The sequence below is a fragment of the Balearica regulorum genome, chromosome 5, assembly GCF_011004875.1.
Source record: "Balearica regulorum gibbericeps isolate bBalReg1 chromosome 5, bBalReg1.pri, whole genome shotgun sequence".
NCBI lineage: Eukaryota > Metazoa > Chordata > Aves > Gruiformes > Gruidae > Balearica > Balearica regulorum.
In genome coordinates this window covers 67615671-67686608 of record NC_046188.1, presented here as the reverse complement: position 1 = coordinate 67686608, position 70938 = coordinate 67615671, and the positions used below count along the sequence as shown (strand labels likewise).

General features: G+C 43.4%; 3 protein-coding genes and 1 long non-coding RNA gene across 4 annotated transcripts; 3 read left to right on the top strand and 1 right to left on the bottom strand.

The window, feature by feature from the left end:
* The first annotated feature begins 19466 nt into the window (after window positions 1-19466).
* Window positions 19467-25122, top strand: FGF19 (fibroblast growth factor 19). Its single transcript, XM_075753086.1, has 3 exons — window positions 19467-19884; window positions 19973-20076; window positions 23474-25122. Exons 1-3 carry the CDS (start codon window positions 19656-19658, stop codon window positions 23804-23806), a joined length of 666 nt encoding a protein of 221 aa, XP_075609201.1. The 5' UTR covers window positions 19467-19655; the 3' UTR covers window positions 23807-25122.
* Window positions 25123-29407: 4285 nt separating this feature from the next.
* Window positions 29408-35768, top strand: LTO1 (LTO1 maturation factor of ABCE1). Its single transcript, XM_075755385.1, has 5 exons — window positions 29408-29564; window positions 30118-30223; window positions 32566-32636; window positions 33620-33737; window positions 34100-35768. The coding sequence occupies exons 1-5, from the start codon at window positions 29470-29472 to the stop codon at window positions 34166-34168; spliced, it is 459 nt and encodes a 152-aa protein (XP_075611500.1). The 5' UTR covers window positions 29408-29469; the 3' UTR covers window positions 34169-35768.
* Window positions 35769-47110: 11342 nt separating this feature from the next.
* On the bottom strand, window positions 47111-64938 carry CCND1 (cyclin D1). The gene is made up of 5 exons (XM_075755384.1): window positions 64482-64938; window positions 62467-62682; window positions 61638-61797; window positions 55981-56129; window positions 47111-50511 (listed from the first exon to the last, which is right to left on the bottom strand). The coding sequence occupies exons 1-5, from the start codon at window positions 64677-64679 to the stop codon at window positions 50356-50358; spliced, it is 879 nt and encodes a 292-aa protein (XP_075611499.1). The 5' UTR covers window positions 64680-64938; the 3' UTR covers window positions 47111-50355.
* Window positions 64939-68466: 3528 nt separating this feature from the next.
* LOC142601943 (uncharacterized) lies at window positions 68467-70725 on the top strand. The gene is made up of 3 exons (XR_012835515.1): window positions 68467-68682; window positions 68775-68854; window positions 70362-70725. It is a non-coding gene; the product is annotated as an uncharacterized LOC142601943 (long non-coding RNA).
* Window positions 70726-70938: the final 213 nt, after the last annotated feature.

Genomic DNA, 70938 nt, shown 5'->3' with positions numbered 1-70938 from the left:
AGTTCAGAAATTTAGCATCATCCGTGAATCTTTATTCTAGTGATACTAGTCACATCCAAGATAGTCACTTGTTTTAAATTAATTCTTGTTATTTATTCTGCTCATGTATATATATAAAAATATATATATAAAATCTTAATTATAGAATAGGTATTCTAGCCATAAAATACCATGCTATTGGTATTTGCCAAGTTTCATGCCTTGGCAAATAACTCCTGGAGTTAATATTTTGGATTAATGATTAGTGAATTGCAAAGAATGTGACTTCACGGAATCAGGTACTTCATATAATTGTTGCTCAGGCTGTACAAGACTAGAGCTTGTCCAGTAAATGTTATAGTTTCAGAATACATCTTAGTCCAAAATATGGAAGAAAAGCATAAAAACAACACCAGTGGTTAATGTGTTGAAAATCTATCAAAATAATTTCTGACGTTAAAACTTGAGACATTTCATTTCAGTCTGGGTCTTTTACACTTTGTATTACTTAATAAATACCACAATGGCAACGTTCACACCAGAAATCTGACTGTAATCGCCATGTTTCTAAACAAAGTCCTCCCATACTTACATATACACCGGTGTGGCCTTAGTAGAATGATTAGCCCATATCGTTAGGACTTATTTGGACCCTTTAAGCCTCAGCTTACTGGTAGTCACAGGTACCCAGCAAAATGAAGAACAGAAAAAATAGATTAGTTAAAATATTTTGTGAATAAAGGCTGAAAAATCAACAACTACCTCTTCAGGTTTTACCTGGTGGAAAAAGGATCTCCTGATGCTTTCTGCTTGCAAGTCAGGCGAGTGCAAATTAGTGACCTCGCAGAATGAGGAAATGCACGTGCTCGGGAACGTGTTCTACATTATTAAAGCCCAGTGTTATCAAATGTTCTTGCTTTTCTGCAGAATGACCACAGAAAATAAATAAGGCTACTAGTGCAGTCATCGAATGACCCGCACTGAAAGATAGATTAATAGTCACCAAAATATTTGGCTGTAATCACCATGTCGTGACTCTTACAGAAAGGCGAACAGATGCAGAAACGAGGAATATATATGCGTTTAATGGAAAGTTGTATGTGTTCACCAGAGTAGCAGATTGAACGTGATCATATTCACTCCTCCTGGTAACATAAATCTGAGGTTTCTTTCCATTAGGTATTTGGAAGATGATGTAGTACAAATTTGCATTTGTTCATTGTTTACACTCTCCAAAAGTTAATTAAGAAAAATATGGAAGCAAATATGCATGCGCTTGCCAAATTTGTTCTGATGCTATTCCCAGGAGCATCGAGCATGCTGTCCTCTTGGTTCTGCAGAAAGCCCCACTACCGTTACAGATCCCTGCGGATTCCCAGGGACGCAGTCGGGCACTCACCCGTGCAAGTTGCCGCACGAACAGAATTGCCTTTACATGTGGCCATCGGTAAAAATATTTCTTGATGTCGGTGGTGGGAGTGCGCTAAAGGATATATTACTGATAAAAGGGAAGAGTGCACAAACTCACGATCATCAATCTGCTTTTAAGGCAGAACCAGCACGGGTTCTTTATATGCTGAGCTGAAGGATCACAAGAAAAATACAACAGCAACGGCTCTATGAATGTTTCTAGAGGTATAAACATAGATATACATACTTAAAAATACCTCTGCTAGCTATCAACATCTAGTCATTCTTTACCTCTCATGGGGATCTATGAAATTACACTGAAGTGTACAGTTCACAACTTTGTTCAAAACAGGGGAGAATGCACTCAATTATTCTGTTAAAAGAAAAGATTTTAAGCAGTCAACGCTAATTCATTTTATATTTGACACAAGCACTTAAAAAATTGAGCTACTCTAGAAATCTCTTTAATGACACATACCTTCAGGATATTTTTGTGGCTTGCCCATCTATTTTCTGCAAATAAAATCCACCTGTAAGCGAATGGAAATGAACAAAAAGACTAATACAGTTTTTAATAAATAGAGAGCCACAACAATGCTGGTAATAAAATGATGTGCAACAAAGAATACCTTGTGGTAAAAATGCTCCTTTTTTTTTTCCTGCTAAGGAGATTACGAGGTTATCATTTGTAAAATAAGCATATGCCCGTTAATTAAATTAAGGACTTGGGCTGCATAAGCAAATACCAATCACAGGAGAGAAAGAGAGAGAGGGATGCTGAGTTTCACACATAATTTGTTTCTGGCTGCTTAGCAGGGCTATGACAGACATTCGCTAAGTAGAAAGCAAACATTTACTATTTAGTTCACCTATTCAGCTAACACCTACAAACTCCTGTTAGCAAAAGCTGCCTCCTTTGGCAGAGCGGATGGTTTGTTGCGAAAACTTTTGCTGCGATGTCTTTAAATTAGCAGCAATTGCTAATTTAAAGATGTATCAGCACTGACTGAGTAAAAACCACACACTTCTAGTTGTATACTTTATAAGTTGCAGTATACTTTATATTGCAGCCCTGATTCAGGTCTCCTGAAGTGCGTAGGGAAGCTTCTCCTGACTTCAGCGAAGTCAAGCCTTAAATCAAATGCTGGAAAGGAAATATATCCAGCATATACTCCCAGATAAGTATATCAAAAAAATCAGTCCAAAGCAGTCTGAGCTCAGCCTCACGCACGTGCGTGGTGAGTGTCTTCATAGGGTTTTGCTTTATCCAGCTGCTCCAGGGGTGCAACCCGTGCCCAAAGCGAGCTCCGTGGCAAAACAAGCCATACACCCCAAGGAAGGGGAAAATTCCCGTTTGGGATTCATGGCTGCGTGCCCCACTCATGCCCGTGCCTAAAATTTGCAACTTCAGCTAACTGCATTCAACAAGGAGTCTTGTCTTCGGGAGGCATTAATGCGATTTTGTTAAATGTCAGCTCGAAAGCGGAGCAGCCAAAACAAAGCGGGAGGAATGCTGTGTCATGGCATGGGCTGCAAACTGGCAGAGCACGCTGAAAATAACAAAGCGATTTCAACTGAAGTTTTGCAGGAATGCGTTCCTGGGAGGAGAAAGGGAGGGAGGACTGATGGACTTGGGTGGGAACTGGCTGTTTGAAAACCTGTCTTGTCTAAGATACAGCACTTTCTTGTTCTCCACTTTCTAGAAATTAGAGAATAAAATGGGAGATTCCTTGATTTCTGTGTTTATTAAAATAAAAAAATAAAAATGCAATGGTGGGCACAGATGTAGCAAAAGTGTTATTTACGGGAAGATTGTAGACCAAACTGAGTACCACAGACAGATGAGCCGATGAATTGCTGCTACACATTTTGCCAGTTTGGTCTAATTAAATAATGTTTTAATTGTCTAGGTGTCCACTCATTGTATCTTCTTTCTATTTCTATCCTGGGCTAAATACGACTGGATAATTACCCGCAGGATATTTACCTGTGTTATTCACCAAAGGGTGTCAGAGTTTAAATGAGCTCAGATATGGACTCATTGCACTGCCAGCTGGGATGCAAAGCTTACTGCTTCCACCAGCCTTACTGTCAGAGGAAGGGAGGATAGCAAATGTGATGCCTGCTTTCAAAAGGGCTCAAGAGAAGACCAATAAAACTAGAAATCAGTAAATTATTTGCACTGGGCATCTTGTTTGAAACAATAACAAACAATTTATTAGCAGCCACAAGGATAAAGACAAAAGAGTGGACAGGATACTGCAAAGATCCTTTTTATCTTGTCATTCTGCAGATATCCGTAGCCAGCCACTACCAAACTGGCAGGATCCTGGACTAGACTCATCTTTGTTCTGCCTTGTTCCAGCCACGCTTGTGTCCTTACAAGCCTGTCCAGACATACCCTTCCAGTTACAACGAAATATTTGAAGGATGTTAAACACCATGGTTCTGGATTTATCCAATCCCTAATTCCAATAGCTCAACATGAGTCTCAAGTAGAAAGCAGGGGAACTGTGAATTTGGAAAATCCTTCGTCTTACGTTCTAACTAGCAAACTCTTATGTTCAATGTAGCAATCTTAAAGCCCCAAACCTGCTTTTTTATGAGGTAGGTAGCTAGCGCTAGGCAGCATGACCAAAGCACCGCTTACCTGAGAAAACATGGCCAACACTCCAAATCAAACAGTATCTCAAATGCAACGGCATTTTGGCCAAGTCTTACAAAAAGCAACGACGGTTACTCCCGTTTCTGGGCAAGAACACGTGTACTGCTCGTGAGCTGTGACGCTACGAAGCCTTCCATAGGCATTGCTTCCATAAAGCAGTTTTTGAGTGATAACGGCATTTTGTCACACCTTATACAGACTGAAGTTGAATCTAGAAGTAAAAGGTAATTAAATATGAGGTTAGAGAGACTGAAATTAATCAGACTTGTGCCCTAACTGACCCCACCATGTCTCCTTCGATTGGCAGGATTTCCTCGGCTCTGTCACGGCGGGCTGGGGGCACTCGGCACCGTAGCAAAGCCTTCAGCGGGTCTCGAAGCAGCTCCCGAGAGCAAACGCCGGTCCCCAGCCCCGGCTATTCCTGTGGCAACACGGCAAAGTCTGTGGGGCCAGATTGCTTGTTCTTTGAAGGTGAGTAGAAAGAAAATGAGTAAAACAATGACCAAAGCAAGTAACAAGTTAACAACATACAATTTCAAGCGATCTAAAGAAAAAAGAAAAGCGTGGCGTTTGTAAGTGATGTGCATCCTGCTGATCTTTTGTGAAGCCAGCTGTGAGACATAGCTGCGATGTCAGTTTATAGCTAGGTGCGCAGGCTTCCAGATGTGTAAGTGTAAAGCCCGCAGACATCAAAAGGACTAACATTCCAAACCATCACCTGAACACCACCTTTATGTATTTCAAAGGGAAACCAGCTGAACTTTCCCTGTAATCACTATCTTGCAACATCCCTTTAATGAACCAGCCAGTACAGGATCGTTGTGTCAGCCAAATAAAGAGGGTGCTGGCATTTCATTTTCTTCTACTAGGAGCTGCCCATGTCCCTAGGATCCCTCACAGCCCTGCTGTTCCCTTTGGGGACTGAATAGGATCGTACGGCAGCATCAGGTGGGGAAAGGTGGACTCAGCAAAGCCATCGAGAGGTACGGTGGGCAAAATCTGTGGTCGTAAACTGGAAATGTTGGAAGCAGGCCAGCGCTCAAATCTCGGGATAGAGGGAAACATGAGCTGATAAACCCCTCGCAACCGCATTTGGTATTTTGTAATCCAGTTACTTTTCTTTCTGGAGCTTCAGAAGTCACCTTTTAGCTCAGGATGGTTGAATGTGCCGTGACAGCGACAAATGGCACTTTGTAAATTGCCCGCAAAGAGTTGGTTACTTTTATTAATTAATTAACCGGTGATTGCTTGTGCAAACAGTAGCCAGTGGACACTTTCTGATATGAATCTAGGATTGTGACTGGTACCCGTTTCAAAGAGAAAAATTGTTGCATTTTCTGTATTTAGGCTGTGCACATCCATGGTATTTCCCACTCTTCTGGGCGAGCGGCTCCCTAATTCATGCCCTGGCATTTCTGCACCTTGGGTGAGTAACTCGCGCATTTAAAAATGACTCATTGTGCTTCTAAAGTGTTCCAGATCAACCATACAAATGAACAATATTTTTCCTCCATAGTGTTCACAGAAAATGATTTGGTGATTACATTTCTAATAGTCAATAATTCAGTGGATAATAAAATATGAATGGATACCTCTTTGTGACTTCATCCATCTTTTCCTCTCTTACATTACTGTGGCAGAGAATCAAGAAGGGACGGAGGTGTTCTGTAGATGAGATTTAAGACCCACATGAGTCTTAACAAAACCCACATGAGGTTTAACAAAACCGTTAAGGAAGTATCTTGTCCTGTGATCCCATGGATGAGAAATTCATTTCAGAATTAGCTCCCACTTGCTGTATTGCAATCCAGATAGGAGGTTCATTCTTTAAACTCTGATTCTATCTGCTATAGTCCCAGGAAAAATCTCAAAAGTAAGCCAGCTGTAAACAGGAGCATCTGCCCACAATATTTCTGAGATACGTGACCTGCCTCATTTCCCTATTATGACTTTGTGCAATTTGCAGTTTTCTGGCTAGGAAAACTGGCATTTTCCCAACAGGAAAATCAGGAGGTTTTGCCACAGACTTTGTCCCTTTTGATCCACATTTAGTTTTTTTATCTAGTGACGTGCTTCACATAGCTACCTTGGTAGCTTTCCCACAAGTAAATAAGAAGCCGATGATAATCCCCTCCATAATTCCTTAGACCTACGCTTCGGAAACCTGAGAACAAAGAACTAGAAATCACCTTGCAAACAGAGACCATCCCACACCAAGAGCAGGCAGGCTGATGTAAAAGCTCAGGTGCAAGAATTCACCGCAGTTTGGTTCACACTCTCCGCTTCATTAGCCTAAGCTGGCAGGGCAGTGAATTGGGATATGAAGGACGGAGTCAAAGCTTCTAACGTGCATAATAAAACATTACCCTGTTTTCTGCTGAGAAAATAAATTAAATCTATAGTAGATTTTACCAGATGCCATGTCAAGATTTGGAATTACTGGACCTGCTGTCTGTCATGCACAGGAAAAAAAGAGTATTTATTTAAGAAAACAAAAGATGGTATGAATAACATGAATTGCCCCATAACTGTCCCTAGGTGCTGAGGACCCAGCATCCACACTGGACACAGTTCAAGGGTGTTCTTCAGGCAAGGTTTAATCCGATCCCATGGATTGAACAGCCATTAGGAGTGAACAGCATGTCAGGGGACTTCACTGAGCACATATTCAGGTTTAGTTTCATCCAAAGTGAATTCAGTCCACATGCTCTGATACCACTTACTCCAAAAAGCAAACTGAAGCTCAGCAAGGAGGGAAATCAGTTTTCCTTCAAACCATTTATCCTGACATAAGCTAAAATGCTGCTCTAAACAGACCCTTTTTCCACTGACATACCACATACCAAAAAAAAAAATAAATAAAAAAAATCTAGTAATTTGAACTCATTTTCTTCAAAATCACCATGGCCAGTTAATGAAGGTAGAGTATACAGATATGTACACCTGGAAGCAGTAAATACACCTGTGAAGTACACAAGTCAGATAAAATGCATTCAGTCACCTGCTCCTCTTCCCTACCCCGAAGCCTTCCAGACCAAGGCAGACGCATTTGCTTCCCTCTTCGGGGTACTTTAATTTTCCTGTGGCATCCTCACTCTCACCATCAGTCGTGCTGCTGAAGGGCTGAATTTTGTTTCCCACTGGCAGCCAGAAGACGTGAGACAGGATTACAAGGTCACCGGCCACATCGTGAGGGTCAGGGCACCGTCCCTTGCACCGGCATCAGCGCAACGCTGGTGAAGATGCTCCTAGGCGCAAGCGGCTCTCCTCCCACCCTGAGCTCAAAGGAAAAGCCTGCAAAACGAAATCACTGCCCGTCTTCTCACGGTATTTCCAGTTTCTTTGCTTTGCTCAATTTGATTTATAATATGAGTGGCATGGAGTCGATCTGGTTTCACCGGGCTGTAGGGTGACATCCTGTACTCGCTCACAGAAGCGGCTAAGTGGAAGCAGTCAATCCGCCCTTTCCTGTGAGGATCAGTCCTCAGAAACAAAAGGTTATTTATTTTCCATTGCTTGTTCAGCCCTTGTATATATATATAGTTGTGGGGTTTTTTTAACTAGCACCATCACAAGTAATAAAACTAGTTTATTTTTTTACTTTCATTGAACTTAAATTTTAGGGGCTGGGGAGGTGGCTAAAGACCATCCATAGCTCAGCAATAATATCAAAATTATATAAACACAGTCTGATAAAATATTTAAGTTCTAAGCACTCCTTGAAAACTATGGGAAGAGGAAATGTTTAGCTTTATACGAGCAGCCGCTGGCTGGCTCATAAACAGGCCCACAGTAGCCTATTTAAAGAACATTGCAAACACTTTGGACAATGTGCATTTTATTAGGAAAAGGAAGCATTGAGGAATCAACTATAATATACACAGCAGGAAAAAGTAAACGCATTAACTGACTTTAATGCGGATAAAAATGGTGGCGCAGGGAGAAATTCTGTTGCAGAAAGGTCATTCATTTGCCTCTGCATTCCTTCCCCACATTTACATGCTGCTCGCTTGATTCATCAAAGGTCTTCATTATTCGCTCTTGGCACGCATAAAACAATCACTTTCAGATATAATGACCTAATTACTCAAACGAGACAAATGAAAAAAATTCACAGTTATTTACTTCAGATGTTAACATTTAGCAGCTCTTCAGAAAAGAGATTTAAAGGACTTACAGCATGTATTTAAAATCTGAGAGCCGCTATCACCTACCAGGGTGGGTACTGATGACTACAAGCACTGGTGATGATTCCCTTTCAGTGTGACTCTTGGACTGCCCCAACTTATTCTCCTCTCCCTAAGGACCAGGACAGCTGGAGGTAGCCATCACCAGCTGCAGGACGAGGACATTCTCACCGTGTTTTCCCCCCCTCCCAGCTTCCCCGTGGGCAACCCCAGCTCATCCTGCATGGCCAGGGCTGGCCCCAGGGACTTGTGATGACACTAGCACCTCTACACAGCCAGGGAAGCCTCAACAACCAAACCTTACCTTTGAAGGCCATTTCTGCTCCCTCTATAACCTTTTTCTACTGCCCAAGCGGCACAAAGATTAGATGTAAGAAAGGGAAATTTTTAGACGGAAAGTTTGTAGATTAATGCAGAATTGTGACGATTTTTTGTTCAGATTTGCTGTGTCTGAAAAAGACATATGATTGAAAAGGTGAATCATTATGGTTCTTGTTTATTTTGTCATGTTCTGTAGGATGGCATAGTAGTAATGATGTAATCACTACCAGTAAATGTCACAGTCAGGCAATGAGTCATTTAGAGCTCACATGATTACAGAAAAAAATAGATACTGGTGTTATTATGATGCTTATCAGTGCTGTGTCATATACATAACCATATTAATTGTCTCAAAAGGAGTTGATTCTGGGACAAGAGTCAAAGCATGAACTTTTGAGCCTCTTTCCCCTACAGAGATGTGTTTTGTTTGTCGTCCCAATACCTCTGCGAGTGTGGAATATGTGTCCTTGTGTTTTTCCCGAGTAGCCTGCCTACCAGTCCATCTTACTGCTTGGGCAGTGTTAGCGAATGCTCACAAATATTGCGTAGCAGTTTGCTTGAGCCTGTTATGTTCACGTCAATATACAGCATTAAGGAAAGATCTAGCTCATTTCCTAATTACTAAGCATTTCACACTGGATGGCAAATGAAAGTCTTAAGCCCCAGTGGGATCATATGTGTCTGACCCACAAATAATTGTTTGACATCAGAAGGTTTATTATCTCCTAGCAGGAATGAGAAGCATATTTCTTAATAGGTTGCCCACCCTGGGCAGTGCAAGCCTTCCTTTGATGAGTGTCTCTATGGTAATTGATGTTAATGAGCAGCAAACCAAGGAGAAACACTGGGTCACCAGGTAGGAAGCCCCCCAAGAGATAATCTAATTACTCTCCAAAACAAATTACTTTCAACCAAAACAAATTACTTTCAATCACTCTGCAACAGATAAGATCAGTGGAGGGAGCTCAAAGCTGATGACAGCTGGAGACTGAGGCTTCACGAGTTTATGGATTGATCGCTTTTCTCTTTGGTCCGTTTTGTTGAATGACAATGGAGTGACAGAAAACTGGAGCCAAGAACTGAGCTCCCTTTCATTTCATTCAGATGAATGCGGAGGACCTGCCAGCTCGAAGCTCTTTGCTGTGTGGCTCATTGATCTAAAATTGGAAAAGCTGTAGCCGTGCATGCTCACGTCTGTAACGCGAGCAAAACTCTTGAGGAATAAATGTACAGGCTGGGAAACTATAAAATCCACTCATTGTGCATCATGATGCCAGGAAGCAGAAAGGAAAACGTGACATCGTTGCTTATTTGTGCATGCACATAAAATGTGAGGCAAAATCGAGCCTTCATTCTTAGGAGGCCTTAACAGGCCTAAACTATAAATATTAATTGATACTTTAATAATTTAGTACCAAAATTGTTGCCAAATGTCTGACTGTTCCCACTGAAGTAAATTATTTTTTTCCATGGAAAGCAGAATTGGACCTTAGCTCCTTTTCTTAACCAAATAGTAACAAAACTGTTCTGAACATTAACTGATGATGATGATTATTCAGTACCCTGTGGTGAAGTCAGACAGAAATACCAACTACCCATGATGAACCACCGCATTAACCAAGTGGTAAGATTTGTTTCAGAGCAAAGTGGTGACTAGACATCGTAACTGGAAAATGTTACCTGATGACAGTGCAGAAGGAACTTAGGTAGCAAGGGTTATAAATTACCAGCAAAAGCTGTACTTGATATGTCTGTGACTACCTTTCTCAGGAAATGGACACTCAAAATGCAGCTCTAAAGGAAATGTAAGTCAGGCAAGTGAATGATTAATCGATGATTTTTTATATCACTGCTATTTGCTGTGATGGTGCAAAGGGTTGTCATTGCTGTTTGTGTGTGTGCTGGAGGAAAAAGTAAATTTTGGGATTACTGTTGATTGAGAATGGGATATTGGTATTGCCACTCAAGCCGTGAATAGCAAGGGTTTGTGTAGGGTCCATTTATAGTTCCGCTGCTCTTTATTTCATTAGTATCGGCTGGTTCCTTCTACAATATTATACAATCAATGACACATCTGCCTAACCGAATCCAGATCACACTGATGGCAATATGTGATCTATTAGTCAAGAGAATGGCAAAAGGGATGTCCATTGCCCAGCAATAGCAGCTCTTCTGCAGAGTGAGGCTACCTGACGGAGGTCGGTAGCTGTTTTGTCGCAGCCTTTATCTGCTAGAGACCTCTGATAAAGAGTGATATACAGGTGTCAGGGAACCTTCACTATTGAATAAAACCTTGGTGCCCCACATAGACCTACGAGAAGGACTCCTGTCCCACTTTGGAAATCTTCTGAAATGGGTTAAATTCCAAATTAGTTGTGAGGGGGCTGTCTTTACAATTCCCTTTGCAAAATGAGTGCCTAAATCAATCGATCCGTATTCAAGAGCATATGAACTGAAAACCGATCCATATGGAAGAGGCACCACGACTCCACTTTTTTCATCCGTAGCTCCTTGGGCCGTTTTGCTCACTTCAAGATCTGAGGTGTCCCTGCCTCTTGTCATGCAAGGATCTTCCTAGTACCTCCAGCCATGAAAGAACTAGAGGTAGTGTGGCTCTCGCTTTTGGCCTGTACTGTTTAAGGAACATTTTTTCCAGGAAAATGAAAAAAAAAAAAAATTTGAAGATGCATTTAAAATAAAAACATTTGGGCTTTAAAGATGGTGAATTAGAAACCTTCTGACCATTATATGTCTGACCACAGTTGTAAACACACATAAAAGAAATACTGAGTTTAATTCTGCTTCTTACATCAGGTCAAGGTACATAACATATGCAACAGCCAGATAGTGGGGGATTTTACATGCCATTTAATATTCACTGTGATGTTTAGATAGATAAATCCCTTGTTTTAATAAAGGTATTTCCCCTCACTTTTCAGTGATGCTTCAGATTTTATCTCATACCGAAACGAGTTATTTAATGAATCTGAATTACTTTTGGAGTAAGACATCCATTACCTACTTGTTTTAACGCTAGTCAGATGTGTAAAACCTAAGTAAACTTGAATTATTTTCTAAAGACCATCCAGGCTCTTTCCATGCTGATTTGTTCTGCTTCTCTTACTTTCAAATTGCCTTTTAATTGGCCATTAAACTAGGAAATTATGGCTGATTAGGATCAATCCAAATGCAATGTTTTGGATGGACTGGATATTTGAATACCTTTCTTTTAGATCCCATGTTACTTCTGCTTTGTCAAGTAAAGGTCACTTTGAGCCGCATGGGCAGGATGCTTCAGTAACCTTTGCCCTTCAGTTCTTGACCCCAAATGTCCCACAACCATGTTCTGTAGTAGCAAACGTGACTAGTTAAGAAGCTGCAATAAGGAACATCAGAGAAAGTTACTCTGTTTCCCGATTCACGGCAAATCATGCAACCACTCCACAGCTGGGGTGTAGGCAGAAAATTTCAGCAGAAAATTATTTCCTCTCACTTCCAAGTGGAAGAACTTTCTACATGACTGTCACCTATATTGAGTCTGGGTCTGTTCTGAACAGAGAGGGAGGGACGATATCATCACTCTCTTTAAATCCAAGGAAAGTAACTCCATCTACTAAACAGATTTAGAAGGAGTTGCACAATAATTTTATTTCCTCTAAGATATTTCTCCATGGTTTTAGGCCCAAGATATGGGCTGAGGTGAAAGGTAGACTTCTATTGAGTCCGCTGAATCACTTTGCTTTCCAGAAGCTGTGTGCAAAATGTTCTTAACAGCCTTAAATGATGTCATTAGGAAACTTTGTACTTTTTTAAGTTTGCATTTGTTCAGAACTGTTTCATACAGGGTTTCATCAATTCAGTAAGAGTTCTTCCTGCAATATCATAATAATCAAAAGTGATGACAGAAGATGAATAAGCACTTGTGGACTGAATTGACACTTTGACACAACGTTCACCTGCATTCACTAATCATTTACATCTCTAAGAGTTTATCCAGTTCTATTGGTGACTTGCAATTCCTAGTAATGATAAGCAGCCAAGCGTAGCATGAAGTAATAGGCAGCAAGAAAATTGTGAGTCTTACCTGGCTTTTTTAACTCCCTTTCTACCTCTTCTACTCCACAACATGGTAAAATGTTGTAATGTGTTCAGCACAGACCTCAGACTTCTTTTTATCTGACCTTGGTTAAGTGTTTGAAGCCCAGACCCAAACACGCTACAGCTATCTACGGTGGAATATAAGCAGAAGTTCCCCAGACACGTGTAATTCTTACCTTTCACATACTTCGGTCTTAACAGGACTGAGCAATCTGGAGCTAACCTGCATAGGGACAATCAGAAGCCAGGCACTTCTCCACCTCTGTCCTCCAAGAGGCTCACTGTGCCAAGTATCTGCAGATCTTATGTATATATTGGCAAGCATAGGATTCTCACAGGAAAAAAGCAGTGCCAGCCTTATCAGACCATGGCTGGACTAGCAACTTTCCACAATTTTTAGCAGAATACAAGGGTGATTCAACATCACTCTAGCAAATAACTAATGTAGGTCTTTTGCTCTGCAGCAGTTCAGACCCCTCAAACCTTCCTAGCAAGTCGTTTAAGCCAACTGCGTCTATGAGGAAACCCAGCTCTTTGTTAGCACAACTGCTTACATTTATGTTTGCCCCTCTGACTCTATGACTCGGTTGTGTGGGATCATCCTCCTGAGACAGCTGCAGCGTGTAAATTTTACTTGCTGTAAAGATGAACATCTCAAAGGCACCTTACCCGTATGGGCCATCAGGGACAGCTATAGGGTAGTCTGATCCTCACCGTCACATAAGCCATAACAATTCTCCCATAGCTTCTCAGCCAAGCCTAATGGATTCTCACTAAAATACCACTTCGATGGTCATAAGCCTACCAAATACTATTAGCGATATAATTTGTTATCATCTTTACGGCTAAAAGACTTTGTTGTATCAATTTCACAACAAATCAGGATTGTTGTCATAGGTGTTTTTGAGGCATGGAGAAAACCTCTGCGTGTAAGCAGAGTTATAATCGCATTCCCTTACATATAGGAGGCCTGACTTCAAGAGAAAGGGGGGATTCAGTGTCTCACCAAACAGTCAGACATAGCTAAACCCCTTTCATACCCCCTTTCTTCCTTCTGACTTCCAAAAAAATCACCACCTGAGAGCCCCTGGGTCAGTGTCCTAGTTAACTAAGAAAACAATTTTGCACCAACAGTGAAATGAAGTTAGAGCTTTATGGAGCAAATTCATCCCAGATATAACTCAGTGAAATTGCTCCAGGGTCAGGTTTGATTTAACGTGCCTGTATTGGTCTCATTGCTTGGTCCTTGCACATCCCAGCTTCACACTGTGCTCTTTAAGACTGATTTTGTGGGAATTGTCACTAGATCAGACTGACCAGGATTACCTGATTAATTCTGGCTCCCCAGGGCTTTGGATGTATTTGAACAGGACCACAACTCTGAGTATTCACTCTTGTGAGTTTGAAACAAAACTCTGGTAGCAAATCTATTTTCTTCTTCTTCTTTTTTTTTTTTTTTTTTTTTTTTTTAGTGTATCTTCTTCTTCTACTGGCCCATTCTCTGTCTATTAAAGGAAAAATATTTCCCACGGAGTTGGAACTTGTCATAAAGGCAACATTATGTAGCCACTGACAAGAAAAGAGTACAGGTAAATGCTCCATGGATGCCACTTCTGACTGAGAAGCTGGTGATCTAGAATTACCCTTTTTCTGAAAAAGCTTTTCTCATGTTTTTCAGAAACACATTGCATAAACAAAGTCCAGGGCCGTTACTCCCTAGGTCAAGCTAGAAATGAAAATGTAACCTACTGGCAAAGAAACTGGCAATTAATCATTTCTGCTACAGGATGCAGGTTTGCTCAAAAAATAATCACAGTGCAAGCTTACTTTAAAGAAGAAATCACCATCAGTAATAAGCCAGCAACACTGCACATATGTGTGTTAAGTCCAAAATAAAAGTAAGAAAAATCTCAGCCTTCATAAAGAGGCCAGATTACAATTGTCTTGGGTACTGAAATATTTTAATTAAATGAAGTGTTTAGATTATGTGCCTACATTTTCAAACTTCTGTTGATTTAGCGTGAATAAGGTGCTGGAGAGCCACTGTACCAAATATGTTCCCAGAAAATCAATCAGGCTTCTTCTATACCAGAATTACAAAGGATTTCATAGCACACAGAAAAGATGGGGTGGATTAAGTATTTCCAAAGTGTGAAATAACGACTTACAGTGAGGAAAAAATGGATTTAAGCCATTTGAAGCTGATGGGACTTTTGTGAGCTTTAGAGCAGACTTAATCAGAAGATATCATTTGACCATGAAAGCTTCAAGTCAATTCCAGGCTAAGTATTGCTCTCAGGAATGCACTGACTGATAGCAATAGCTAAGAAAGCGTTAGATAACAGAATGGTGAGAGATATTTGAAATTAGTTGTCTGGCTGTGTTCATAGGAAAGAACCAGCAATAGCGCATGCAACTATGAACTACAGTAGCAATGATCTCTTCGGCACATTGACCTTCTTTAGCAGAGCTCTTTTAGAAGAGGAACCCCTCCGGAAGTTGATCATTTGAAAAATCTTTAAGTGTCTGATGCATTTGGATCCTCCTAATTCACTGGGGACTATTATCCTGTATTATTATCTGGGGAGAGCCTCCGTGAATGCTCGTCCTGTCGTATGACATCCTGTCAGTGGGTGCACGCAGCGGGAGCTGTGGAATCTCAATTCTGCGCTCATTCACAGCCCAGGGAGAAATATTGTCACCTTTATGCCTCTTGGATTGCAGAAGCAGCTGGGAAGCAGGGCAGTCCTTGACATATGGTGGACTAACCTCTCCTTCTTAGGCAGGTTTTTTAACTTGTGCTGTGCTGATAAGGCTCTTTATAGAACAAGCCCATGCTCGAATAACCGCATATCGCAGTGTACTATGTCTTCACTTCTGCCTTCCCTCATTTGCCTGACATGCTCATCTCTACCAGATGCAAGAGAAAGGACTGGACTGTTCTGCTGGCCCTCTGCCACAGGGAAAATAAAGGCTTTCTTTTTCCTGTCACTTCTGGGATGCCATGCAGGAACCACACCAGAAATCAGAAACCAAAGGAATTAGCACTAAAATCTCTAGCTCTGCTTGGGACCTTACTTTCCTCAGAGTATTTGCGGCCTTTGTAATTCTCCCACTTCTGATTTCAGAGAAAAGGGGAAAAGACTTACAAGCTCTTCTCAAAAGTAATATTGAATCACATTCATGTAATACCTACTCCTAAATCTGCAGGAGATCCCAAAGATACTCCAAAGGAAGTAAAAAGTCTTAAAGTTTCTGTGCCATTTCCCTCTTTCTGCAATGACTTACATACCCAAAGTTTTCACCATGATGTTCTGTAGATATTCTACTTTTGAGCAGATGTCTCTTCATTCTAGACACATTTAGTTCATCACATTTTGACCATCCCTCAGCCTTGAGTGCCTCACCTATGTAATTCTTCCTTTGATCTCCAGCACAAGGTAGCCTGCTATGACCACCTTCTACTCATGGGTGGCTTCATGCTCTGTTTCTGATCATTATTTGTGGCGATCTTCCTCGGTTTCATTTCAGTTGGTTCCAATGATGTTATTGCCCAGTTAGGCACAAGCCCTCTGTTATTGTTTTGGCATGTCCCAGAATCTCTGGTTGTTTGACTTTTAAATATAGGTAGTTACGTTTTTCCAAAACACATTCAGTTCAGCTTTAGCGTTACAGAAAGCTGAAGTTCTTGTTCTGCAGAAATTATATTGGGTCATTGAAAAGTGCAGTGGAAATAAATGATTCATTACAACAGGTGAAAATGCTTTTGCAGTTGTGTACTATTTGGCCAGGAGGTATTTTTATTCTACAAGACTTTCCTCCTGGGGTTTTTTTCCTATATCTCCATGAAAGCAAAAAGTCCTGCACTACCAAGTTTCCTTGCTGAAGGCTCCATTTATATAGGGAGCAGGTCCAGCATTGGAAGCGATGGTGTGATTCATCCTATAATGCGTTTGTTCTGCAAATAATTGTTTTCTGCAATACATTTACAGAAAGGCATGTATCTTTCTATTGAACTTTGGTAAAAAGATGCCAATTAATGACAAAGTTCACCGACACAGACAGGAACTGAACTGAAAATCACGTTGCAACTACTATATTTTGAAAACAGTGAGATTCATTAGCTCATTTAGCTCTAGCTAAAAATAAGGTACTTAATCTGGTTTAATTATCTAGGCTTTTTTTTTCCAGAGCCAATAAAGAAATAGGCACTTCCAGAGATTATTTAACCCATATCTCTTAAACAGCTGGTACTATCCAGTCCAGATAAGTACTTGGAGGCACTTACCTTTGTCACTGACTACAGAGGAACTTGGACAAATGATTTAGACTGAAAACCTCCTACAACAAGAGAAGCCATTCCAAAAAGTTAGTTAAATGATTCATTTTCATTTTAATTGGATTAGATACGAACCTTTAAACATCAGTCCATGTAACATCAGCAACAGTAACAATGAAAATAATTTTTAAAAGCTCTCCATCGATTGCTAGGAAATTCTCACTTATAGCCAACTTTTTCACTGATTTGAAATAACATTTAGTGCAAATGATTTGCCTTTTCTGGCTCATTTTTTGATCATCACAAGGGAAATAATGCTGTCAAAATGAATAAACAAGTTACAAGCATCAACTCCTTACTACCTGAAAGAAGTTTGACTTCTTGATGAAGAAAATGAATACTTATGATCATGAATATTATTCACACTATAGTACAGCAGAAATAGTAATCATAAAATAGCTTCTATTCACTGAGATGCACAACAAAATGAACTAAAAAAGCTTTTCAGATTCATTTCAGACCATAACCTCTGTGTGTGTGGTGCGTGCTCGGTACCTTGAAGAATGCATATGTAGCCAGGATGAGTTACATGCACAACTGCTGTGGGGCCCAGGGTTGCAGGGCAGTGAACTGCCTTTGTAGCAAAGTAATAATATTGCAGAATTCTGTAGAGGAAAAAAAAAAAAAATGAGGGTCTCGGATGCCTTAGCATTATTTACTGGGTTTATAATATTGTGAACTTGTGTGATGTTTGAAAGGCAAGAATTTCTCAAATCAGCCTGTGATTTAGAGGATGCAGCAGGAGACACCTGAAAGTGATGTGGTCCTGATTTTTATTAATTATTCATCAGCCATGCAGAGAAAACTGGGCTCTTTATGTATGTCTCAAGCTGACCATCAAAAAACCCCAAAGGTAGTCACAAGCAGTAGCTGCTTTTGAAGTGGTTGGTGACACATAATCCCTTCCTCCAGGGAGCTTTCGATGCAACCATTGATTGATCAATGTGATTAACTTCAATACCATAAGCTACGCATGATAATCAGTGTAAGCATCTATACAAGCCCAGGCCACCATCCTACAACACTCTATTTTTGTATGACCTTGTCTATGTGCACAGCCTCACTGAGCTAAGATTGCACATAAAGAAAAGTTATTTGTGTGTTTATGGGATGGAAATGCAAAGGATGGAAGTAAACAGATAGCAAAATATAAAAACAGCACTTGAAGCTGATGGGAACTTTGTTGTTTCAGAGAAGTTGCTTGGGGCATGGGGTTATGTTTTGCTTAATTGTTATTTAATGTGTCCTGTGGGGGAAAGATTTTTTTTTTTTTTCTTTATGAAATTACCCATTTTCTCTCTTGAGATCTGAGAAAATTCCTTTAATACTCAGTTTGGATGAACAGTAGAAACAATCACCTAAAGTGCCTCTGCGACACAAAAGTGCAAAACAACCCAAAATGTGTCTGTCTGCTTCTTTCCATCTCTCCTGGAGCGCTTGCTGAGTGAGGTCCCGGGGAGGAGCCCGTGTGGACTAAGTCCACGCACAGACCAGGAAAAAAAAAATCTGTTTGATGCTTAGATCGGGCCGCTGGCTACGGGCAATACAGTTTTACTACATGTACTTCCCCCCCCCCCCCCCCCAATCTCTTTGTACAAATGGGGACGAAGAGGAGCTGGCGAGCCCCCCAGGCAGCAGCTCCCCCAAAGGCGAGGCCAGCCCGCATCCCAGGTGCCAGGCTCCATCTAGTGACACAGCCGGGGACGGCCGGGCGGCAATAAAGCCCGGGAACAGCGCCGACCCGCCCAGAGGCGCCGTACCGGGCCGTACCGGGCCGTACCGGGCCGTACCGGGCCGTGCAGGGCCGTCCCGTCGCGGCGTGGGAGGCGTGTGGCTGTGCCCGCCGGCTGCCGGTAACCGGGAACGGCGGTACCCAGCGCTGCCCTGGGAGGTGACCGGGGCTGCAGCGGCTTCGGCAAAGAGGCAGGGTCCTCCCCTGCCCTACCTGAGCCTGATTTTCCCCATAGTGTAAAAAGCATTCCCCGAAAGCGAATTTTATTTCTGACAAGGGAACTAAAGGCTGGGCGAGCGCTAAGGCAGGAGCTGAGCTGAGCGGTGAGCCAGGGCAGCCTCCCCCCGGCCCGGGCTGGCTTCCTCACCTCCGCAGAGCCGCTGGATGGGGTTTGTTTTACCCACGCCCACCCCCGGGCCCCTTCCCGGAGCTCACATCAGGGCAGGGGCTGCGGGACCGGCAGCGCTGCCCGGCCCGGCCCGGCCCGTCCGTCCCCTCGGGGCAACCGGGACCGCGGGGGTCCGGCCCCGGCCCGACGGGGAGAGGCGCGGCCGGAGCCTCGAAGAAAGGGGGGGGGGGGGGGGGGAAGCTCGGAGGTGCGAATGGGGAGGGAGCGACTTCAGGGTGTCCCCTGCGAAATGATGTCATCCGATCAATATTTTCGGGGGGAGTGACCGATCTGACCAATTCCCGCTATGAAATGGGCTCTATATCGGAGCTGGATGCAGCCGAATCGATCGGGCTGATAACGCAGAGCTATAAAAGGCCGGGGGGCTGGCTTCGCCCGCGCTACATCCCCGAGGCGCAGCCAGCTCAGCCAGCGCCCGGCCGCCGCTCCGCTCCCCTCCGCGCCCCTCCGCTCCCCTCCGCTCCCCTCCGCGCCCCTCCGCGCCGCTCCGCTCCCTTCCGCTCCCCTTCCGCGGCATGGGGCCGCGCCCCGCCGCCCGCCCCGCCGCCCTGGCGCTGCTGGGTCTCGCCGCCGTCGCCGTTTCGTTGCCGCTGCCCGACGCCGGCCCGCACGTTAACTACGGCTGGGGGGAACCGATCCGGCTGCGGCACCTCTACACCGCCAGCAAACACGGGCTCTTCAGCTGCTTTCTACGGATCGGCGGCGACGGCCGGGTGGACGCCGCCGGTAGCCAGAGCCCGCAGAGTGAGTACCGGCGATAGCGGAGCGGGGACGGGACGGGACGGGGCCGCAGAGTTAACGCCGCTTTTCCGTCTCTCTACCCCCCCCGCAGGTCTGCTGGAGATCCGCGCCGTGGCGGTGCGCACCGTGGCCATCAAGGGCGTGCGGAGCTCCCGTTACCTCTGCATGGACGAGGCGGGGCGGCTGTACGGGCAGGTGAGCCGCGACGCCCCCCCGGTCCCCGGTCCCCGGTCCCCGGTCCCGGCGGTTCTGCCCCGGGCTCGCCTTTCCCTAGGGAGCTTTCCAGCCCGGTCACCGCGGTGAAACGGCAGGCGAGACTAAAGGGCTGGCTTATGTATTTATTTATTTATTTTAATCGCTGCGGTTGGTAAGGGGTTAACAAAGCTTTCAGGTCCCCACCACCCCCTTTTCTCTATCGGACCGGGGATTCTTGTCACTGTCACTGCCTGAAAGGCCGTGAGGATTATGAGAAGGCAAGGAACCATCATTTAGAAAGCAAAATATGTATTGCGTGTCCCCTGCCAAAATACACTGAAAATACAGTCCAGGGCAAAATTGCGTTTATTTTTAAAAAGCCTCATCGGTGGGTGGCTGCGTTTCTGCTGTAGAAATAGATTAAGTAGGGCCATAGAGTCTGAATAATTTCTCACTGTTCAGGTCAGGTATTCTGACAAAAACCCCCAAGATTACTCCTTTGGAAAGGAAATACAGCCAGATGGCTGCCACGCAAACCAGTCCCAGAAACACTACCCTGAGATAGTAGGAAACAGAAACAGGATTTCGAGGGGAAGAAGGACCCTTCTCCACCGTCTCACTTCTGAGCTGTGATAACAGCACACCTGTGGGACTCCAAGAAGTTGAGGAGTTGAGTGACTACCTGACACTACTTTGTCAGGTCATGCTTTTTCCCTAGCTATGTCAGCCTATCGGCTAGTCATTATCAGCGATATAAACTAGTTTTTTAAGCCACATGAATAAGTTGCCAAATCTAGAATTTGAACGGTAAGATTCAGACTCAGTCTGTGTGTAACTGCTTCACAGGAGCCTGAGTTTCACAGAGTGACAGCTTTTTATTATGCCATAGTAAAGATACAACTTGATTCTACTTTGATTACTCCGGCAAAATTTCTGCTGATTTCAGTCAAGCAAGGACTTGTCCCACTGTCAAAACTCCCAGTATCTTTAAGAAGAGCAATAGTGACGTAGTGATGTTTTTGAATGCGTATATAACATAGGATTAAGTCTTTCTTTCTGAATTTCCTTGCTTTTCGGGGCTAGAATCGATCGATGCAAAGATAAGGTGCATAAGTTCAGACGATATGGTAGGTCAATTATTAGCCTAATGTTTTAATGTATATCCAAAGCAAAATGATCAATGAAAACAAAGCAGAGCCTGGATCCTGCTCCCATCGGAGCTGCTGGCTGGACTTCAGTGATCACAGAACTTTAAAAAAGCTGTCATATAACACTGCTTTGAAGGCATATGCGTACGCCTTGACTGAGACTGTGTTTGTGTTTAGGATTAATTGCAGGGGCGGGGTTCCTGAAAATACAGTGGCATGTAGCCATGCCATCGAATCTATATGTTGTGGACACCTGCCGTCACCTCTCTGCTAACAGCCCGGGCAGGCAGCTCCGTAGGCAAGTCCCTGCCTTGTCACAGTGGGAGAATGAAAGGGCAAATACGGCATCTGGGGACTGATCTGGGCAACCACCTGTACTCCTGAAACAGGCCCTTTTTTAATACCAGAAAAATGGTGGCTAGGGTCGATTTTTGAATGTGCGGTGTGCCGTAGCCTGTAGTTTAGGGGAAATGTGTAACTGCTGAGTATACTGACATACTATAAAATCCTCCTGTGAAAAAAATAATCTGGAAATACTTAAAGTGCGTTTGGTACTTGTTTAAAAAAATGCACGAGAGACAATCCCAATGAAATGAAGAGGGAGTTATATAGCTGAGACATGTGGGGCGCAATCAATAACTGCTATTTGTGATGAGCACTTGCTCAAGAAGCTTTTTTATTTCATCATCCTTGTCAGCGAGGCTGAGCAGTCGTAGAAACAAGGACAGCTACCACCTCAGCCATAAATTTGTACCATAGACACGTATTTTTCTGAGATACAATGTGTGTAGAAGGATGAATGTTGCATCATTTTATTTGGAGAAAATGCCTTTTTAAAAATTACTTGATTAGTTTAAAAAGTGCTTTTAAAAGACAAGCAAGTGGATGCACTTCATTGTACTCCATATTACCGAGGGTGTTTGAGAAGGGACTGAAGAGTTTCAAACATGCTCTCTGTTCAGACAGGCAGAGCGTTCATGTAAGGACACTTTTTTTCACTGCAGACTGAGACGTAATCAGCAATAGTCTTTTATTGACCGTGAGTTCAATCACCTGTGGTGACTGAGCCTGAAATAGCACCGGAGTTGTAAGAAATAGGTGCTTGTGTAAGGATCTGGAAAGGTCTGACCTGGTGATGCAAACTCCTAATACACTATCTGTACAGTATATCACAAATTTATTTCTACAAATTCATATCTAAGAAAATACGTTCTACTATACAAAATCTTAACTTGGACTGTTACTAAGTTGACGGTTCTACCTAATGTCTAGTGAGCAAATAACACCGCGTTAACTGGTCTTTTGTAACTGCAGCAAATGCTGAGTAAAAAAAAAAAAAAAAAAAAGGCAATTGCCTTTTTGGTATTGTTTTACTGACTGGCCATGTTTGTGAAAGGACTCTCTTCGACAGCTCTGACTTTCTACTGAACAGATCCTGAAGCCCTTAACATTGGCAAATCTCTAATAGAGCTGGAGTTTTATTCCTGAGAATTGTTGCATTAGGTCTCATGACTGCAGTTAAGTACTGTCAGCAATTAAGGACAGTTTATCTAAATGAGCACTGTCATGAGAGATTCTTTTTCCCTGTGCTCAGGACAGGGTAAGTGTGGTAGCTGTGGAGAAGTACACATCCAGGATTCAAAGATTATTGAATGTGACGGATGTGCATTAACTTCAGGAGTTCTGGATTAGGTCTCTTAATGGCCTCACAACCCAAAATGCATACTATGTGCAATGTAGGGAGCTAGAGTAGAGTAGAGTATAGAGTAGAGTATAGAGTAGAGTATAGAGTAGAGTAGAGTAGAATAGAATAGAATAGAATAGAATAGAATAGAATAGAATAGAATAGAATAGAATAGAATAGAATAGAATAGAATAGAATAGAATAGAATAGAATAGAATAGAATAGAATATTTCAGTTGGAAGAGACCTACAAGATTATCTAGTCCAACTGCCTGACCACTGCAGGGCACTTCAGGCCCCTTCATCCCGGGGGCTGTGGTCCGTGACTGAAAGAGCAGTCACCGGAGCAACGGTGAGCGCCGTGGGTCCCACCTGCGTCCCTGCGGCAGCGGGCAGCCAACGGGGTCTGCAGGGTGCACCAAATTGGGGTGCCCATGACAAGCCAGAGGGACACCCCCACTGACAGCAGAGGGAAAAGGGCTGGTCGCATCCAAGGTTTATGTTGTGGTTGAACAGAATGAGTCCGGTGGGCATATTTGTAATTCTCGTTACTCCTTGCTGTTCAGCTCAGGTATTCCACTGAGGATTGTTCCTTTGAAGAGGAGATTCGTCCAGATGGCTACAATGTATATAAATCAAAAAAATACGGAATATCGGTGTCTTTGAGTAGTGCCAAGCAAAGACAGCAGTTCAAAGGAAAAGATTTTCTTCCACTCTCTCACTTCTTACCAATGATCAACACTGTGCCCGTGGAGTCAACAGACTTTGGTGAATACGGTGATTACAGCCAGGCGTTCGAACCAGAGGTGTACTCCTCGCCTCTCGAAACGGACAGCATGGACCCCTTTGGCATCACCTCCAAACTGTCGCCGGTGAAAAGCCCCAGCTTTCAGAAATGACTCTGAGCGCACACACGTGTTTTTAAAGAAATACTGCAGAATACTGTGGGGTTTTTAGCTTTTCGTGTAGTGATATTTCGAACTTTTTTGTATATTTCAGTACGGAGCCAGCCTTTTCCTTGTAAGAGATGAGTGCCCAGAGGCTATTCTCTAGTCTAAAGACTTGCCTATCCATAGTTCTGTTTGGAAAAGAAGGATTAAATAAGAAAAGCTTAACAGGTTCATCAGAGTTTGTCCATTACTGTGGTGATGATAAAATAATTAGAATTTTTCTACATCAACTGCATTACCACGTATGTTCACCTGTTATTTCTGCTCATGGGAGCAAATGCAGAAAAAGCTTTTTTCCAGTCACGGGGAGGTTAATGGTCTCTTAGCTTCAGAGGCCTTAAGGACAAACGTTTGGAACAAAACACGATTAAGGAAAATCTAGCAAATGTGGTTACACGAACTAGAGTTAGCGCTGTTTCTTGAAAAGCTGCTGACAACGTTCTGGGAAAACTTTCTATTGAAAGCATACCACTGAAAAAACAATTCTGCTTGTATATTGTGCTTTTTCTTCCCTTAGGAAATAAGGGAAGAAAGGGAAAAAATTCTTCCTTCCCTTATTGCTAAAGGGTACTTTGGAAAACTGGATCTTTGATTTCTTTTACAGGCTGATTTACGGTCACTGTGGGATCAGCATCATCCAGCAGAGAGTTCTCATTAACATTAGTGAGAATTCAGTGTATGGTTGGAAGAGCGCACAGAACTAGCATTCATGTAGGGACTAAGCAGTTCAAATTAGCGTGCAAACGAAGGTTCTGTTGTATATACACACGTATGTCGTTAGCAAACAGGGAGAAAGACTGAAAATGGATGATGTATAGGTCAAATCAATTGCAAAATAGGTTTTCTGTTTAGTCTTCAACCATCAGCCATTCTTTCAAGTCCCCTCCAGGCTTGATTCTGCACCGGTGGGAATCAGTGGAGAGACAGTTTAGTGACTTAAATGCCGCAGAACTGGGTCAGCCGTGCCGTTCTTCTTGCAGGAAGGGGTTATTAGTACCTCGTGGCCAAAAAGCAGATGTCTGATGCCTGCAGTTCTGTTCTCCTGTTGTAACGATTTGACGAAGGAATAACCAAGGTGAAACCAAAGAAAAAAAGAAAAGGAAAAAAAAAAAAGTGGAATGTGAGAAAAGGGTTCAGGGATTCTACTCATTTCCAAAGGTTCATTTATAATAGAGATTTCTATACAAAAAAAAAAACCCTCTACTGGAAATACTGGTGTTCTTCTGACCTAGCACTTCATTGCCAATGCAATATTTATAATTAATTTATTGAATACATACATCTGTTTATTTTGTTACTGTTATTTATGCTCAAAATTCTATTTATATACTCCTGAAGGTGGGTTTTTTAGTTGTAACAGATTTTGTGAAGTTTTGTAATCATGAAATTTTAGCAAACGATAGCTTTTAAAATTTCTGTGCATTATCAGTAGTGTAATGTGTACATTTGCAATAAAAAAAATCATCTTCAACACAGAAATCTAGCTGATATTTTTTTTTTGTCTGAGGACTTCAAGGAGCTTTAGCAAACTGTGACATGTGGCTCCGCAGCAGCCGTGTGAAGATGGAGTCCCTTGTGAAGGTCCCATAGTTGAGGTACAACAGACGAGGACACGGAGAGACGGAGGGGTTTTCCCAAAGCTAGGCAGTGAACGCCAAGGCTGGAATTCGGGTCTATCTGCTGCCAGTTACTGATGTGAAACAGCGAGTCTAAGAAAAATATCTCTGTTATGGAAAGGTTTTGGAAATAGCTCATTAAATTTTGGCCTTGGGAAACGTGATGGTCACACCACCAGTTATTACCTTCTTGTCACAATAAATGAGTGAAGCTCAGCTTTAAGCTGCGCAAGTGTGGCCTGATGTTTCCCTCCCATTCCTCGTCATTCAATCATAGAATTGTTTAGATTGGAAAAGACCTTTAAGATCATCGAGACCAACCATTAACCTAGCGCTGCCAAGTCCACCACTAAACCATGTCCCCAAGCACCACATCTACACGGCTTTTAAATACGTCCAGGGATGGTGACTCCACCGCTTCCCTGGGCAGCCTGTTCCAATGCTTGACAACCCTTTCGGTGAAGAAATGTTTCCTAATAGCCAATCTAAACCTTCCCTGGCGCAACTTGGGGCCATTTCCTCTTGTCCTATCGCTTGTTACTTGGGAGAAGAGACCAACCCCCACCTGGCTATAACCTCCTTTCAGGTCGTTGTAGACCTAGGCTGGCAAGCAGTGCCTGTAGACATCATCAGTTATATTTCATCTGCAATAAAGCAGTCATGGATTTGCATCTGTTCTGTAAAACACCCCTTTCATATTCCATTTATGTTGTTAAACCCCATCGTTCGCACTTCAAGGTGCCGGACACCAAAAGGAGTGCTAACCTCCAGCTGCTCGGAGGAAGTGATTCCTCTGGGAGATGGGAAAATCCCTATCAGGTGTGGTTTCTCTGAATTTTCTTTGGCTGCACAAAATCCACCAGCAAAATGCAAAAAAATCCTGTGGGTGGAAGGCTGCTCGCTTTTAAAAATGGGAACCATACTCAACAGTGCAGCTGGGGACAAAACTGATTATTTTTGCCTGAAAAAGACATTGATTTCTGGCAGGAAAAGAGACTGAATGTTTCCGTTTGGAAATGCTGTGAGTCACAGGAATTGCAATTTCTTGGCTGGCAAACATCTCCCATGATGTTTCCCATTCTCCTTTGTGCTGAGCCACTGCCACACATCCGGAGGGTTCCCGCTCCTCATGTACTGGGAGATGTGGTCCTGATTTTCAAGTTGGTTTATTCCAAAGGTTTTCAGGCTTGGGGCATTCCGTTTTCCTGGTTTTCATTTCCAGTTTTCATTGGACACTATGTTTTCTTTGAAAATTAGATACCTTTCAAGACCCTTTTGTAAAAAATAAAACAGAAAATAAAATAAATATGAACTTCTAAAGTTTGGTCAAATATCCACTTTTACTTTTCTGCTAAAATAATGCACAGTTTTGATGGGAAACACAGCAAATAACAGGGTTCAGAGGGTACACTGTTAAATTTAACCAGTGCGAGATGTTTTAAGTTGATGTAACATCGTTGTTTGTGAATATTGCTCAAGAGTGCAAAGATGAGCAACCTTACATTTGCGAACACCATCTTGAGCTCTCTAGTGGCCTTATTTGCTGACACTTTTGGATTTGCATCTTCCACCAGCAGCACAATGTTTCTTACTGTAACAGCATGGTTAGAGGTTGGTCGAATATTTATTCAGACGGAGGGAAGAATGCCAGGAGCTAAATTACCCACACCGCTTCCTGGAGCACTTTAGTTTTCCTTGGAGGTTTCCCATCCAAGCTCTGACCAGACCTGGCTGTTTTGCTTATAAAATCTGACAAGATCACGGCTTGCGGTGGAAGGATTACTGGAAAATGCTTTCCCTACCATCAGGCACCTGACTCGGTCAGGAACTTGGCGTGCAAAACCTTGAAACACCATTGCCTTTGGTTCTGTGGGAATGTAAACACCACCACCACCATTCACTCTATACATCCCGGTTGATCATAGTTTCTCAAAGACAGTAGGACAATTGCAGAGCTTTCATTTGCAATAGTACATTTTACAGCCCTAAAAGGTTTTTAAAGGTCAGGTGTCAAATGTCTCCTTGTGAAGTCTCAGTTAGAAGCTATGATGTGCAAATACGAGTTGTTAGAGTAGTGGGAAGGCTGTAGGAAAGGAGATACCGGGCATCTCCATTTCCACTTTAGGGAAGTGTAAAAAGCCATAAATCTTTTATTCCAGAGCTATAATATCAACTTCACCTCTGCTCAAAGCACTGAAACTATGTCCATGGAAAATTTGGGAGCGCTCTTTCTACTCTGCCAGTTTACTTTGCATATGAATGGAGAAAGACATGATAAATTAAATGAATGTACTTTCTTTCCTCAAAAATGTATGGAAGCTAACCCTGCTTTCGGGCAGCTTCAGACACGATGAAAGCAGAAATGCGTTTCCCTTGGAAGTGGGAGTGCAAAAAAAAGATGTCGCTAGGACTCCGAATTTGGGGTGAATTTGTGACAGTCTAGGCACATGGCAAGTTTATCAGGAACCCTGTTGGATGAGACTGATGGTTGAAGCTATGTAAGAACTTCCCAAAATGAGACTAGTGTTTTGCAGTTTTCTTGTCAAGACATTACTATATTTTCAACGTTTTTCATCAATCCTACTATCCACTGAGACCAAAGGACTTGTTTTTCATTAACTTCCAGAGCAAGATTTAAATTGTAGTTATTAGCTTAGAGGAAACCTTCAAAGACACCTCACATTTCCACAGATGGTCAGTCAACAACCCGCGTTTGCTTGTGATTGCGTGGTTGTAGCGCAGGTCGGTATTCTCACCTGGCAAACCTTCAGTGTTTTCGTGTGGGAACCAGTGGGATCTACACTTTAATTTAACGCGGAAAACAAGCCGGCTGACTGGCTACAGTCGCTCTGTGGAAACCAGTAAAGCCTGCTGCAATGGAGCGCTTTTAGTGAGCTACACCTGGTTAGCTAAACCTTTAGTAGCATGACTTTATTTTCACTCTAATGTAGGTTTATTTTTTCCTTTAGACACATGCCTGGATTTTCGAGTCCTCTGCCCTCCTGTGTTTGATTCGGAGGATAAGAGACCCCCTGTACCCCTCTTTGGATTGGCAGGCTACTTTGGTGTGCCCAGGGCCACATCTTCATTAAGTATCTGGAAAACAACAGTATAACATTAAAATATATCCTTATACATGCTTTCTTTCACGGTGTTGATCTGTAATAACAAGTAAATGTTGTAACAAAGCACTCCAGAATGGCACACTAAAGTTTGGTTTGGGTATTTACACTAAAAATACTTACATTTTGGTTACATACATCAAAAACACACTACTCGAAAATCAGAAACGTTTTGGGGTCAACACAAACCCGGCTTGTACGGGAGCCCAGGACTTGTGCTGCTGGAAACCAGCCCCCCACAGCCTGCTCCGGGCACCCCGGCTTCGTGTGCACGAACCGCCGGCTGGGCCGGCTGCTGAGCAAGCCCAGACAGGTGCTCAAGAAATCAGAGAAAAGAATTCAGCGTCAATAACTTTTTTATTGTTTTTTCCCCCCCCCGGTACTACGCCTCCTGACAGTTTCACGGACCAAAAGACCAAAATTAATCTTTTCACCGTTACCGCTAATTTTTTTCCGTGCCCCCTCCAGCTCACAGCCCCTATTCCCGGCGGGGCACTGAGGTTTCCCTACAGCCCCGCCGGCCCCCAGCGGTACCGGGGGCGGACCGGCCGCCCCCCGCACCCTGCCCCGGCCCCGGTGCCGCCCCCGCCCCGGTCCCGGTCCCCGTCCCCGTCCCCCCGTCCCCCCCTCCCGGCGGCACTCGGGCGCCCCCTGGTGGACACACGCCGCGCCACCACCCACGGGGGCTGCTCCCGCCCCGGAGGCGGGGAGATGGGCGGGGCAAGAGGAAGGGGTGTGGTCATTGCCTAATTAGGTCACGCCCCCTCGCTGCTCCAGCCCTGGCCAAAGGGACGGGGACGGAGGGGGTTCTTGCGCGCCTGCGCATTGGTACTACGTGGCCCGCGGCCCCTCCGGCTTGCCGTCCTTTCCCGGCATGCTGAGCGGTCGGGGTTTCGGCGGCGCCATGGCGGCGGCTGCCGCCTCCCCGAATTCGGACATGTTTGACGAGATTGTGATGGCTGAGGAGAGGTGGGGCTGGTGAGGGGAGCTTTGGCGGGCGCCCGGGGACCCCGAGGGGCTAGGCGGGGCCGGGGCGGGACTCTTCGCCGGTAACGGTCGGCCTGGGTAGAGGGAGGAGGCCCCGGGCCTGGGCCTGGGCTTCCACAGCCAGCAGTAGGAGCTGAGAAGGAAAAAGTGAGGGGTGAGGGGCGGGTAATGAGCCCAGGGAAGGGGCGAGGAAGGAGAAGGGAATTCAGCGACCGACCTGCTTGATCTCGGCTCAGGTGTGGAAAGTTGACCCGGAGTTGTGAGCTTGTAGTTAGCGGTGTTATTCTGGTGAAAGCACTGAGCTGGATTGCAGAGTGCGTTGTTCTCTGCAAGTCATTGTAAACTTGTTTGAGGAGATCACAGTGTGCATAATTACATTTTCACTTAAATCAGCGTTATGTGATATTTCTAAACGTGGGTAGTTGCAGTTCAGAGATGATACAGCATGTTTTTGTTTCTGCGAGTTGCTTGTGTACAGCGTGAGTTTGATATGCGATGAAAATAGGTGTGAAAAATCACACTTGTGTCTTTACAGGTTTCATGGTGAGGGGTATCAGGAGGGGTATGCTGAAGGCAGTCACGTTGGAGTTATTGAGGGAAGGAGGTATGGATCGCTCCATGGTGCCAAGATTGGGTCAGAGGTAAATAAGAAAATACTTCAGAAATGCGATTGTTTTGTCATTAAAATTATTGTAATACAGAAACTGTGAGGCAAAGTCTGTTGTGTTGGTAGTCTGAGGCCTGCTCTGTTATACTGCTTTGCACGTATCCAAGAGGGTCCGTAAAACTACTTTAAAGGTGGTATTTTGGTTCGAACAGCTATCATAGAATAGTTTGGGTTGGAAGGGACCTTTAAAGGTCATCTGGTCCAACCCCTCTGCAGCGAGCAGGGACATTTTCAGCTAGATCAGGTTGCTCAGCTGGATAGATGGTTTTATGTTTTCTCAGCTTATTTGCTATATGATATTTTGGTTATTTTTTTTCTGAAACAGAAGATAAGAAGACACACAAATTTTTTTTTCTGAGCAAGCTTGTTTCATTTTGTCATGGACTGTACATTTATTTTTGTAAGCCAAAATTGTGGCTAAAGGCTCCTCCCTGTACCCTGTCCTGTGGCTCAGCATTAGGGAAAAACATGGAACATTGAGACACCTTGGGTGTGAACCATAAAGGGATGATTCTGGGTGTCTCTGTTCACTCTTGGTTATTTCCAATACCAAGAGAGTTTGTTGGTTGAGGTACTGTTACTCCTTAGTGCATGGAGTCAGTTCTGTGTGTTGGCACACTCATGCGATGGCATACCTGAATCTATAAGCCTTCCTAGAAACGAAAGGACTGGAGAGTGGTGGTGAGGCACCTTGTTTCTTATGTCCAGCTAAAGTTTATTGTAACATGGGGTGTGTTCAGTGCTGTACAATGTAGTTATAGAATTTTTGGACCTAAACTGGTTTTTTTCAGCTTTGATGGGAAACTGTACTACAGGATTCATGGGAGGCCTTATTTCAAGTACAATGCTACAAATCTAAATCTATTTGCTCTACTGAAGCCTTTGGGTAATTTGGCATTTGTCCTTTTGATATTTTCGGTTTCAGAAAGTTAATTACCTACAGAAAGACCAGTAGCAATCGTATTAATCCATTTCGCAGTGAGGAAGGCAAAATGTCAAATTCTGAAAGGATGGTTATCATAAAACTTTGGTTTGCATTTGGGTGTGATACAGAGATGTACAGTGATGAAATATTTTCCTACTTATGCTACAGCTATGTAGTTGCAAGACAAGAATGTTAAACAGTGGCCTCCAAAGCTGGATACTTTTATACAAAATGGCCTTAGACAGACCATAATAGAGGAGCGCTCTAATCTATTTGTGTTGGGGAAGCTCCAGAGGACAGTAGGATTGTAGTCAGCGAGTCATGTTAAATGGGAAAAAGAGCAACTTGGGTAATCTTAGACCCGTGGGCCTATTTTGTGTCTTGGGCAAAATTATGGTGCTGATCTGATGCTGGCCTTGCTTGATAGAGAATTAAAGAAAGATGTTATAATTCAAGTGTGTGTGGTTTTGGGCACATCCCTCAGGCAGGCTTAGGCACAGTATCTGCTTGGGCTCAAGCAGAAGATTAGCACTGCACCCCTGTGGCAGAGCAGTGCTAATTAAGCTGAGAAGTCTGCAGCTAGGTGTTCAGGGACCAGGTATGTTTAACCATAGTAGCTTGTGTTTACAGCAGCGGTAACTGCTCTGTCAGTTATCTCCATTTACCCTGGGTCTCTAAGCAGTCAGCTAAGTTTTGTTTCAGATGTCTGCATTGCTAAGTTGCTTTTAAAAGGGATTCCAGCTGACTTACCCAGTTGGCGCGTTGAAGAACTTAGCTGTATTCCTATTTCATTTGGTGTCCAAAGTTGTAAGGAGAAGTTCTGGCAGCAATGCTAGCTTAGTCAGCTCCTTGTGCTTTTTTTCTGATTCCATGCTACCCTCTTGAGTTAGGCTGGTAAAATTGCATATTAACTCAGAAAAAAAGTGTGGTTTCCTCTTTGGGTGACTTGGTAGCTCCCTCAGTCCAGCTGATACACCTTTTTGTATGCTGTGCGTGGGCTGCTTAAACTGGCAGTGCTGCAAAAATAAATACGTACCGAAACATCTTAAAGAGGTTGTTTTCTGTCTCCACACTTTAATAAATTTGGACGTTCGAAGCATATAAAGTATGTCTACTGTTTTTGCAGAATTGCTTGTTATGCTGCATTTTAAATATTTTGTCCTTTGATGTTAAACTGATTCTTACAAGAAGTTTTCTGACTGTTGTACTGTGTAACACAGCCCTTATTTATTCTACCCTAGTTTACTGAACTATCCAGTGTGGAAACATGTTTGTATATCCAGTGATTTGTTTCCTGGAGAATGGGGTACACTGTAGTGCTTTATTTTGGTTTGACTACATATACTACATGTGTATTTTTTTTTCCTCATGACATTCTGATAAATTTGCAGATTGGCAGCTACCTTGGGTTTGCACTGACGTGGCAGTGTCTGCTCCAGAAATGCACAGATGAAAAGAACAGGTAAGGTTAAAAAAACCAAAAAACAAACCTGTTCCTTTCATACTGTTTCAAGTTATGGTGCCCAGTTTTCCCTCTTCCCTGATGCAAAAGAAATACTGAAAATCAGAAGAAAAGTGAACGGAGGGGGGTAGGGTGGTATCATGTGCTGGACCATGTGATAATGAAAAGAGGATAAGGGAACTTGGTTTCTTCAGCCTGGAGAAGAGAAGACAAGACAAGGGAGATACCTAGTTGTACCGCATAAGGTGGAGTTCTAGATAAGGTGGAGACATGTTCCTTGCAGAAGTGCATAGTGGAAGGACAATAGGCAACTTTCACAATTTGAAACAAGTTAAGTTCTGCTGGGGCATAAGGAGAAGGTCCTTTCCAGTGCAGGTAGCTAAGAACTGGGACACATTGTCCAGAGAGACTCCAGAAACTCCATCTTTGTAGATTTTCAAAATCTGGTTGGAGATGGCCCTGAGCAACCTTATCGAGCTTTGAAGTTAGTCCAGCTTCCACAGAAGGTGGACTAGATGACCTCCAGCTGTCCCTTCCAACCTACATTTTTCTGTGACTTTCATTCTTTTCTCCATAATTTTTTCTGTCCAGTTTTGATTGTTTTATCTGACAGAATTGCAACCATATTGTCAACCATTTTGATACATGTTCTGGTGAGCTTTTTTATTGTATTTCTTTATTTTGCTCAGTTATCTAATCAATGTTTCTGAAGATTCTTGAATATTTCTCAACTTTTGGCAGGCAAGTTAAAAGGGAAACCTTAACTTTGTCAGTTGTGCTACAGCTTAATTTCTGATTATGGCTTAAATATGTATGAAAAACATATGGGAGAAGTTGAATTCAAGAAGGATGGAAGGCTGAATTCTATGCTCTGAATTATTATATATAAATATTCATATAATTTTCATATTGATGGATTGAAAAAACTTCTGTAGTAGGCTCGTTGTTTTTTCTGTTTTGATTTGATCTTTTTTGTTTTGTAGCAAAAAGATAAGGGCTCTGGATTCATTAATAGGGATGATTCAGAAATTCCCATATGAAGACCCCACTTACGATAAGCTGCAAGAAGATCTGGAAAAAATCAGAGGAAAATTTAAACAGGTTTGTAGGATTAAGTTGTTATTTTAGCACAAAATGGTATTGATTTCTGCAAGTATTTTGTCTCTAAACCTGCTCAAAACCACAGTATTTGTGCAGAACAACTATTGTTCTCCTTTTGCAATCATGGTAAAAATACTTGAACGGAAGTGAATTAAGTGAAAATACTTAATGGTTGAAAATTCCCCAACCAATAGCAAGTACAAATTAAAAGAAAAATATTCTTTAAATGAAAATTGAAAATACTATTTGACAATGAATTACAAGTGAGACCAGAAGAAGAGAAATGGAAGAATTGAGAGTTTTGTTGAACATTCATCTTGGAAAATAGATGCTTTGAAACACTTTCATGTATTCTTTTTTAGGTTTGTTCAATGCTAAATATTCAGTCCGATTTTAGAATCGGTACTGAAAGATCTTCACTAACATTTTGAATATAACAGATGAAGATAAACATGGATGACCAAAGAAGAAACATTAAAAGAACAGATAACTGGAAAAGTATTTATCTACTCTTATTTTAAACAAAATCAAAACAGTGAAGAGGTGCTGAATATTAAAGGAGAAAGGGAAAACCATTGAACTTGCAATAGTACTTCTCATATGTCATTTAACATTTGTTATCTCCAGGTTTTATTTAGGATGGCTGAAACACCAGTGTGTAAACCTGTTAAATATTTGCTGTAATTCTTCACTAGCCTTGCACTGACGGATTAATTCCTCAAAAGGAAAACGTACACATTTGCAAAGTTTCCTTATTTAAAAGGTGTATGTTACTTAAAAATCTGTGTATGCAGATCATTCATTTTACACGATGTGTAGGTATTGTAGATGAAGTAAAATATAATCAATTACCTGCAGACTTTGCAGTAGGAAACATTTTTGTGCATAAAGGGTAGAATGACAAATGAAATCAGAATACAAAGGAGAAATATCAAGATACTTGCTCATAAAGTATCTGCCGCTCAGAACATGAAATTTGCACTTTCTACAAGTTCAGCAGAGATGCAGTGCGGGGGGCGGGGGGGATCCCCACCAAACCCCCACAAAACTCAGCAATTAAAGTGATCAATGAGAGAAATGTGACTACCAGAAGAGTTGTGATACTGATACTAGTATTTATTAGTACCTTTTATCGAGGGATAGCTTTTTATTTTCCAGTCTTGAAGATATATTATTTAGTCTCATTCAAAAAAATGGATGCTGTCAGCTAAATGTATTCAGCTATGTTAGTTTAAGAGAAATGCAGTCAATTATTTTACCTGAAAAGTGTTTCAGGTTGGGCTACTAGATGTCTTTGCATACCACATGCAATACAGTTATATAATGAATATATACTTCCATCAGTTGTAGCGTATACATGTCTGGCTAAGTTGACATGGTATAGTGTAGCTTCATAAACACAGGTTGGACTATCAGGGGTATCGAAAGCTGTTTGGAAGAGAAACTATCTCAGGTGAAGGAAATGTTTTAATATGGCCACATCCTTGAACAGCACGACTTTGTGCCATCTAGACTCCAATTTGTTTTACTTGTGCAGCTTTTTTATTATATAAGAAAATAATCAACTTGAATTTTTAAAGTGTCAACTGTGTATTCATATCTGGGATATGAGGGACATACATTCTGCTAAAATTTTTGGATTTTGGACTCTGAAGATAGAAGTTTTGCTGACAGTATGGAGGGAATGATGAGCATATTTATTGACTAATTTCAAAATAATCTTTTACTTTTTGTCTGTTTCCTGGGTATGGAAGTATGCCAGTGTCAGAGCCTTTTCTTAATAACTGCTTGCTGGTGTACTTTGTTTAATTGTCTCAAACATGTAAGTGTTCGAACAGCTTTGATACACATAGTGAGTGTCAGGGCCATCTAGTGGAGGAGGTCGTTGTATTGTATAAGAATGTAACAGTTCACAAATATTTATATAGATAGAAGTTGTTAAAATAGAGAGGACAGAACATATGTGCACATGATACAGCCCTTCTGATTATGTGGTGGATTTCTTTGAAATAAAATAACATTGAGGTAGGATTCGTTTGTAGCGTGTTTCATCATTTGAGACCCTGGAAGGGACATGACAACATTGATAGTCCCTTCATTTAGGGCAATTTCATTAAGCTGGCTTTTAGTTGTTATGCTGTTAAACCACTGGGAACCAGAACAAGCACCAAACGGCAAGTATCTGAAAATAGAAGCAAAATAAAATAGCATATCCTGTAATCTCAGTAAATAGGGAGGCACAAACCAAAACGATTACATACTAGAGAAAAGAAAGCTGATTTGACTTTATAATCACTTCCGAGAAATCAAATTTGAAAAAGTTGCCTCTGCATCCACAAAACAGTTTGTTTTTGCAAATCAAAGTATTTTACCTCTTTACTTCAAATTAAGGAAAGGTACTAGATATTAATCTGTGATTGACTCAAAATATTTTTTGTTGAAATCATGAATTATGCTGTAAGTAAACTCCCTCTTGATCTTGCCCTAAAAAACCCAGTTTTGTTGTTCTTCTGAATGGTAGTACAAAGAAAAGTAAACACTGGAGGTCTAAGTATTCATGTTTTAAAACGTGGCCTTTTTTGGAATCTTTGTACGTGACTTACAAAAATGTATGTAAAAGCAAGGGAAGGGATGCGAGAGCTCCAAGTATCTGTGAAGCACTTGATTAATACTACTGTATGATACATAAGCTCTCTGCAAAGTGCTACTGTAGAGATTGTATCGAAAACAAAATTATTTTTGTTTGACTAAGTAGAGAAAGGATCTTTGCAGATCAAGCAATTAATGACTTGCAAATTGGTGGCTAATTTTCTTGTATTGCTTTAATTTTATTTATAACAAATTTACATTATTAGAATACATTATTTTTTATATATATATATATAAAAAATATACACACACAATTATAAAGATTGTAGCAATCAGGATTTCAAACTGGGATGTGCCAGGTTTAGGGTTGCCTGTTGTAGGTCTTTAATTTAGCTCTGAATGTGTGTACACATTGATGGAGTCTCTTCCTCCATGAGTCTGTATTTTTCTGAATGTTTTCTGTCTCATGTCTTTTATGTGCCCGATGGCGTTTATTAAATGAGGTATGGTTAACAATTCTGTTGGATATGTAGTCATATACTTTCTTTGGTGCCAACTTTTTAAACTCTTTTCTGCAAGAGAGTTGTGGGGTTTTCTGTGATGTTCAGGGCTTTAAGAATGGAGTCTTCACAGCATACTTTAGGGGTAACTGTTTACCTCTTTACAGCTAAGGAATTAAAGCCCAGGTTACATCAAGTATATTGATTTGCCTTAACCAATGTGAGATGTCTAACAAGACTCCTTCCAAATAATTTTGCATTGTGAGTACTTGAATATTTCAGAATGTGCTTCTTGCCAACATCAAGAGTGGATATGAGTACTGGCTCTTTTTGCATGTTTGCATTTTTGCCTGAGTCTCTCAGATGAGTCCCCTAGAAAATGAGGAACATTACACACCTGTGTAAGGTGTGTGTTTAAGACAGCTAGAATGCTAGTGGGCAAAAAACCCCCCATCAAAATTTAAAAAAAATATTCAATTTTGTGAGATCTAAATGTATGGTTTCTTTTTTGACACATTTCCTGTTATGTTAAAATCTTCCTAAAGTCTATAATGAATTAAAACAAATTCTTATAAATAGCTTCATTAGTTTCACACCCTGCTTACTCATCCTGTGTCTCAAATGGCCAGGACTCTGGTTGAAGCAAATGCTGTGCTATAATTAAAGACTTGATCAGAAGATCTTTGCAGAGAGGCTGAATAAAGCTTCTACGGACCACGGTGATTCAGACATTTCCTGGTTTGAATACTTGACTCTGCAACTTCAGTATTGCTTTAAAGACTGGGTGGAAAATATACAGAAAAAAATGCAATCTTAGGTAGGTTATAATATTGGCTATTAATAAGTGGGATATAGAGATTGTGGATCTGTGCCGTATCATCAAACAGGTTTGAAATTTGAGAAGTACTTGATCTGTTAAGAACAGTTAAGATAGAAAATTTCTGCTAAAATTATTGAAGTTGCTAAGACTTTAAATATATTGCTGTATTCACCATCTCTAGTTATTGCTCAGTAGTTAGGGAGGAATGTTTGAAACATTTAACTTCCAAATTTCTGACTTGCCTGGGCTGCGTTCTAGCTTGTTTTCTTTCTTCATGATCATCTCAGCTGAAGTTGTAGAATACAGAATTTTATTAAAAGGTGGATACAAAGCTAATTACTGCTAGTATACTGAAGTCATTGCAGTCCAGAAGACTTGTAATTTTTCTTTTGACGATACGTGATGAGTAGGAGAAATAGTTTTGAGGCATCAGGAGAGAAAGGTAAACTCTGACTAGAGTGAATTCATGCAGAATTGCATGCTGATTCAATGCTGTCTTATAGCTGTGGGATCATCAGCTGCTACTACCAGATCAGCCATCACTACAACATGGATATCTGACTTTGTAGGTTATCTGTGTCATTGTACTACATCAGTACAGTTACAAAAAAAAAATTAGGATGGAGTTTGTTAAAGCCTCCTAGTAAAATTAATAAAACTTCTGTTCTATCTTCATTAAGCAGCATACTTTATTTCCATTTTTTTGTAAATGATAGTGTGAAGGAGATCAATTTTGGCTTTGAATGAACATCTGTAATCAACAGAAATGGGTGAATAAATCGGGAAAAAATCTAAATACGGGATTATTTGCTTAAAAATCAGCCTTGTAGGAGTAGTCTGGCTCATTCAAATTCTGTTGCATTATGATAATTTACGTGTGGATGTGTAAGGAAAGTCTGTCTTCCCAGTTTGACATGCCTTGTTTGGGTATGTGACTTTTTGATCTGGTTGCTATTGAGGTATGAAATGTATAAGCAACAGTGTTCTAGTATGCGCACAGAACCTGTGCAAACTCGTGTTGCTAGCTTTCTGGATATACACCAGTTAGAGGGAGAAAAATGACTGATTTAAACACTTTTTGTTTAAATAGATTATGTTCAGATAAAATTAAGAGTTCTAATTTTTCAGTAGATCAGCTCCAAAGTTTATAAATAGGTTGTGTTTTTTGAAGACATGCAAGAGAAAGTTTGATCCCCATGATGTATTTGTGAATGCTTATTTACACCTTGATTATGAATACAACATCCTCTATTTGAACAAAGGGAGATCCGTCAGTCAAAAGTCTGCCTGCACCCTAATACTCCACAGTACTTTAGAGTAAAAACCGATACCCTTTTAAGATATATGACTTACCCCACAGAAAGAGATCAAATAATCTGAATTTTCCAGGGTTTTAATCCGTAAGTCCTGTTCTGTTGACATCTTTTTGTTCTGTATGCATCTACATCTCTTTTTGAGTCTTTTTTGAATGTAAAGTTTTAATACCGATCTCCACATACGATATTACAAGAAAAGAGCATTAAAAATGGACTCTTCTATTTATAAAAATCATGCAATTACAGGCCTGGATCTAATAGTTATTTATTCACCAGCTGCCAAAGCTGTATATTTTATTAGATATAGCCTTCTGTTTCAACATCTGATCTAATAATCTTAGATTCTTTTCTAGTTCTTTTGAGTTTATTCTGAAATAAAAGTGGATGCCTTCTCCTTGGGTGGCTTGTTTGAACATTTGTGGGGTTTTTTATAATGTCCTGTAATTACTTGGTGGGGTTGCATGCTTGAAAGGGAATGCTGATGATACTAATGAGTGTCATTTTCTGGAGAGAAAGGTGTGGGTATGCAAGATGAGGATAAGACTCCTTGTCAGGGTCGTTGCTTTCTTAAGCAATTTCTGCAATGAAGCGCTAAATATTTTTGACAAAATGCTCGTGTTGGTGTGCCTGATGATCTTAAGGATATAGTTTGAAATCTGCTGGAATATTAGAATGATGTGAAGTCCCTCTGGATTAGAATATTTCTGATGGGAGGTTGTTCAGGGCATTCCACAGAAGGTTGTAACAAAGCTGGATCAGGCAGATAGAGCAATGTGTGTGTCTGATACTGCATCTCATTCTGATCTTCCTAAAGAGAAAGGCTTTGGTTTGAAACAAAAGGTTTAATATTTCTACTAATGCTATAATTCTTCATATTCTTGGTGCCACTCAGTATGAACGTTAGTGCATTTTGAATACTGCCCTCTGCAACTTCTTGTGGCGATAGGTTCTGGTCTAATTACAGCCTAAAACTTCAGCTTTCACAGTTTTGCAAGTAACCATGAAGATTCTCATCTTACAGTCTGCTAGCGTTGGTTTTTTTTAATCAATAAAAATATGACAGTACACATTACTGCAGAAATGTATATATTGCCAGGGAAAATGGAGATTTGGGATGTGTGAAATGAGTTCTGTGGCAAGTTTCCAGTTGCAAGTTTGGTGTGTAGGATTGATGTATAAAGGCCAGCTAGAGCAGTCTGGTACTGAAGCACTTCAGTGTGTCCCAGCATTTGAAATTGCAGAACCAGCTCAGCCTCTCTTGGCATTAAAAATAATAATACTAAAAAAAGCTTTGTGCACTATTTTGAAAGCAGTCTTCTAAGTGTATAACTTCATGCACTCAAACTTGAAAATATTGGTTTCCATAGCAGAGACAAGAAGAGAACTTGGAGCTCTTGAATTCTTTGGGATTGTCTAGACTACACAGTGCAATGGGGCGATATCTGGGCTAAAATTAAAGCCAGCTTAATGCAGCAGAAAGAGTATCCCTGTTAGAACAAAGCACTGGTCTAGCTGATGAACAATGCTGGTAAATATCCAAATAAGCTCTGTTTTAACGCTGCTTATACAGTTAGTTCATTTGCAGCTAACTTGACTATCTCTTTGACATCACACTGAATATTCCTACAGGAGTGTTTATTCCCAAAGTGTAATAATTACACTCAGCATTTTTCATCCTAAGATTCTGTAAGTACTTTGCAACTTCTGAACATAAGTATAGCTCTACCAAGTGGTTCTATCCTATTTCATATACATATGTAATTGGCATTCTGTATATCTGTTTTTGGCATGGCAAAATGGCCTACAAAAGATTTCTGAATAGGTATAAGAAATAGCATATGGCTTTTTGCCTTGAAAAATTAGAAAACTTGATTGTAGCTGTGTAGAATTTGTACTGATGGCATCTGAAATAGTGGCATACTGACTGAAGGAATTTAACTGATGTTTGTTTATAATAAAATTACAGTTTATTTTAGCAAAATGTTTAGGCAGAGAAGATTGTTATTCAGTCTCTGCATCCCAACCCTGCACTAGACAGAATCAGCATCAGTATTTGTCACTGTCTTTCACTTTTGATTGTTTAGCAGCATATTGTGCTGCTTTATCTCAATGTAATAGTAGTCACAATTTTTAACCTTCAGCATCTTCAGGATTCTGGGGAATAACGAACACCGCATGGAATCTTTCTTGATAGTAGGAACTGTGAGTCAGCAACCCTTTAATTTTTTTAGGTGCAGCTATTGTTCCAGCAGTGAGCTTTTCTGCTATTGTCCACTGTTTGTCCAGCTCACGTTTACTGGACTGTGGGAACGGATTAGGGTTTCATGGCTTTTTTTTCCTTCTTGCATAAACTCTTGATCAAAGACATTCCTTGGATGACAAAACACTGTATACTGTGTCACACAGTCCTGACCAGACTGCACGAACAGTAGTTTAAAAACACATGCCTACATTGTTCTCTAAACTGGCTTTTTTTTTCTGCAATGTATGTGCAGACATTGAATTTTTGAGACCCTATTTACCTCCTTTAAAAAACACACATACAGAAGTTATTGTTAATAAACACTTGACAGTTTCTGAAATACAAATAAAAACCAAATGAAACTAAGAATCAATTTATTTGAAACTAAGAATCAATATAATTGTCATTTTCAAGCAGAGCTAGAGGTTATGTCTGCAGTGTATTTCCTTCTTGAGGAAAACTGGGTCATGGTGCAGTTGGTCAAGTGCACTGTAAACCTAAAACTACGTGGACTTATGGCATCATTTTCTGTGTCGTATTCAGAACACCTGAGTAAGATGGAGAATGATTTGAGCACAATTTGGGAATTCCTAACCCTGTTTCACCATAGGTGCATTGTTAGAACCACATACTGAGGATCTGGCCCATTATCGTTGTACGTCTTGCTCTTTTAAGTTCTCTTACACAGTAAGATGAGGACAAACTTCACAAAAATCCAGTAGCATCATTATTTCTCAAACGAATGAGAAACAAATTGTGGTAGAGAAAACTATGGAGAGACTTTTTCAAGGAGCTTTGATTTGTGATTTGCCTGAAATTCTCTATGAAAAGAGAAACTTGAATTAATATGTGGCCCATAGATGTATTGTCTGAAAGAAACAACGCGGTCAGAGTGAATGACTGAAACAGCTATAGAAATTGAGTCTAAACCATGAAATAAGTGTATTATCTTTATAGGAAATAATGTTTACTTTTGAGTAAATAATTGGTGATGCCTTCTGGAAATCTTGGGAAGATGTTATGTCTGTGCATATAAAAAAACCCCATATCTACGTTTAACAAACAGTAGACATTTGCTGAAGATCTGGTCTTCATATTTAAAATAGCCAGCAACCAAATGTAAAGAACTGTGGCCTGCGGGTGTTCAAGGAGCAAAAAAACTGTTCAAAAATAATAGCCTGTATTCAAACAATCTGTAGTGATAAAATCTAATAAAAGGAGAAATAAAACATCAAAAAGCTCAATTGCCCGTTTCAGACAGTTTGCCATCAGAGTAGCGACTTAGGACACTAGGTCGTTTGTTCGGTGCTGGCTCGGGTGAGTTGTCGCAATGCTCTAGTAGTGGTTTAGCGGTCTTTGTTAAATGATTTGCCCATCGCAGCACAGCTCCTTGAAGACTGGCGCTAATGTTACAAATAACATCCTTACGGTGGGTAACGAGTTAGCTGTTGTAGGAGACCATTTAATGGAGCATAGCTTGCACATGGATTAAGACAAGTGTCGCAGGGCAGTCAGATGGGATGGATGAAGTAAGAAAACCGCACCACTCAGCAACATACAATCTAAAACTTACTTAGCGGGTTGGGAATGGTGAGTGGATAGAAATTTCTGTTCTGTGATGCACACTCTACACACGCAAATCAAAGCCCCAGACCTTCACCACATGGACGCAGGAGAAGAGGGCTCCTGCTCCAACCAGTCGACATGTCCAGCAATTCTTCCTTTGATTCAGCTTTCTTGATGGTATTGGATATCTGTACCTGGAGCTCTCTCCAACCCTGAGGGGTTACCCTCTTAACCAGTTATTCCTTTACAGTCCCAGGCCATTCTCTCTGACTTTTTCCATATCTAAGGCCAGTTACTGGTGGGCAGGAGGTTCCTTTTGCCCTCTGGTCACCCACCCCACATGTGTTACCAAATGTGAATTTAGCAACAGTTGCCTAATAAAATTCTTATTTTGCTTCTTTGTTTTTCAGTTGGTGCCAGATTAGTCAGAGCTGAGCAGATGTAGTCAAGGTCTCATTTGGCTGGGCAGTCTTTGGCTTTCAGGTAGGCTTCACCCCTTGACAGACATGTTAGCAGGGAAGACTGTACTGGGACTGTCCATTAGCATGTATTTTGAATATGATAAGAAAATAGTTTTCTACTGCAGTCTTCAAGTGAGTGGACAGACTGGTATTCTGGTCTAGATATGGATTGCTATATGGTTTTTAATCCGGGAAAAACCCCACTAATTGTTGTATTTCTTCAATGATATTGTCATAAATAACAAAAGTAACATAAGCCATAATTAAAATGAGGAGAGAGATGAAATTCACAGAGATTAATTTTTTTTTTCCTCCACCTGTGTGAGAGGGAAGACCTCTAGCAGCCACTAAGCAGCTTCTTGTGTCCAGAGAGGTAACTTGAGACGAGTAAAAAGCTGCTGTTGTGTTGCTCTGTGTATGGTAATTACTGCTCCCTAGAAACTTGAGGCTATGCTGGGAAAGAATTGATGCTCTGAAGACCACAGTAAAAACAGCCTCAGGAGTTCAGTAGAAGCAGTGGTGTATACACCAGGAGCAGATCTGTTGCCCACGCGCTGCTGGTGGTGCTTCTCTATCAGTGGGACCCACGCAGAATGAAGATGCTGCCTGTGTGCCTCGTTCCTCATTTGCTGTGAGCGCAGTCCTTCTGCCAGTAGTTCTCTCCTCAGGTAAGAGCGCTCATGAAAATGATGGCTGTGAACACTTAATGACTTCCCTGAAATAAGAGACTTTTCAAACATAGTCTTCACACAGGCCAAGAGTAGGACAGATCTAAGTAGGGCTCTGCAGGTGCTAACGGGATTGCCAAGAAACTATTTCTGCTTTCCTTCTTTAATATCTATCACATTCAAGAAACAAAAGGGTAACTTCTACCTTGCTCCTAAATTTGTGCTCCTGGACCCTAAAGAACAAAATCAGAAGTCTGGCAAGTCTCGCATTATCAGTGCAATCCAGCTGACTAATTTGCAAATCCCTTTCTCATCATTTGATTGGAATATTGTGTGGAACTCAGTCAAAAGCTAGATGGGAATCTGTTTGCCATGCCAATGCAATTGCTATTATCAATTATATTTGTGGGATCGTAAAAATACCATGTTTGTCTGAAGAGATACATTTCCCATAAAATGATGCTGGCAGGAATTCATTAAAATGCCATCATTTATAGCTTTACTGCCTTTGTCCCATTGTAACTTTTCAATGACGTTGCCAGGAATCTTTATCAGAGTATGTAGCCCACATGCCTGGGTCATTCCTATGACTCCTTTGAAATAATAGCTCCAAGCTTCACTTTCTCCTCTATCTTCTGGAGTTTTCTATCACTTAAAATGCCAGATATGCTTGAATGTAAGTAGATTCTGAGTTCTTACATTTAACAAATCTCGTTTATTCTTTAATAAAGAGTATGTGATTTCAAGTGTTCATAAAAGGTCCGAGCTTGTCAATCAGTATGAATTCAGCAGTGGAATTGAGGAGGGGTTTTGGAGGTCTTTTGGACATTTTTCTGGGTACACATCTCAATCTGATGTAAGAAAATACAGTATTTTTCCCTTTAATAAGCTACAGCGTAGCCTAGCTGAACATGCATATTTTTTACAGCCTATAGTAAATTGTTTTTCTTGCTACATTCTTGTCTTTCTGCCCTTTGCAATGTGAGTAATACTAGCATAGTTCACCCAACATTCAAATCTAGTACTCTGCATTTAGAGATGATGTTTGAGAGAAGGAAAATGTAAATAACAGAGCTGACCATGTAGACTTAAACCTACTTAAGTCACAGAACACTTCAGTCGGTTTAAGAGAGTTTATAAAACAGATAGGAAAGGCAAAACCCACTTAACATGTTCAACAAAATGCTGGTTTAAATTTCTCACTGAATCATTTTATTTTTTTTAACAGCAAAAAGGTCTTTGTCCCAAATCAAGATTTCATAAGAATGTCTTCACTCAACATCAGCGAGGTTAGCCATCAGTGATACAAGAGTGTCTTTTTTTTTTTTCCCCCGTTTTTTCTTTAAAATATGCTGAAATTTTGCAGAAAAGTGATAAAAGATCTAGGTGGAAAAAATTAGTCTTTTATGAGCAAGTCCAATTTAAGCTTTGGCTTGATCTGTATTTAGAGTCACTGTGAATCTAGTTTAGATCTTCTTTCACTGCTATATGACTCTTCCTTGGTGGCCTACCAGTCTAACTTGACCATATTGAGGAGTTCCCCATTTCAAATGGAAAAAATCAGAGATCACACTACGTACTGGTATTACTTCACCTACCTGATCTCTGATTTTACAGGCAGCCACAGGGTTCAGGTTTCTGCCTGAAATGACTGGGAAGCTGACAAGCTAATACAGGCTCAACTGGGATTCTTCTGATGCAGATGGTTTCCCATCTATTGGTAACTGCACTAAGACAAACTCATTTTGCACTAGACTATAATTAACATGTTAGGTGTTAACTTGGGAGTTTCATTTTTCATTTCCTTTGCTGTACTTACCGCATAGAATCAGTTGTAATGTGAAGTTTAGTCAATGGGAAGCTCAGGAGGCAGATACTAGATTTCTAATTTGTGACAGGAGAGAGGAGCGCTTGATGTTTTACATAGATTGTTTTTTTTAAGGCAGGAGTATTTTCAGAGGGTAAAGAGTCAAATACGTGGGTTAGAAGCTTGACCGTTCTCCACTAAGAATAAGCTGTTTCTGTCATCTGCAGCTCTTGTAATAATTGATAATATGCGTCCCCAGTTTTCAGAGATATTTTGCAATGTGAATTGGGACATAGGTTATAATTTGTTCTCATTTTACTGTATAGCCATACATAATTCCCGTCCTTCTAGATCCAGTTCTTTTTTTATGTATTTTTAGTAGGTTTTTACATTTTTCTGATTTATTCCTTATTATCTTAGTGATACAATAGTAAGATGCAAAAGTTGTATATGAGGGGAAGGGAGAGAACGCAGGTTAACCTTATTGCTTTTTAAAAAACTGTCTTCTGTAAAGGTATTCTAGGACACACAACTTTAAACTGATAAATAAATACAAACCAGCATTCTGTACCAACACCTACTTTATTTACAGTTTATTGAAAAGAACCACCAAATGGTGTTTGAGTAATTACCTTAGATGTTTAAAAGAAAATCTTCAGCAAAAAAAATGTGCTTTCTTAAAAATACACGTTACTGTAACAGTCACCTACCCGTTGCTAAAAACGCCTACAGTTTCCTAAAATAATGACAAAAGGTTTTCAGCATTGCAACTATTCAAGCACTGTTGTGGTTTAACCCATCAGGCAGCTGCAACAACCACACAGCCGTTCGTTCACCATGCCCCTCAGTGGAATGGGGGAAAGAATTGAAAAGAAAAAGGTAAAACTCATGGGTTGAGATAAAGACAGTTTAATAGGACAGAAAAGAAAGAGGATGATAATGATAACAATAGACTATGCAAAACAAGCAATGCACAGCACACACACTAGCCAATGCTCAGCTAGTTCCTCCTGGCCCACTCCCCCAGTTATATATGGAGCATGATGTCATATGGTATGGAATATCTCTTTGGCCAGTTTGGGTCAGCTGTCCTGGCTGCATCCCCTCCCAGATTCTTGGGTGTCCCCCGCCTTCTAGTTGGCAGAGCAGTATGAGAAGCTGAAAAGGCCTTGACTGGCAACAACTAAAATATAAGTGCGTTATCAACGTTATTCTCATCCAAAACACAACACTATACCAGCTGCTAGGAAGAAAATTAACTATTCTAGCCAAAACCAGGACAAGCAAAGAGTCAAGACCAGAAAATGTCATGTGCTTTACTCATTGCATCAGGTAGTTACTACCATTCAGCATTCATGAAGACATAAATTAAATAATAAAAAAAACCCCGACAACAAGCACACATTGGGTTTTACCAATTTTATTTCTAGACTTTAGTTTTTTTGCTGGAAACTTGTCTGTTACAGGTCTGTTGGTGAAAATGTGCATTTCAGACCAGTGATGCCAATAAGTACAATATAAAAATGTACAAATCTGAATTGCTTGCTTACTACAGATTGTTATAATAATGTGACAAATAAAGCATCTCTGTTGGCACGTGAACCCACTTAATCTGGATTTGGCCTTTTAGTACATACAATAAAGAAATTTGCAGTACACACTGCCACTCAGTGTAACACATAATATAACCAACAAGCACTAACTCAATAATCACGTTTGGTTCAGAGACACAGAGATGCCACAAACAGAAGTGTTTTATGAGGTAAGCAGTAAGAAATGTTCCTGAAATTTGGACAGAATGTATCCAGTCCTCCTGGGTCCTGCGACTGCTAGTAGCATTGCAATGCTTTATTTATGCACTATGTAGGATCTTAACTGCATTTGCCTCAAAATGAGTTCTAATTCTGTTTTGGTTTAGCAGCATACAGGCAACAGCTAGATTATTCTTCAGCATACAACTCTGTTAGCTGGCTTATTTATGAGATTTACAGGCTTTTTAAATTAGCATTATGCTATAATTAAAAAAAAAAAAACCAAACAAAAAACTAGTATATCATAACAGATTAAACACACAAAATACTTAGAGTTCCAGAAGATAACCTATCATACCAAATGATGTGTCCCAACTGATGGAAAACCACATCAGGTGGCATACAAGAGTTATATTATAATGCACCTTTCATATATCAATGTGGCTAATAACACAGCTTAAAACTACTATGATAATAAACCCCAGATCAGACAAAGAATCCAGCTTTATAAAATGCATAACAAAAAAACTGACATTACTTGATCTTCTGAAATGTCTGCTGTTTTTAAATTAACGCAACCTAGTTGCAAATCGCGAGACCCATTCAGAATAACGTTCGATGCATTTCCGTTTGCAGTAGAACTATGAGGCACTGTGTACGAACATTAAAACCTGGTCTAGACACGGTTAACTGAAGTATGAGGTATTGTGAAACAGGAACCTTTTTGGAATAGAGCAGTAATCACATTAAGTAAAAATTGATCACATAAAAAATCTACAAAAAATGATGTCAATAATATAATCTTCTATGAGAAAATTAAAACCTATAACATGGCAGTATATGACATTGTATAACAAAAAAAAAAACTGATCCACAAAATAGCAGCAAAACACAATGACAAAGATACAGAAAAGCAATGTTAATTTTTTTTTTTTCAAACCATGCTGGGAATTTATCCATAGCAGCTCAATAAAAATGGAGCATCCACTCCTTTTCTTTTCTCTTTTTCTTTTTTTTTAATTTTAAAATTTTTTTCTTTTTTCATTTTTTTGTTGTTTTTTTGTTGTTTTGTTTTTTTTACAATCAACACCTTAGCGGCAGTTTTCTCACATACGTTTCACCATCACATTCTCCTCGAGCATCAACTTCAACAGCTATGTCCACGTCCCTTCAGCTACTTTCTAAAATAATAATAAAAAGATACATAGCCAAGATGTGCAAATTTTCTATTTGTAGCTAAATAAAACAATGGGGCATATACTGGAATAAGAACTTCTTTCAAGTACTCCAATTTTCGTATCTATTAACTATGGCGTTTTCATGGTTAGACTGCTTTTGAAAAATGTATAGGAAGGGGCCAAATAGACTGCTTGGTTTTGGGTTTGTTCTTTGAAGCGTGTCCTTTTTTCTTTAATAAGCTGTGTTAAAACTGCAACATCAAGGGTAGAAAGATTTTTTTTTTTAAAAGGGGCGATTGCATTATTTTACAAATCATACTGGCCTTACGAACATCCTCTGCAATAAATATTCTTTTTAGCCTTAACTATAAATTATATATTTTAGTGTTTAAAAACCTTCAGTTGTAAAACATCTAGCGACAATCCTTAAACTATGTGTCCTATATGTGAACCTTTAAGGCCCCTAATTTATAAAGATGAGTTGGCACCAAAGGATTTCTAAACTTCAACTTTTCTATAGAAAAGGATAGGAAGATATCCTGGCAATTTGTGAATGCAATTTCTCTCACTGGAACACAACCTTCGGAAAAAAAAAAAAAAAAAATCACCTCTCCTCTAACACCATAGTTAAATGCACTTGCTTTGCAATTCCAAGTTTGCGAACAAGCACTTATATATTTCCAAACCATTCCATTAAAAAAAAATTCCCACACAATAAAAGAATGTATTTCCTATATCTAATGGACTGAAAGTGCTTTGAATGGAATGGTTTTAGAATATTACAAACAAACAAAAAAAAAAAGACTAAACTGTGGATTGAACCTGACCATAATTAGGCTGAATATCTGTGGGGTCAGACCAGCATTTTACACAGGTAACTACAAAAATATGAAGATTACAAAAATATAATATATTATGTCACTATTTCGGTTTCTCTTTATAATAGAGTATCGTATGAGTAGTACATTGGCCTTTCCCAACAATGCTAAGCTGAACCCTACAAATGCCTTATGCACAGGCAATCCACAGGCACAAAAAAAGATTAACATATAATAATGCTGCATACTAACATACACTAACTTATGGGTTACGTTAACCATTTATAAGGTGAAGAGGATAAAAAAAAACCTAAGGAAATAAAATAAACATTTACAGATGAATTATAAAGTGACTAAATGCATAAGCAAGCAAGATACAGAAAAGCCTAGAACTGCGTTAAAGCTATGCTTTTTAAAGAAAAAAAAAAGAGTATTTCATTTACTATCTAAAAAAAAAAAACCCTCTTCTACTTAAAAATGGTTGGTTGGTTTGTTTCATATGTAAGAAATCAAATCTAATACCTCCCCTGGAGACATTTTGTGTGTTAATGCCTATTTTTACAACATACAGACAAGAACACTTTAATATAAAAACTAGTTGATTATTATTGTATAAAATCCTCTATTTTTGTAGCACAAACCCCTGGGGGTAATGCAAATACTATTTTTTTCTTTTTTTAAGACAGTTTTTGGGGTATTTTTTGTTTATTTGTTTGTTTGAAGTCACAGATGGAAGGGAGACAGAGCAAGAAGAAAATATAACAAGACTGGTTTTCCCTTCTGGTATAAAAATGTCCTGGAGAAAAGGGTTTCTGGGGGGGAGATCCTGATGCTGATTCCTTCTCAGATGCCCTTTCTTTGTCTGCTTTTCTTGCCAAGCAAACCCATTAGAAGAAGTCCTCTTAAATGTTCACATCTCGCACATCAGTAGGTGTGCAGGAAAGGTCTGCTTCATCCTCTACAGTCTTTGTTTCTGAAGATACATTGTGCTGCTGTGCCTGACGTAGACTGGATTCAAGGAGGGATTCAATCTGTTCTTGGCAGGCTCGTAAACAATCCTACAGAAGATTAAATGGAAGGAGAAAAAGACCCAGGGTCCTTTAGAAAAATAGCAAGATCACAGACCAAATACCATTTCTTGAAAAAGCAAGAGAAATATCAAGTTATTCGGGAGGGCAGCAAACTGCAAGGAGTGTGGGAAGAGCACGAGAACCACGGAGTAGTGACCAGATTGGACGAGCTACCCCATTTTCTGCAGTACGCTAGCCTGGATCCATCTTCTATTCAATGGCCTAGGTGAGCGTCTCGATACATGGTCCTCTGGACAAACCATGACTGCGTTTTGTTGTTAGTCTCGGCCCATAGGTCTATAACTAAATGTGATGGATGCTCCACTACAATGACATGTGTAGTAACTAACCCCGGGCAGGACCTTGACACAGTAAGATGATGTAGCTCGCACTACTACTTTTCTGCCTGTGCTGTTAACGCTTCAGCAGTTCTGTAAAAGTCCATTTACACTATCTTTTACCTCACTGTCCTTTATACGTTTTAAAAAGCAGGGACAGTCTGACAGGACAGCAGTGTCAATCAATCAAAATTAAATGAGTGGAGTTGCAAAGACATGAAACTGGGCTGCAGTCAGGCTTGGTCTAAGTATTGCTGATGCTGTAACGATTTCTGCTTTTACCACAGAAACATTTTGGCAATACAGTCTACTAGAAGTGCTGGTCATAAACAGTGATTTTCCTAGGCTAAGTTCTGATAATAGAAAGCTGTTAGAAGTGCCATATGTATATTTAGATGTAGATGCCCAAAGTTGCCTGCCAACTGCTGCTATGTCCAGCAGTGGGCAGCTCAAGTTAGCTAACTGATTTCTACCTCCGAAAGCATCTGAACACAAAAATGTACCGGACTGTATGATCCCAAAATGGAGAGATCATTCAGAAGCACCACTAAGCATCTTCGTAACCCTGCATTATGAAGTGCTGCCAAGCTTTAGTTTGCTACCGCGTTCACCTGGCCGTCTCAGTCAGGGTGAGATCTCTTTGCCTGGCTTCCGAAGCATTTTCCCAGAGCTGAATGCCCACCCAATCCTACTGAGCGTTCAGGAGGGTGCAAGGGCCTCGCCGTTTGCACAGACTTTGGGCTGAATTAAAAGCATAAAGCACCGACTAGGATCACATCTCCTGCGGGGAAAGGTAACTTGCACCAGGCATTAAACCATACTACGAGTAGATATATCCAATTCTACTTAGCGGTCCACAGCAATTCGAATTGGAGACGGCCTGTTAGCTCAACCTGTGCAACTTTCTGCAAGTTACGGTTGTGTTCCTCAGAGCCATTGCAACGACACAAACGGTGCCTTAAACAGGCAAAACAATCACGCTCTATTTTGCCCAAATTCCTCCAGCATGCTGTTTACTCATATCTTTATAACAAACATCGTAAGCTTTTCCCCCAACATATTTAACTCTGTGTATTAAGGACTTTGAAGTTTCCTTTCAGTATTGCCTTCTCTGATTTAACCTATGACATGAGTTAGCCCTTGCGGTGAACCCAGTCTTCCATGATAAATTGCCGTCAAAAGTGTTAGGATGTGCATGACTGAGAATGAATGTTGTTTTCCTGAGAGGGTGACCTGCCTGCTGTTTTCTTTATTTCCCAGTTTCAATTCTGCCTTCATTCAGAGGCTTCTTGTGTGATCTACCAGCTTTTCACTGATTCCACTACCACAAGAATCTCCTCTGCCACCAATAAGGGCACATGGCATTTGGGGTAAAATAAGATTAGAAACCCAAGCAAACAATTCTCTGCAAGTCCTTTCTGAGAGGGAGGGAGGTTAATCCTACCTCTAAGCAGATCAGACCATCAGTTACAGCTCACTGAAAACACATAACCTATGACCTTTTCTGGTTTAAACCCTAGTGTAATATTTCCTCTTGACAGAGACACACAGCGTTTTAAATGACAAAAAGAAACGCCTCATATCCTAAAGTCATCATGCCTTTGGCTCCTACATACCTCTGGCCTGCACAATAAGATCTCTATGAAGTCCTTTCACTCCTTCTCAAGATATGACGGATCAATCCTGACTGTAAGGCTTCTGCTTGCACGTCCTGTACCACGTACCTCAGTCACACTTGGAATTAGATGTATTAAAGAGCAGTACTCGAATACAGGTTTAGATATTTTCGGTTTTACAAATCCAGGCACTTTTGAGAATAATTCTGTTGTAATAAGGTAGCATGTTCAGTGTTCCAAACTGAAAGCCAATTTATTTTCAAAGTAAAACAAACTGCTTTTTTTTTTTTTGGGGGGGGGGGTGCAGGGAGGTGTTTCATGGGTTTTGCTGGGGTTTTTGTCATTTGGGGTTTTTTAATCCTACCATTTGTGTATAGCATATTTGAGCTCTGAAAACTAAAACCATTCAAAAGAATTTCTATAAATACCTATTCTTCTCCCACTGGAGTCCAGTCATGAATAATTACAGGGGAGTATGTAATTTAAAGGTATTTTTTGACCACAGAAATTTTTTTTCCTATGAGATTCTCAGAGTACAGCATGTTGTAACTATTTTTTTAAAACATAATCTTTATAATTTATTATGAACAGACTATGTCTTAAGCTACAGTTGAATGAACAAAATTTTTTTTAATGTTTTAGGCATTTTTTGTTCAAATCACTTCTTATTCAGATGACTATCAGATGAATAGTTTGTCTGCAGGAATGTATTAGAGTTAGCAGAAATAACTGCAAAATACAACATTCACTGTGAACAACCTCACCAAAGCTTTTTTCATTCTCAGTACTTCTCACCACTGAAAAGCAAATACAAAACTTGTGCATTACTCTGATAACTTCTCCCAACAACTTTTCTGCTTCACTACCCAAATTTTCAATGCCCACAGTTTGTTCAAGGTCATAAACCCTTCCTGGATTAATTAAGCTCCTCAGTGGAAAAAAAAAAAAAAAAAAGACTTGCTAGCTTAACTGATGTGGTCAAATACCTTTAACACACACAGCAGACATGATCAGACTCCAGGGTCAGACACTAAAGGAAACAAACAACAACAACAAAAAAAACCTGCCTGGAAATCCTTTGTTACTGCCTGACCCGTTCTGGATAACAAGCACATGTTTGAAGGTGCCTCTGAGTAGGGGCAGGCAGGAGACGAATTCCAATGCACTAACAGACAGCACAGAAACCCAATCTAATCTAGTTTAGCAAATTTCTGGCCTGGAAATGAATGTCAGGTAAAATTGAATCTGTTTGGATGATGGGGTCAAGAATAGAATGATGGAAGACAGCCCAAGACTTCTAATTGTGATTATCTGACTTCTAATTACCCCTGATCAAAGGCAAAATGGGAAATTGGACTCCTACCAACATAAACATGAACCATAAAGGAATTCCAATCAGGTGATATTCATTTTACTTTAGATTCAGCTTTCTTTGAGACTAAAGGTAAAAAAGTGTAATTATATAACCTGAAATCCAACAGACCAGCTGCTCTAGCTAATAGATAATCGGGGAGAATGTTAGCCATGTTATAATGCACGCTCTTAATATTGCAAGACAATCCAATATAAAGCGTATTCATCTGTGCGGTCTGACAAGGGGAACATCACTGTGGAGTAACAAACTTCACATACAGGCTAGTGAAATAAGATAATAGGAATAGCAGTTGTTACCATGGATTATGTAGGCATGGATTACGGGAAATTCTCTATGCAGGGGAATCATACCATGTATGAAACCAAGCAGTTTTCCCTACTCAAAGAAATAGTAGTGAAAAATGCTGTTCCCTTATTCCATTACAAACGTAACAGTATACATAGGTATGATTTTATTATGCTTATTTTCTGTAGCAAGCTATACAAAACCCTTACTTCTAACTCTGGCTGCTCTAACACGCAAATATATTTAGCAACAAAAGCTGGAGGGGAGTTACTTCCTTGTAAAGCTCTTAACTTTACGTTCGGGTCATACAGATTGTGGCCTTGCAATGACTCTGGACAATAAAGAAGAAATAAGCAAGGATTCTCCTCCCTGCTAAAACTACTTTTCTTTTAAAAGAGCTCTGTCATCAACTAAGTCAAGTCACATAAGGACATGCTGTTGTTCTCCAAGATGTGAGAGAATCTACTTCAATGCTTTGTATCAGCAATGATTAAATAATGGTTTTGTTTGACTCGGGTGCTGTCAGAACAGATAGCAAGCCTCGTATTTTTCCTCAGTACCTGCTTTAAATATCCCGCACGGGATAGTGGCCAACCATGCGCTGAAATATCTACATTGTTCACAAACTGACTAAAAGCATTGCATGTCCATACCAAACTGAGCAGCATTTTATTTCAGCATTTAAAGTTCTTATAGTACTTAACATGTCAGCACTGGATCCATATTACTTTAGCTGCAGTAGTAGAAACAGCAAAAACAACGTGCTCAATACTGAGGCGTTTTTAAGGTGAGCACAATAATAAGCTGAGATGTCGTATTTGTAAGCAATTGTTTCACATAGTCACTCAATCCTGTCAACAAAGTCCAGTTATACAAACCTAGTTTTGGAGTGTTTGTGCTAATACAGTTCTCTATGTATTTAAATTATTAACACATAAAATAATTTAACAGCATCTCAAAGATTCTGCCCCTAACCACAGAGTTGTCTTTATTTGACTCATTGTCCAGCGCTTGGAGACCTCACAAGAACCTTTTTAAAGCATCTATTTATTGGTCTTCCACATTGTTACAAAACAAAGCTCAACTCTGCCCCAACTTCACACACCATTATGACATGGATCATTGACTTTAGGTCTTCCTTGTAGGCTCCCTTCCTGGCCCATTCACTCATGAAAGGTTTATTGCTCACTAGTTACTGATGTGCATCTCCTGGAAGCTGCAGGGCAAAATGAGAGTCCTGTGAGGACCATCTACCTTGTCAGAAAGTCGTGGGACAAGCATTTGTTCCAACAAGGAATTCAATACCAGCTACTGTGCAGGTCTAGCACGTAATAAACCAAATTAGATCATTAGAACTCTTTTAAGAAGGGCTTTTTCACACCACTTGGCACAATAAAAGGCCTTAAGAATGGTCAAAGATAAGGTCAGAGATACCACGAGGTCTATTTATTGCAATCTCAGTAACTATTTCCTCGTCTTATTTTCACAGTGTTGTTTTTCCATAGACTCCTGGTTTAATTACCTACAACCAAACCCAACCTCTGCAACGTCCTAAATCGATGCAGGGTTTCCTTCGCTTTGTCAGATACGCCTCTCTCACAAACATTAGAGCTGGATGTGGCATTCCTATCAGCGAACTGCAGCAGCGTAATCACCGATTATTAATGGATATAACGACAGCTAAATAACTAGGACAGACACAGGAGAACATGTTCAAAAAAAACCCCACTCCGAGGTTTGACTTTTATCAAGATTTACTGTCAGATTAGCTACTATGCAGTAAGCAGGCATTCATTCTTAAAACTCTAAGGCAGGAGATCAACCGAGAGCAAGAGTCACTTACCGGATCACATTTGATAACTTGTGATAGGAAATGTGTGAGGCATTGATAGGAGAGGAAAGTGTTAGTGTTCCCCAGATGCAGGCCTTGCACAGCTGCTACCACACTGCCAGCTGCGATCATGGAAGGTGGGTTTGAAATAAATTTAATATCTGTATGAAGAAAGAAGAGAGAGAAAAAAAAAAAAAAAAAAAGACTGAAATGATTGCTTTAGGAGAAGCCTGCCCGTACACATACACTCTTCTACCAGCACGGCTTCAGCTGCCAACTATTGCATCCGAAAAGGGAAAATTGTGAGCAGAAAGGTGCCTCCTGCTCTGAACTGTTACAGGTCCAAACCTGTAAACACTTATCCACAGGAGCAACCGTACTTCAGCGAGTAGCCCTTCCCAGCACTAAGCCTGGGAGACCAGTCATCACTTCGAGGTATTTTTATCATAAGCAGGGCCCCCATTCTTCAAATGTTAAAATACTTTGCTCATGTGAATAATGCCACTGGGGTCAATGGCACTATACATCTGAGAAAACCTGTTCGCATTCTGAAGTGTTTCGCATGATCAGATCCTAGGTGCACTCCAATACGGAGTCCTCGAGCCCTTTAAAGCAGAAACCTTTGCACTGACATTCAAAGGAATATAGCTTTAATGAACAACAACATCAACAAAAAGAAAGAAAGAGAAAGACTGCTTAACCCTGTCAGGAGGCAGATAATCCATATTTAAATTAAGGTTTCATCTTAAAAACGCTTTGTCTCAACCTAGTCTCTTGTCAGTGGCTGCCATCCATCCTGGCAACAGGGATTTAATGTAAATGTGGCATAACTAAGTGACGGGGGTCCCAAGAATTGGCGGACAATCAGTTACATTCTGATGTGACACCATGCTGACAAGAGGCTGGGCCCCCTTCCAGACTGCATTGCTGTAGGTCTCTCCACAAAGCCACTCCCATGATTCCTTAAGGGGCTATCTCTGCCATTTAGCACGGGTTTGGGTTTTGGTTTGTTCTGTTGTTTTGTTTTTAATAAGAATAATCCACATTTTAATGCTAAGACTCTTTCTGCTGAACAGGAATGCGTTTGATCCGTGGCAGCGTACACCTTGGAGGAGAATCAGAAACAAAGGAAGTAAGTGGCACGAGTAAACGTCCAATTTTGTGAGGAAGAAAGGGAAATGCCACATTATACATGAGAACCTGAGATACATTCCTTTAGCTTTTATCAGAATACAACTTCCTCTGGGTTGAAAAAATATAAACCATCTGTCAAACCCTTGAATGAAATCAAAGGAATGGACAGCTTAGAGGGCTCAGTGGAACAGTTTAAGTATTAAATCATGCATCTCCTTTATTATGATAAAATAACTTTTGTGTAAATGTTTTACCAGTGAAACTAAAAGACTTCGGGACTCTCTGAAAGTCCTCTCTCTGAACCTATTCATATACCTCTGACACTCCATTGTAGCCCTGACCAATACCCACCTTCAAAGGGGCACTTCGCCCAGCGTTCTATGAACCTTCAAAATCAAACTGATACGATGAATTGTGGCCAAACTTTTGTGATGCACTGCCAGCGAAAAGGCAAGCTTGATCTAAAGTAATCTCATTTATGTTACCGTGCTTAAAATAAATTTAGCTTATCCACATTTCCTCGTCTGCCCGTTTCCGGGCAGATACAAATATGCCTACCTTCTAGCAAGCTTCTGTCATTTCCCAAAAATCAAAGTAGTCCAGACCGCTTATTGACACTACACGCATTCCAAAGCCAGTCCCATGACTGAAATACCGATAGTTGCAGGTAGACTTAAGAAACGAGGGATTTCAGTAGGCGAGCATGAATTCCACCAAGACTGGGTTGCTCGGAGGGGTATGGTGGCCGCGCGTTCCCGACACTATTGACCGAGCTCCACAAACAGAACATGACCAAAATGTGTCAGTTTAATGAGTCTGTCCTGACAGGATCGCGTTTGGGATTAATATTTGCGTTCTTCTTTTAAACGGAGCAGTAAACAAGAACATGAATTCATGGTCACACCCTCATTCTTTCCAAGGTGGAAAAGTGATAATGAAGTTTAAATGACCAGTTTGTGTCTGTCCCTATAACCACTCCAGACAAGCAGCATGGACTGCCTTTTTGTTGCAACTCAACAAGGAATTATTTGTGGCAGAGGCCACTAATTTCAGCATATTAATCAGGGGGCCCCTCTCGCCTGTAATTGGATGCCCCCAAGTGAAGAGTGTGGCATCATTGTCAGCCTCCATCGCCTCATCTTGCGCTATTGAGCGCTCAGGAACAAGGGGGCTTCGGTGAGATGAATTAGACCTGACACAGCCACAATGGGGTAGGGGGCCCCATCAATTGAAGCACACATCCCCAGTAGCCTATCTGAGACTTCATCCAAAAAGAATAAACAACTTCAGCGTTGTTAAAAAGAGAGAGAGAGAGAGAGAGAGGAGGGGGTGGAGAGAGAAGAATGCCAGCCACCCTGAAGGGAGGACAAAGCAGGCATATAGGCGCTGCAGCGCTTTAAAAAAAATTCCTAACAAGGCGAGTCACCCCTTTTCCTTTTTAAATGGAGCAGCAATTCCATCCGTCTGGAGAGCTGGGGGCTATGAATGAAAATCTTTTCATTGAGGCAAATCAAAACTGCGAACATAAATCACTTGCTGCAAGATGCAACAGGTTCCAACTGGTCACATACCTTGAGACTTCCAATTTTATAAAGGCCAGAGAATAGGAGAATTGTAACACGCTTGTTTCAAAGGGGAATCTTTCTTTCTCCATCGGACAGGAGGAAAGCAACAACAACAACAATAGCAATAATAATATAAAAGGAGCCTGGTATGTTTTGATAACCAGAGGAACATAATGAAATGCTGAAGCTCCAATATTTGTTGCTATTCATTGTTATGCTTGTATAGAGCTGCAGTTCTCCCTCAACACTGGTCTTAACTTGGGCCAAAAGAGGCCTGCTTCCTTTTGAGCTCTCCCTGCCTTGCTCGGCCATGCCAAAGCCCCATTCATTAAGCTCAATTATGTGTTAACTTCAAACAACCCCTGGTAATTTTTTTTTTTTTCACTTTTTCTCCCGAACCTACCACAGCACAAAGACGTCCTTTGGTGAAAATGGATTTTTCAAAACTAAACCAAATCAAACAAATCCACTTCTACTAGCCAGACAACTGAAGAGGGAGCTTAGAAGGAATTCCCCTCAACTTCACCTTGCAGCGTAACCTTCTCTTTCTGGAGCAAACACATACACGCTCATCCACAAACACTTCCACAGCTTTCACCTTGTTAAGCCAACTGGCGGAGATTTTATTTTCTAAGCAAGCATTATTTTGCTGCCTCTTCTTAGGAGACCCTCCTTTACGGGAGGGCACAGGCTGTACTTCAAGCAAAGGAAATACTGCACTTGCCCCTGAGGCCGCTTAAGCGAGTGTCAGTGTTCCCAGTGGACTTTGGATCGGGCCCCACAGCATCCAGGCAGCACAACGCATTTGCAGTCCATCTAGGTTCATTTTGGCAAGGGGCAATACAACACAACCCAGCAACAGCAAAGCAAAGTCCAGATGCTACTTAAGCCACATGTGATCTTCACTAGCCAACAAAGAAGTCATGAGGAAAGCAAGAGGTAGAGAAAATCTCGACATCCAAAAATAACAATAAAAATAGAGAGCCTAGCGGCAGCCTTCCTGAGCACTCCTTCCCCAGGCAATATTCCCAACTTCAGTAGGGAGCTGAAGAGGGCCCCAATTCTGGTGAACTCAGCACTATTTTTTTTAAAAGCTAAGTAAAACTCTCAGAACATGGTTCTCATTTACTGATCCATTCTCCAGCTGTGGTGCGTAGCAGTGTTAAATAAAGGCTCTGGATGTGCTTCCTAAAAGAAACATAACAACACCGACAGTAGATCAAAGTACTGGACTCTTAGCAAGTCTCCAACCTTTGAACTACTCTTGTTTTCATCCCTGTCATTGCCAACACAACAACCTAGGTTAAACATCCCCATATCCAAAGGGGAGGCCGGGTAGCTGTTCGGATTTAGCTAACGGCCGAGGAAGCTTCAAACTTAGCAAATCGCGCGTTCGGAGTCGCAGCAGTCTTATCTGGTAGAATCTGGCACGGAGAGTTATGTCTGCTTTTTCCCAAAATGTTGCTGCAGGTAGTTTGAAGGCTGTTTGAAGGTTGTAGCGCTCCCAAGACCGAGCGTTATTCCGGGCAATCTAATTTACGAACTGCCCGTTATGCTGATGTTAGGCCCAAGATGAAGAGCAATGCCAGTGTTTATAAATTTCTCTTTTATGGCTTGGTCGTTCTATCTTTAGGCCTTGCAGCAGGGCCGATTCTGTGAAATAAAATTTTTCTTCTGAGTCAGTGCCTGCAATCTTTCTTCAATCTTTTTACCAAATCCATCTCTGGAAATTAGGCTACACAACATTAATTTGTGCCATTGACCACACACATCCCACCGCGGTTTTCCAGTGTGGATACCTCTTCTCAAGTCCAAATGCAGGCTTGATCTTTTTTTTTTTTTTTTTTTTTTTTTCAAAAATGCTACTGAATATTAACATTTATTAAAGCACTGTATCTCCTTTACACTAAGTTTTTACCAGTGTCAACAGAGCAGTGTCTGGCATTCCTCTTTACGTGCTACTGCAAAAGAACATTTGCTTTGGCTGCTTTTTCTTCCTTATTCTCTTGCCACTCCTGGATTGGTCTCGCCATACTATAAGAATAAACGCGCTGAACACGTTTTTGCTTAAACAGAGTATCTTCCCTCTAGAACTTCTTTTGTCCCTGCTCCTCCACTCTGTCCTGTGGGAACAGTGAGATCTGGAGAACAGAAAGACTCTTCTAAAACTTTTTTTTTTTTTTTCCTTCCCAGTTGCTAGGGTTCAGCAGGTAAAGCCGGTACACGTACGAATGCATACACACGCAGTCCACATGCAAACACGGAACTTCAAAGAACCGGCGCTCGCGCACGCACGGTGCCCTTGAAACCAAAGATCAGGCCTCTGCAAACCTGGCCTAGCGAACAGTCGGCGTCTTTGGAGGCCGGCCCCGCACATGGCTTCGGCACAGCACGTGGTCAGGAGGGTGCAGATGGCAGCGGCTGGGTTTGGTGCCAGGAAAGCCTCTGTGCCGCGTGGCCCTCCTCCAATCCACCAGCCACCGAGGAGGGGCGGGGGGGGGGAAGAGGCAACTTGAAGAGGGAAGTTTTAAAACCCCCACGCAGAGCTATTCACGAGCAAAATCTCCCTCCGCCTTTAAAAACTGTCTTAAGAATGAATGCACACGGAGGGACTCCCCATATGGGCAGTAAGCCTTTTGCAGCCCCCACCGAAAACCCGGTGTACAGAGGTGAAGAAATCGTGTCGTGCCGAGCTGCGACTCCACGGCTACGCTACAAAGAGGGGGGGGGACTTCTCCCTCCCTGACAGCACCACATACTCAACTCAGAAGCAAAATATCTTCTAAAAAAAAACTTACCTCTGCAAAGTAATCCACCTTCTGCAAACAAGGGGCAATAATCGGGGCTTAAACTACCTCCCCACGGCTCTGTGAGCTCGCTTTAGACCACAGCTACGGGAAGCTTTACAAGCCGGGGGGGTAGGTGCGTGTAGGGGAGCAACACGCTTTGCTTAACGTGCAGGGCTCATACCTGTAGCGCACAGAGCCACAAAAGTCTGAGCATGTTTACGGATGATCTGCTTGGTGTCCTCTGCCAGAGGCATTTTAGTAAGGAAATGTTCAATGAAATCGTGGGGGGTTATTGCAGCCAGATTCCATTTCAGCTTATTCACCAGAAACAGCTCCATTTGCTGCAAAGACAAGAGGGAAGGAAGGGGGAAGAAGAGAAGAGGAAGGAGAAGAGGGAAAATGTGGTTAGCTCCGCTCACACACGGTCGGACGAGCAGTATCCGCAGCTGGGCGAGTCAGCTCTCGGCCGAGCCCGCTTCCCCGGCCGGGGCTGGGCGGGGTGGGGTGCGGGGTGTGGAAGGGGAAGAATCCTCCCGCGGCGGAGCCCCGGCGCAGGCGGGGGGGGGGGGGGGGCGCGGGCAGGGGCCGGTGGCCGGAGGACATCGAGCCGCGCCCCCCCCCCCCGCCCCAGGCCGGGAAGCGGCCCGCCGCAACCCCTCAGCGGAGCCGCCAGGGGGCGCCCGCGCCGCGCGCAGCCGTTCGGTGGCGGCGGGTCCGGCCGGGGCAGCCCGCGGGGGGCGGCCGGGGAAGCGGGGGGGGGGGCGCCCGGCCGGCACGGCCCCGGTACACCCACACCCACACCCCTCCACCCCGCTCTCCTCCCGGGGGCTACAGCTCCTGCGGCCGCGGAGAGCGGTTCCCGCCCGCCGCCGGCACCTCCGCCGGTGGGGAGGCAGCCCCCAGCCCGCCTGCCCCGGTGTTGGGGGGGGCTTGCTAATCGTTGGGTTTGGTTTGGGGTTTTTTGTTTTGTTTTGTGTTGTTTTTCCTGAGGTGATTAAACGTGAAATTACCAGTAATTCGTCGGGTCTAATGGAGTTATCTGTATAAATGCACAGTTTTTCTGCGGTCAGAGGAATAGTTTCCTTCATTTTTGAAGCCACAAACATGCAGGTAGCTCCGAGCAATTGCAATCGGCTTTTCTTGAGGGGTTCAAACGACAAAAATCTGTCCAAATAATTCATAGCCAAGGGGAAAACTTCCTCTTCGCACTTCTGCTCCTCGCAAACCTGGAAGAAGGAGAGAGATCGTTGAAGAATAATTTAATACAGGCGAAAGCGGGGCTTGTCCCACCGCCCTCGTCCTCCCTCCTCCCTGGCCCCCCAGGCTTTGCAGGGCAAGGTTGAAGGAGACGGGGAGGGGGGGGGAAACGCAGTTGGGGGAAACGGATAAATAAGGGAAAAACAGAGGCATCAAAGAAAATGAAAGAGAAAGTCACGAGTGACAAAGTGGGGAGAAATGTGGCGTTAGAAATCCGTAGGCGATTCATGGTAAAAAAAAAAGGGGGGGGGGGGGGGGATCGAAGAAGAGGTCTGTCCCCATCTTTCCAGTCCCTAGAACAAATTTCGAAAAAGGAAAGAAAAAGGCAAGCGGAGGAAAATGCGAGCCCCCGTGTCTGGGAATGGGGTGCAGAGCCGGGCTTGTCCCGGATTTATTTATTTCGCTTTTATTTTTTCATCTAATTTGCCGTTGTGCTGCCGATTCCCCTCTCTGGTCGAGACACAAAGGTGGCGTCCAACCTCATTTCCCCAGACGTCATCTTTTCAAAAAATATTTAAAAATATTTAAAAAATCATTCGAGCTCTCAAAAAAGGTTGAAAATGAAGCGGCGGGGGTCCTTTACCGATCCCCGTGCCTTTGGTCCTGCTGGGGGGCTCCGGGGAGGCCCCCCGAAGTGAAATTCATCGCCTCCCTCTCTCGCCCTGCAGCACAGCCGGGCGCGACATTTCCCAGAGCGAGGCAGGGCGCTGCTCTTTCAAAAATTAATTAAAAATAGATCGCGGGCGCCCAGGGCTTCCGAAAAGGCATGAAAATGTAGCCCAGCTCCTGGGGCTCCCGCTGGGAGCCCCCCGAGACGTGTCCCGCCAGGGGACGAGGCCCTTTCCGACTCGCTTTTCCCAGGCGACCTTGCAGCTCGCCGCCGCAGCACAAGCGTGCCTTTGAGGGGTGACCACTGCTCCAGCCTCTCTTCGCGCTGAACAAAGAAACTTTCACCCTGCGACTCCCCCAAGAAATGCCGGAGCCCCTCCGGCCGGTCCCCCTGCCCGCAGCCCCAGCGGGGTCCCCCGGCCCCCGACCTTCTTTCCCCCGGCCCCCTTCCCCCGCTCCCCCCCGCAACACACACCCTTGGCTTGCTCCCCGGGACTTTCTTAATTTTTCTCCCGATTAATAAACACTTTTGCTTTGCAAATAAAAGAACAAAGATGGCGCATAATACTGGCACGGGCAGCCACTTGCATACGTGTACAAGGATATTAATTTAAAATAAAATCCCCAGAAAAAATTAACTGGCAGGGTTTCCCGGCGGCCCCGCACCGCGCGGCCGGGGGCTCGGCAGCCGGGGCCGCTCCCCGGCGGGGCGGCGGACGGGGGGTACCACCGAGCGGGCTCTGCCCCGCGCTCCCCGGTACCGCCTCGCCCCGACGGCCGGGAAAGGTGCCGGGGCACCCCCCGACCCCCCGACGCGGTGTACCGGAGCGGAGACCGGGGGTGGGGGGGAGGAAGGGGGGTGGTGGTGGGGGCTGGTGTGGGGGGGGTTGTCGTCCGCCGCCCCTCCGCGGCGGGACCTGACGGCTGCAGCGGGGATAAAGACGCGGCGATAACGGCGGCGGCGATCGTCACCCCGGCCCGCGTCCCCTCGTTACACGCGGGCGTCTCCGAAGCCAGAGCAACGTGTGCCGCGCCGGGGAACTTATTTCGGGATGGGGGGGGGGGGGGCCGGGGAGCGGCAGGAGATGGGGGAGCAGCTCTCCGCCTTAATTCATTTCGGTGCCGAAGCTTGCAAAGAAAATCCCCCAAAGATACAAACCTCCAACATCCAAGTGGCAACTATTTTCCTCATATATGGCAAGATTTCTTTCTGCACGCACTTGAAGTAGGAGACGGAGGGCGAGCAGGTCTCCTCCGCCTTCAGCATTGTCTGCAGCACCCTGTCATTGAGGAGGTTGGCATCTAGGTAGGCTCGTCGGATGGTCTCCACCTCGCAGCACAGCAGCTGATGTTCCATGTCTGCCTCCGTCGTCTCGAGTCAGTTTTCTGCAGCAGGACTGAGTCGCTCGCTCGCTCGCTCTCTCTCTTCCCCTTCCAGGAGTCCCTTGGATGCTGCTTCTGCTACTGCCGCTACAGCCCTCTGGAGGCTGCAAAACTTTCTAACTTCCAACAAAACTCTCCTGTATAGTCCCTGTGACGTTACTGTTGTTAAGCAGAGATCAAAGCACGAGAGAGAATGAGAAAGAGAGAGAGAGAGAGCCAAAAGCAAGGGGCAGAGCCCTAAAGCCATCCCATAGGCTTCAAGTCCTTCCCCTTTGCTTAGCTTATAGAGAGCAGGGTTTTAATGCAAATGCAAATGAGACAAGGGCTTGCTTTCTTCAAGGGCAAGGGAGAGGTGGGGGAAACCCAAATTGTCTCTTCAGTGTATCATGCATAATTTTAAAAATGGAGCGAGTTCTGCAGCGGGAGCCAAATGATGAATGGGGCTAGGCCACACACAGACACGCAGGGATATAAATACAAGGAGACTTGGTCGGTTTATTTTACTGGGGGCACCGGGGAGGGGGAGCGGGGCAGTACGGGTGCATTGCTGTTCCTTACCAATTATTATTATTGCCGTCACCGACACCTACCTGCGATATCTGTCGTCTAAAAAGGCGCGCTCCCAACCTGAACTCCCTGGTCTTTGTAGCTGATCCCAAGCAAAAAGCGTGCTCTCATTTCCTCAGTCCTATTATTTCCCAGCCTAGATGGTTTTGCTGCACGCCAGAATTTTAAAGGAGTTGGGGTCTCCCCCTTCTGCCAAGACGGTACTTTTTCCCCTCTTCCTTTATTTTATTATTTTTTTTTTTTAACGTCTTTCCTTTCACTTTAAAGGCTTTACCCTCCAAAAGGGGCACTGAGGTGGCAGGCGACAGGGCGATAGCTAATCCGAACCGCAGTCGGCGGCAGTGCACGCCGGGCAGGCCGCACTCGGCACCCCACCCCCACCGCTCACAGCCACCCAGAAAAAATATCCCAGCAGAGCCGCAAAATGGTGGCCAGAGCTTCCTCCAGCACCTAAAGGGAGATGAATCGGGGGGGGGCGGGGGGGGAAGGGAGGTGCCGGCAGCCGCCGCAGCCTGCCGGGGCCTCATCCAACACGCTGCACCGCCACGACAGCCTGTCCACGCGTGACGTGCAACGGCGGGGCCCCACCGTAAATAACTCCCATTCCCTGGCTGAGCTGCCTGTACCTGAAAACACTTTGCTTTGTTGCTAATAAAAAAAAAAAAATAATAAAAAAAAAGAGGCTCTTTTAAACTCCCCGCTTTTGGAAGGGCTGATAGGAGAGCTTGAGGCCCGCTGGGAAACACCAGAGGTGAAGCCAATGCACCGCTGCATGGCAGAAACGACTTGTCCTGCACCGAAGCGGAGTGGGGAGAAGCGGCAAGACCACAAACCGGGGTTCACGCTGCCTTCTGCCTGCCCGCCCCTCCAAACCCGAGCACTCGGGTTAACCTCGGCCTCCGTGCTTTGGCATCACCTTTTTTGGCATACCTACCGGCGGTACGGCACTCGCGGTGGCATTGCCGGGCAGGCGTCAGGGCAGCGGAAGGGTCTCCCGGCCGTGGAGGACATGCCGCGGAGTCACATAGCATCTCTCCTGCGTGACCTGCGGGGAAAGCAGTGCCAAAGATCACAGGGCACGTCGTTGCACAGTTGTGCGTTTACGTAATCTCTTTGCATGAAATATCTGCCCGTCTTTCCTAGTTTACCGCTTTGCTTGACCATGTGTCTCCATTTTGTCTTCGTCGGTTAGGAGGATGTCAGAGGCCCGGGGATCTCAGTTCCCCTTGCGCGCCGTGGCCCGTGGGGTGAATCTGGACGGTTTCTCAGCGAGGAAGCTGTCCCCTGCCCACGTCCCTCCGCCTGTCTATTGTGCTTCGTACACAGGACACGCACTTCTGTTTTCACAACTTCAGTTGGCCGGGGAGGTTTTAATTTTTAATGAAGAAACACGCCATGACCCTGCACTCCCAGACCGGAATGTGGCCTGCCCGCCATGCACAACTGGGGGATCCTATTTAAACGGGTTCCCTGCACCCCCAACGCCTTTCGAGGGAGCAGCTGCTCTGGGGGTGCACGGGGGGAGCTGGGGGAGCTGGTCCCCGCTCCTTCTCCCCCCCCAGGCCGCTGCCAGCGCTTTGCCTCCACACATTTGTTCCCGGCCACGTCGCCCGAGTTGCCCGGGGTCACGGTCTCCCTCTCCCAGCCCCGTGCAGCACCCATGCCTCCGGCATCCTCACCCTCCCGCTCCCTCCCGGTTGGGGGGGGGGGGGGCGCTCAGTGAGGGTTGTTCCCCACCCCCCCATCCCCACCCCTTTCAGCACGAGGCCGGTGTTTCATTCATAAAAGCTCCCCGGCGGGGCGCGGGGCTCCCCGGCGGGCGGGCGGTGCCGGCGGCGGGGAGCGGCGCTGGCCCGGGGCCCGGGGGAGCCCCCGGCGGGCGGCGCGGGGCGGCGCGGCCGCAGGAAGCGGCCATTAGCGTGAGCCAATGGGGGCGCCGGGCTGTTACCAGGCGGATCGGGCAGATCTCGGCGCGGGGCTCGCCCGGTCCCGCCGAGACAAAGGGGACTGGTCAAAAGCGCGAGAGCCGCGGATACCGGGGAGATTTGTGTCCCGCCCCCCCCCGCTCGCCCCGGTGGCAGCTCCGGGCTCCGCCTGCCGCACCGGGCGGCCCCGCACCTGCCCGGGCCGGGAAAACGGGGGGGGGGGGAAGGGGGCGGTGCCGCCCGCCGTCGGGGTCCCGCCCCCGCCGCTACCTGCCCGCTTGGCGGCGGGGCTCCGGCAGCGCCCGGTCCCCGCCCGGGCTGCCCTGGGGGCTGCCCCGCGTTACCGGCTCCCCCAGCGGCCACAGGGGCAGCGGACCCCGGGCAGCGCCGGCCGGAGCCCGGGGATGCCTGCGGCTGGGCTGCGCGGCTGCCCGCCCCGGGGTGCACGTTTAACGGGCGTGCCGCCTCCTGCCCCGCTGCCTAATGCGCCCGGCCCGCGGCGCTCCCCGCCGCTCCTGCGCCGCTCCTGCGCGGCGGCGCTCCCGGGGGCGGGCTGCGCGCTGCAGCCGCCGCCGCCGCCGTTCTCGCCCCGGGGGGCTTCCGACGGCGCTTCCTTCCTGCCTGCCTGCCCGCTCGCCCTCCCCGCCTCTCCCCTCCCCTCCCCGCGGCGCCCGCTGCCGGGGACGCCGCTCCCGGCCGGCACTTTCTCATGATGTCATCCCGCCCCGCGCCGCCGCCGCGCCGGCCCCGCTGACAAAGGGCACTCGGCCCGCCCCGCCGGGAGCGCGCGCGGGTGCGCGGCCCCCTCCGCGGGTACGCGCATTCCTCGCGTGCCGCCGGCCGCCGTAATGTTCCGAAGAGGCGCGCGGCGGGCGCTGCGGCGGGGGGCAGCGGCGGGGAAGGGGCCCGCTCCATCCGTCCCGGCGGGGGCCAGACGGCCCCGAGCGGATTAAACCGGCACAAACGGGCGGGCGGCAATCCCTCTGGCCGCGGCTTCAAGCCTTGGGCGCCTCCACCCTGGCTCTCCCGCCTGTCACCTGCTTTCCATCGCCGCTGCCTCTGATTATGGAATCGGAGGGTCCTGGAACGGGTCGGGTCGGAAGGGACCTCACAGCCCGTCCGGTCCCACCCCTGCCACGGGCAGGGACACCTCCACTAGCCCAGGTCGCCCAAAGCCCCATCCAACCTGGCCTTGAACACTGCCAGGGAGCCAGGGGCATCCACAGCTTCTCTGGGCAACCTGTGCCAGGGCCTCAGCACCCTCACAGGGAAGAATTTCTTCCTAATATCTAGCCTAAATCTCCCCTCCTTCAGTTTACGAGCCTAGGTGGGAGCGGGGGTGAGCCCGGCGCAGAGCGGGGGGCAGCCGGCCGGGGTGTCCGGAGGCGAGGAGGCATCGCTGGCGGGACTGGGCAGGCAGGGACAGACCGCAGCGACCTTCCAGAGCTGGCGGAAATTAGCCCAGGTTTAGCCTGGACAGCGGAGGTAAGAAAATGGAGAAGGGAGGCAAAAGGGCTAAGGACAGGGTAAGAAAAAGGAAGGAAACAAGGGCTGGTTTAGTTTCTTTCTTCATCAAGGGAAACTTCGTGTTTGGCCATGCCAGAAACGAGCCGGTGGAAGGAGAGGCACCAAAGGAAGCCTGGCAGACAGCATCGAGGTGAAGAGACAATGTCTTTGCGTACCAACATCCTCAAAGTGAAAACGGTTCAGTGGAAAATGTTTTGATTTTAAAACCAGCAGCTACAGTTTCTGTTTTGCGATGCGCTGTTAACCCAGAGCCCTCAGCTGGCAGTACCTTCTGGCAATACATCGGCGCGAGGACGAGCACCGTAGATGCCGGTGTTTGATACGGATTAGTGAGCCATGAAAAAGCACGTCTTAGCTGCATAGAGCATGTAAACTCAATTCACAAGGTAGAAAAGGAACATTTTCTCTATTCCCCAAACTGACACTTCCTCCATGTAGTATTGCAAGGCAATTTAAAGGCACATTATAAATACCGTTAGAGTTTTGTTGTTGAACTGGGTATTGGTGATAGTTTTTGAAACACGGTGGTTTTATTTTTTCATCTCTCTTTTCACCAATATTGCAAACCGAAACACACAGGGAGATGCGTCGTGGTGATTACAGGTCGAGTAATGAAGTCAGCAGCCGTTGGGCCGCTGTAACGGGGCAGATGATTGCTGATGTGATGTCTGACTTGGGGTGGGAGGGCTGAGAGTTTACTGGAATGATTCCTACTCTGTGTTATTCGTTAGTGCCAAAGCTCTAATCAAATTTTGCAGAGTACCTTGCATAATTCCCGATAAGTGCCATAAATCAGTAGGTATCACATACGCTGCAGAAAAGCTATTTCAGGAATGTCTTAGGTGTCATCTTCTTGCATTTTGTTGGTCTCCCTCTGCCAGAAAAGATGCATTAGTAATCGTGATCCGGACTATCAGATGGGCTGGGCCGGGGGGGGGTAGCTCCATCGGCAGATCTGTTGCTTGGCTAAACGTGTGGGCTCCAGAGAGAGGTAGCTGCAGAGATAACGCCCGTCCCTGCGCGCTTTTCTGTGCGGTGAGAAGGTGTGATGATAGGGACTCCGGTCTAAACACAAATGTGATCTGGTGCATATTTTGTCACCGTCTTCACCACCCGTTCTCCAGCTCTCCCAGTCTGCCCAGCCCTGCACCGCGCTTCTCCTTTCACTCCGTTGCCCTGTCCGCTTTTTCTCCACCTGTCTGAAAGCGGTAAATCTGCTCGCCGCATCCTTGCGACACATTCTCTGAGTAAAAGTGGCACAAATAACCTCTGGGGCAAGATTTTTTGGGGCACTCAGCACGTCTTAACTCAAATTTAAGCCGGTGATGGTTCTAGGGGTCAGTTCTTCTGTACATCAGGTACTTGGCTCCGAGTCCTCCAGTAAGCTCCCACTTCTTGGTATGTTAACATGGGATGGAGGGGGAGGCTTTCAAAATCAAAGTCCTATCAACATCTGACACCCGCCTAATTGGTTCCGTATTCTCCCATCCTTTCCGTTGATTTAAAGTGAAGTCGCATTTTTGGGAAGCTCATCTGCCTTATTTCAGAACTTCTTGAATATTGCTGTGAATACATTTGGTTGAACAAACTTACCTCTTACTACCTGACATTGCTCACCGTGCAGTCTTCTCTACCAGGGGCTGGGAGAAGGTGAGGACGAGGAGAGAAGGAAACCTGCTTCGCTTAAAAGCAGCGGACCGGCTGACGTCGATGGTTAGGACTTAGGATATTTCATTGAAATAGGTGCAGTTTAGTAGCATGAACAATCCCGGAAAGTCTCCTTCACTTTTGGTGTTCTGCAAATGACTTTCCCAACTCTTTCGAAGCAGGTGGGCACTGCCATGCCCCCAGCAAGAGAAGAGCCTTGCTCTTTGCCGCAGCCAGACCCTGGATGCTGAGATTGCTGCAGTCGCCTGCGAGATGTTTGCATCCCTCGGACCGTTTGGAAAAACCTCAACTGTTTTACTCCTTGGTTGTAAAGCGGATTGGAACCCCTCCGAAGGACAGGTATGCATACTTTGAACCTTTAGTAAAAATCATTTGGCTCAAACCCAAGTCTAAAATGCCGGATTATAATTTTGACCTGAAGCATAGATGACAAAATGATAAATTTGCAAAACTCAGGCATTTTTCAGAGCACATGAATTCAATGGGAGTATTACCATCAACATCAAAGGGAGCAGGATTGAACCTGTAATGTATAGCACTAATGAC

Excerpts from the sequence above, each read along its gene's own strand:
- CCND1 (XM_075755384.1), bottom strand. The coding sequence starts at position 64,679 with ATGGAACATCAGCTGCTGTGCTGCGAGGTGGAGACCATCCGACGAGCC. Across the intron at positions 62,683-64,481 it reads TTGCCACTTGGATGTTGGAG|GTTTGCGAGGAGCAGAAGTG; the intron begins GTTTGTATCTTT and ends TCCTTCTTCCAG. Across the intron at positions 61,798-62,466 it reads TTAGACCCGACGAATTACTG|CAAATGGAGCTGTTTCTGGT; the intron begins GTAATTTCACGT and ends TTGTCTTTGCAG.
- FGF19 (XM_075753086.1), top strand. The coding sequence starts at position 19,656 with ATGGGGCCGCGCCCCGCCGCCCGCCCCGCCGCCCTGGCGCTGCTGGGT. Across the intron at positions 19,885-19,972 it reads CGGTAGCCAGAGCCCGCAGA|GTCTGCTGGAGATCCGCGCC; the intron begins GTGAGTACCGGC and ends CCCCCCCCGCAG. Across the intron at positions 20,077-23,473 it reads CGGGGCGGCTGTACGGGCAG|CTCAGGTATTCCACTGAGGA; the intron begins GTGAGCCGCGAC and ends CTTGCTGTTCAG.
- LTO1 (XM_075755385.1), top strand. The coding sequence starts at position 29,470 with ATGCTGAGCGGTCGGGGTTTCGGCGGCGCCATGGCGGCGGCTGCCGCC. Across the intron at positions 30,224-32,565 it reads GTGCCAAGATTGGGTCAGAG|ATTGGCAGCTACCTTGGGTT; the intron begins GTAAATAAGAAA and ends ATAAATTTGCAG. Across the intron at positions 33,738-34,099 it reads TCAGAGGAAAATTTAAACAG|GTTTGTTCAATGCTAAATAT; the intron begins GTTTGTAGGATT and ends ATTCTTTTTTAG.